Raw genomic sequence first — 60,948 nt, forward strand, 5'->3', positions numbered from 1 at the left:
GGGACTAAGATCGTGAGCACGATTGGCATAAGATATTCTGGAGCTGCCGTTTACTCGATTTTTGTATTGTGACCTACTCGTTGAGATTTTCCAAGATATTCCATTTTTAACAACAACAAAACGCACACTAACCGACAGAGGGGAAATTAAGCAATGTAGATCCATAATACTCAGTATATAAATGTATGTTTTGACAGCAATAACGCTTTTGAAAATACGGTAGTATATTTATTGCTACGTGTTTTAACATTGTTTTCAACTTTTTTTTAATTATAGTTGAACTAACTGATATGGATATAACTGAATGATATTTATTCTTGTAGATATAAAATAATATTTAAATTTGTTTTTCAAGTGTGTTTGAATTATACTTATTCAGTTTAAATAGTATAATTCAGTTTATGATGCGTCCCTTAAAAATTAATTGGCTCTTAGCCGTCGCAAAATTACAATTTCACGGTTCTAAATTTTCCCGCTTTTGATTGGTATTCGAAAAAATTAAAATAAATAAAATAATTGTTTTTAAAGTGGTTAATAGGTTGATATAATCTCTGACCATGTATATTTATTACACATGCCGGATTTACGCGATATCAGTTCCTCTGCGTTGTTTGTACCACGATTTCAAATTAATTTTACTTTAAAATAAACCTGTATTTGAATGCCTAGAACCTAGTTTTTTACTTAAGTATATTTGATGCATAGTATTTTTATAATTGGTAATGAACTGTTTGTTTTTGAAATTTTAAGTAAACCACAGCAATGCAGTAAATATACTCATTGCAATATATTTAAATTATATATATATATATATATATATATATATAAATATATTATAATATATTATATATATATATATATATAATTATATATATATTGTTTTATTTTATTGAAAAAATCAATCGCAATATGGTTAAACGTGTATTACTATATTCCGTTGGAGTAATTATTCATCTCATCAATACGGCGCTGATTTAGCAGCCCCAGATTCAAGGGGGTGCTAAGTCAGCACATGAGCACGGTCAAGGCGCTGAATTAGGACCCCCCTATTCGAAGGGGGTGCTAAATCAGCACATGAACACGGTCGAGGCGCTGAATTTAGGACCCCCGTATTCGAAGGGGGTGCTTATTCAGGGGCCTGGACACGGCCCACTGTGCTGATCTAGCACCCCCTTTCGTGACGTCAAAATGACGTCAGTAGCGAGGGGGTGCTATGTCCAGGGGGTGCTAATTCAGGCGCACCAGAGATAGAGATAGATGTCGAACAGATGTTCCGCTCTCTCGCTTGCACTTCAGGCCTTAAATGGAACGCCTCAGAGCGAGTTAACGCCGCATGACGTCATGTTTTGGTGCGTGCAGCCGGCTCCATCGAATTATAAGACGTTGTCACGTCAATTTGTATGGCAAAACAACGTTTTCCGGGTCAGCTAGTATCTTTTATAACATATAACGATGGCAAATGTCCGAGATCCTGTTATCCTGTCAAACCTTCCATCATCAATAACAAACTTTAAAACAAAGAATAATACTTGGAGTTATCACATTTAGAATCCCACAACTACCATGTGGATGGAGAATATAGCGTAGAAAGCTAGAGTCAATTTTTATTGTGCAAACATCTAACATAGTATTCTATCACATTTTAAGAAGGAAATTTTTTATCAGCTGACTGATTGTGGTTGGGGTTCAATAGATATTGTCATAAAGGTAAAATATAAAATGTTATATTTTTCCAAATCATATTATTTTAGGTTGACATACTTAAAATTAAACATTAGATACTTTTTTATTTTAAGTTTGTTTTTACGATGAAATTATTTTGGAGATAACAGGGTTTTCAGGATATTTGCCATCGTTCAATGATACAAAGAATCAGTAACACTAAGATTCGAGATCTGCAATCTTATCTTTTCATGAGATGAATAATTAATCTAACACGTAACTACAATCTAGGTTAAAATAAGCAAATCATACCAGAGCGTTCACATTGAACATTGAATATATTTGCATTGTATCAACCTTACCACCATAGCGACGTTATGTGTAGAAAACTCGGTTGCTCCATCGTGCTTAGAACTCGTGTCTAAAACATCGTAGTGCACTTTATTGTGCACCTGATGAGACAATGAATAACTATCTACATTTATTACACTGTGTTTTGTAGTCTATGTGTCTCTAATGTCGAAACGATGTAAAGAGTTCACTTCTACAGACGAATATGACTCCAGATTCCGGTTAAGTCTGCAACAGCCACAGATTTAAAACCCTCCAATAAGAGGAAGGTGAACTGGTGCTAATATCAACATTCAAATTGAATCAACCCTTCTCACTATAGCTACATAGCTACGTTATATGAAGATAACGTTATTGGGAAACTTAACACCAAAGCATGATGCAGACACCTTTACAGAGTTCTTTGCCATTACAGTGTCACATTTTTAACTTTATTGAGCTTGTTTCCACTATTGTGCCATTAGAAAATGTTGTGTGCAAACCATTTACATAATATAGTAATTTTTCTAACACATTGCATCTAAAAACTAGACGCCACGTGATTTGCGTTTCTACATATAAAACTGTTCACTAAAAATGACTTTCATCTTTTATATCGACAACAACGAAAATACACCATTATGGTGCTTTTAAACCAAACTGCAACTTTGGAAATTCATAATTCAAAAAAAGTTTCTGATCCGATTAAAACCAAATTTATATACAAGATGTATATAAAACTGTACTGTAATTGAGTATGTAATTTTAGAATTTATAATACTATACAAATAAAGTTGTTTTTAAATTACCATCTTATCTTTTATTCTTGACAGGGTGGTTCACAACATTCGGCACTGGTCACGTTATGGAGCTAAGAGTCATTATCTTGAACGTGAAATTTTGTAAACCACTACTTAAAACGTTTAAGGTTTAACACATATTACATTGAGCAGGTTTTGTTAATTTAGCGGTAACTGATCGTTTTAACGCGCAAATCGCCAGATTGCGTTCAGGGCTGTATTGCCTCGTGACTACGTATGACAACAAAATAACACAATACAGAACTGCTCATATCTGGGAAACTCAGTCACTACTGTGACAATTTATCACGTAGGGACTACTAAAACACATACTTTATACCGAATACTCGTCTGTCCCGAAAATAGGTACAAGTTACCGCAAACAAAAGTACCCGGTACACGTTAATGCTAAAGATATTTTTTCTTTACTTTTACACGTTTACTGCCGTTAATAGTACAAATTAATCGGACTCGTTTAGCAATAACAGTAGCTGGAACATGTAACTGTACCATTTTAGAAGTACTCAGTAACACACGATTCTAAACAAGTACGAGTACATTGCACGCTTACCGTCGTTCCTGGTATTACCAGTAACAGTACTCGAACATCTAACTGTACCATTTTATGATTACTCTGTTGCGTACGATTCTAAATCAGTACGAGTACATTTTGTGCTCGGTTACTGAAAATACCAAATACAGGTAGAAACCACAAGAAATACTTCACTTTCGTAGTGACGGTAATATTCAAATGTTTACTATTTTGAACAAACTTGAAATATTATATTAATTGTAATGCCGTGTATTTCGCAAATTAAAATGTATATAAAGTTTGATTTATTAATTTATTTTGACTGGTTTCAAAGTTATTGTTCTTTTATAATTGTTATTTTTACCTTAATAAAAGACAATAAAAAAGGCAATCGATTATTTTGAAATAAAATGCTCTTGGGGGGCCGGGCCGATTCGTCCCTGAGAGTAGGTACATCTCTTCAAACTCATGCTAGATTAGTAATTTATTGTAATTAAATTATTTCTAACTTTCGGTCTTAGATTACAACAAGTTAGGAGTGCACCAAACCATGTGTTGCGTAACAGATTTCACTGACTTCTCATGCAGTTTGTAGCTTATTACATGTGTTACTGTGTTGCATGTTAAAACGCCATATGATTGTACTCATAAGACCAATGTAACAATTTTCGTTCAGCTCAGCCAAATCCCATAAGTAATGTCATGCACCATCATTGAACTCTGTATTGACTATATAAATATGAAGCTTGATGCAAAATTTCAAGTCTGTAGTTCTGTTCGTTTTCGAGAAATACCAACAGATAGGTAGACAGACAGAAACGTAATTTATCCAATCTCTAGAATAATAGGCTTCGCTAACGCTTAGCCAAATGTATAATAATATATTCGTATATCGTTTTAAGTATAACAAATATAACACTAACACATAGCAAGAATAACAAAAATATGTGAAACGTATAGTAGTTATAAATAAGGTAATTATAATGTAAAGTAGTAAGAAACATAATAAATGACATAATTCGTGAAGAAGATGTTTAAAAACATGTCTAATAACTGGGCAAAGATGGATCATGTAAGACACAATATTATGTCAGTTCCTAGTGCAGGCTCAGTGTGGTGAGACATTACTTGAATGTGGTTCATAAGGAATTGAAGAATTCTAAGTCTAGAACGCTTGGGTATGGCGTTTCCAGTCTTCCACGACCTACACAAAATTTAGCTGTCTAAGTATGTGCTAGAAACTGAGAATTTGTTTAGTAAAGCTGTATATTTCGCGCCGGCAGGAAATCTGAAGTGGATAGGCCTACGCTTTAAGAGATCGGTGCAATCAAGCTTGACAGTGTAGAAAGGGAACACTTGGATAGATTACATGTCTTCGAGAGAAGGAAGATGGAGAATTTTGGCTATCCCCTGAGTGCGTACAATGAGAAATCTGTAAACTGAACAGCTAAATAATACAACCATCTAACAAATGCATGATTCTACTCGGCCAAAATATAAAATTAAAAATTTTAGTTTTGGGAGTTAAAATATACGTACACTTATTTAGAGATAATAAGATTTTACTCGTATTATTCACTTCCCTGCGACGACCCTAAGACTAATGAAAACTCCGGTTGCCTTAGCGGCGCTGCTTATTTGGCATGGAGGCCAAGTTCGCACTTGGAAGGTAAACCTGGGCAGTATTGATTAGAACTCTTTCATTAACTTACTCGATTAGAATCAAATTTCATTTTGTTGTAAACATATTTACCAATTCCATAGAATTCACTATAAATGAAATTAGACATAAGTTTAATCTAGTATTATCCACTACCTCATTGGTAACTTGAGATAAAATCAATGTTAATAATATCAATATCAATTAATAAAATCAATTTTAAACAAGGTGTTAAGCAAGGGACCAAATCAGGAGAATTTTGATAGGGTGAGCGTTAGCGAAGCTTGACACTGGTGCTTGACAAATTTCTCTTCTATAGGTCTGCCTGCACGTTATGTTGAAAACGAATTTAGTTATAGACTTGACATTTTGTATGAATCTTTAATCATGTAAAAACATCATCAAGTATGAAAATCTGCAGGATATTTCGAGAACGAAATAAGCTATAGACTTTATATAGTTTCAAGAAGCTTCGTGTCTATATAGATAGATCGAGTTAAATTAAGTTCCTAGTGACTCTATGGGATTTAGCTGGTTCCGCAGAATATATCGAAAACGGGTTAAGTTGTACACATAAATGTTTGCATGAACATTCATTTGTACATAAACAAAGCCTAGCACATATGGAACTTGCATAATTTTTCTGATATATGTTTCTCTTTCGGCGGGGGACAGCAGAAAAAACTCTCTTTTCTATTCTACAGGGTGTCCAGCAACCATTCGAACAAACTTTGCCACATTGTTCAGCAGGCCAAAACTAACAAATAATGCAATATAACAGGTGCAATATATTAACATTTTTTTAAGATTTAAAAACCAGGATTCACAATTGGTTAAGAACTTTTTTTAAATTTACCTTAAAACAGATTTAAAAAATAAATATTAAATTTCAGGTTATAATATTGTTCACTATTTTAATAAAGAACCTTAAAAAGTTTATTCGTAAAAATCCACTACATTGTTGTATGTACTTGCAATGCATGGATTTAACCTGTTTTTACGTTTGGTGCTATAACTCAGTTATTTGTTATTCAATCTTTTTGAAACAAAAATTGTTGAATTGGTAATAAAATACGCTAAAAAAAGTTATCCTGGTGAATTTGTTGTCAAAGTAGCCGTTTCAAAGCTCATACAATTTGAAAATTTTGAACGGCCGCCATTTTGAAATGCAATGAGATATTTGTTTTATTTTTTCACTGAAAAGGACCAACACTAGGTTAACATAACTGTCAAGTTTGAATTCTGTATCTTAAGTGGTTTTTGAGTAGTAATTTTTTCCCCAAACACATACAGACAGACAGACAGACGCTAAGCGAAGCGAAATAGGGCACCTGTTATATTGCATTATTTGTTAGTTTTGGTCTGCTGAACAATGTGGCAAAGTTTGTTCGAATGGTTGCTGGACACCCTGTATATCTGTCCGCTTTCTGTTTGCCTGTGCACTAAATATCATTAGAACAAACTTAGTTAAGGATTTGAAATTCTGCATGAAACTTGAGTGAAGCCTTCTACGCGACACTCAAAGTGGCATGCACCTACCTTGTATAAGATTAGGCAAAGTAAATCAATTCGTTAGTTCATCGCTATATATCATAAGGAACCTAGGTTCAAGCACTTCATTATAAGTCTTGGTAAGCACATGTATTATGGTTGAAAAAGCAGTTTTGTATCTATACAGTGTCTGGTAATAAAATCTGTTTGCCTACTCGAAGGATTTTTGTTCCACATTGTCCGAACATCCTACATTTGTAACAATTACTTTTTCTCAACCAACAGACCATTCCCTACTCATCAAAATATGAATTATTGTGTTTGGCATCCACTTAATTAAATCTTGCTATTAGCACTCTTACTCTTTTAAAACAAGATGTAGACTTTATGAATGTTTGCTTGGTATAAATTCTGCACATATGTCGAAACTAATTTAAATTTTTTTTCTCGTCTGTTGTTTTATTTTTCTTCTAAAAATTGTAAATATAAGTACGTATACTATGTGAGAAATGTTAAGTTGAACTGCAGTACCACCTATTATAGGAATATAATCTGTACATATATTAGTTATTTTATAAGTAAACCAAGCGCCACAGAGAGTGTCTTTGGATGTATCGAGACTGGACTCATTTATCATTTTTGTACTGTGTATTTGTATAATTAGTTTAAGGATGTTGTAAATTTGTTTATATTTAATAATTCTCACTGGCCACACATACTTGTAACTGTGGTCAGTTATTTCCAAGGACATATTATGTTATATTCATGTAAATTAACGAATGGAAAATAAAATTATTATTATTATTGTTATTATATCAGAAGTATATCAGAAGTTATAACATAAATATTACTTGTACTTGTACCAAAACTATTTTCAGCTGTTACGAAGTTTCGATGGGTGGTCGTAAAGAACCAGGATTTATTTTAATGTTAGTTAATATATATTACAAAAATAACTATTGCGGATAGGTCGTAAGAATGGAAGGGGGTGGGTGGAGGGTGGCCGATTGGGGACACAAAAATTAGGTCTTGCACAAGTTTCTATCTCGGATTGCTCCTGATTGTGGCGGTACCTTTAATGGCACATTAGCGGCGATGAACGAAATACATTTCTACGGATAGTCTCCATTACTAAAAGGTCCGTATTTTAAAGGGCCTAATCACTACTACATCTGGCAATCAGCGCGAGCTCGAAAAACAACAACTTTAAAGACCAAACTAGTATTGTAAACTCATCTAATCATAACTTGTTACTACATTGCAAAGTAAGTCCTAACGGTGTAGAAAAAATCGAATTTGAAAATAACTCCAACAAACTTAATCAAACGTTCTACAATTATAATAACTCATGTAAACAAGATACAACTTTCATTATTAAGTTATAAAAACTAACTTAAACCTATCTTCAACATATCGTAAATACATAAGCACCTGGTAAAGCCCGATAACATCTGAATATCAGTTTCCTCATTTATAAACAACATTTTACCACTCGGTAAACTTACAGTCTAACTCTTACAAACACAATTAAAACCGTATTAAAGTTGAATGCGTGGTATTAGAGTAATAAACATCATGGTTATTTACAATCAAAGCAGTACACGAGACGCTATTTGATGGAGCTGTACTTTGCCGCCGAAAGCTCGGATAAGCTATCTGATCCATATAATAGACTACTGAAATAACGGATAACGAGAATCACAATACATATGGAACAACAAAATGAAATTTTCATTTGTAATATTAAAAAGCGTCTTCATTTGTTATTTCCATCTCATAAAATCAAACGTAGTTTTGTTCAGGATGACAAGTAGATTATGTTAACGTTGAAATTGTGATCAGAAACTACAACCAATAATGTCATTGAAATCACCATAACATTTACTGATAGAAAGGAGATCGTCACAAGAACCGACAAGACGTAAAAAAATATAAGTAAAACCATTAGTCAAAGGAAGGATACAGTCATTATTAATTGTATTTTTTAAATTATGCTCTTTGGAAAATCATTGCATGTTGTATAATCTTGCTGATGCTTTAATAATCCAAATAAATAACCAAGCTCCATAGTCAAAGTTTAATTGCGCCTTAAATAGTAGGCGAGATGAGAAAAAAATCAAGTAGTAGTTCCCATACTGGCGGGAAACAGGCAATATTGTCCGGTGTTGTTTCTGTTTGTATTGTTAAATAAGGTTATGTTAGTGTAAATTGTAACGAAATCAAAAATACTTTAATTAAAATAAGATAGTTTGAAATTGGAAGGGTATTAATACTTATAGGCAGCGAAGAGAGCATTTGATTACATACTTTTATTCGAACCTTTGTAATAAATTAAACATCATGGGAATTTTGGGATTAGCAAAGTTAATAGCTGATGTATCACCAAATGCCGTAAAAGAAACGGATTTAAAGAGTTATTTTGGTACGTTAATACAATTACTGTAATTATGTTTAACTTTTGCAACATTAAATTATTTTTCTAGTTTTAGTCATAGTACAAACAAGTGTAGATTTTTGGAAGTCAGAGCACGTAGGCCTAGCTCTGGTTTCAATTTTTATTCTTGTATTTTAGGTTTGTATATTTGTACGAACTTAAAAACCCTTAAATTTATCTTCTAAGTAAGTAATTTATACTGTAGATTGCTTTTTACAACTTGGCTGCTGTATTGTAAGCGCCCACCATGACAATCAAATCAACTATCCATTATAAATATCTAAACTGTTGAATATATGAAAATATTTGGCGTATAGATATTCATAATTAATAATTACTAACTGTTTTTATTTTACAGTAAAACAATATTGTTTAATAGGCTGTAATCTTGAAAGCCTATACCGTAGTTCAGTTCAACATTATTGTTCCAAATTAATTTAAAAAAAGTAAATGTATTATGGTATTAGAGTAATGACTTGCGGCGCAAGTATATGTGTTAATTCTGTCACAACATGTCAGACACATTTAGCCTTCAAATAGTAAAAAAGTAACTAAATGTTATACTTTAGTTTTTATATTTTATAAATATGCATATCCTAGATGATAGGTTTTTATTCATCACTAAATTATTACTTTTAATCTATAAAAACATCTAAACTATAGGCTACTATAATTTGTAATACCCTTAACGTAATTTGGTTTCAGTAGTTATATCGAGGATTTGTTACTCACAAATTTCGTTAATGATGAGTATTATTGTCGTGGCAGCCTACAACTTCTCTGAGATTCTATTGAGTGAGACAAGCTGAAATCTGAGTGTTGATGCCATAGCCTAGAGCTAATCAGTTTATTATTTGATTGTTTCAATGTGTACTTATATCAATAGTTTTAGTTCGGTGTTTTTGTGGCCTCATATAGTATTGCAGTCAAATTTGATTTTTTTATGTTGCGTATGATTAAAATACAGTAGACTAGTCTAGGCTTAAGTATTAACTTATTTGAAACTTCAGTGGTAGTAGGCCTATAAATTAGGCTATTTTTAATAATTTTTTAATATATTATCCTTCTGTATAGCCTTTAGTATTGGTTGGTAAACTTTTTGACTCATGGTTACTGTCAACCCTTATTAAAGAGAGAGCCATATTTCTCTGTGCCGTATTTTTTCTAAAAACGCCTAGCAATAAGATTTGAGATGTTCGTGGTACTTTGGTATTATCCTATTTTTGGAATTGTTTTTCTTATTGGGGACCATAACAAAAACATTAAAAATAACGTCTTTATTTGACTTGTCAAAATTATATGTCATTACAATGATCAGTTCTTGTTTTCTGCCTCCCAAAATAAAGCGAAGTAGGCCACTCAGTGCTTATCTGCTTTTTGTTATTACACGATACAAGTAGATTTAGATTATGTTATTATAAATTTGCTACTAATAGTAGGCTTACCAGAGTTAAAGATAATCTTTACAAGCAATCACGTCCCAGATTGTCCAGCTTTTCCGACGTTAGATCAAATTTATCGATCTGGCATGTGATCAGGACCAGACTTTGGCAGCACACAGTGAGGCCAAATGCTTATTTAGCTGCCAAAACCGAAAAATTAAATTATCCCAATTGTGATTTACTTATCATTTTGTGTAAAGAATGATCCGTGTCACTTAAATACGATGTTAAAATGTATCTTTACGGTGTGCATATCCATCTTAGAGAACTACTGAAATAATTCAGGGTACTTTGGGATTATACCGACCACACCAGTATGAAGAACACAAAAATAGAAATTTATAGAAACAAACATGATAGAACGAAAAAACAACTCTTCAATTACAAAATTACAAACTTACAAGCATTTCCAGGTATTGTGATCGGTATTGTTGTCGCTGTTATCTTATCTTTCTCGAGAATCCTGATTACGGCAGGCCGCGCGGCATCACGTGATTTGCACGGTACATCATTGCCTTTCCATTACAATTCAATTTATATTTCTGATTAGCCCCTCTAGAATTTGATATTTTACTGATAGGTACTATCTCGAGGGATGTTTTTCTTTCGTAATTCAGTGAGAGTGATCTACAAGCTGAGGCATTAAATTGAATTACAAATATTATTGGTAATGAGTTAATCTATTAACAACGGTTTAAACATGTTTGTACATAACTTTTATTCATTGAAATGGGGTTGGCTACTTGTATTTGAACAAATTATTCATGTGACAAAAAAGTTAAATACCAAGTATTACACCATTAATTTGGTTATTGATGTTTTTACCAGAAAAAAATTAATGCAGCCCCACTGTGCGATCCTCCCACACTTCTGGTGAAAAAAGAAAAATATCCCTCAAGATAGTACCCAAATTCAAGCTCAGATCACATAAGTGCTCGTAAATGACAACTTTATATTTATAAAACGTATGTATGTAGTCTAATGATGAATAGTAGATAGAGACAGAGTGGTCTCTTTCTCACCTCTTTCAGGAGGCAGAAAACAATAACTGATCGTCATAATGACACATAATTTTCACAGGAAGTTGAATAACCATTCCATCAATAGGCTTACTGAAATCCAAGATACAAAACAACAGTTTATTATGAAAAGGCGCAAGGTTAAAATTTAACTACACTGTTCATTAGTCAAATTCTATGCTTACATAATTCTAATTGTTTCTACAGGCCGAAAAGTTGCCATAGATGCGTCCATGTGCCTATATCAATTTTTAACAGCTGTCAGGTCAGAAGGGGCCCAGCTGACATCCTCAGATGGAGAAACTACCAGGTAAAACAGTCTTGACCATGTTTAGGTTTAGAACCATGGAACTAACTGTTCAGAACTTAGGATAGGTTTTATGTTGTAGGAAATTAGAATCTTCCATTCACTTAAACCTAAAATGATTTTTTTTTGTTTTTTCCATAGTGACAGGATAGACATAACGGATTAAGGGTTAGCTGTATCCTATTGCAATCCATTGAAACAGAGGGAGGGTAGTGAGGCATTATTGGCTCCAGCAATTGCTATCTTGAAAGAAGGTCATCAAATTCAACATCTATTCCTTAATTACAAATTGCCAGTGGATAGTTTAAATCATTATTTTTCCAGTTATTAAAAAGCCACTGATGGACAATTTGACTAACGAGAGCAATAGTTTTATTGTTGGCCGTCACACCACACATTGTTATTTTTTAATGTTTGTCAGTGAGTGTGTTAAGAAAGCCCTTCTTACTCAAGCTATTGCTGTGCTCATCAGTGAATTATGCCCATTGACTTGCAAGGTTTTTGATAGCGATTATCTACACTACATCCATTGGGTTGCCTAGTTAATCTTTTACATGGCATAAATATCTTTAAAACTTATAGTTTCGCACTTAATTACTTTTTAAACAATTTTTTTTCCTTGTTCAAACACCCTATAATAAAATACCAAAATCATAACTGTTCTATAATACTTTAATTTTTTTTAACTAGCAAGTTTTACATATGATTTCCCATTCAATAACAGGTATGTTATAGGCACACCCATTTTTAATGGCTAATAAACACTCCTGAAAATAACTGATAGTCGACTACTGGAATATATTCTCATCTGCTGATCCATTTCAGAATAATTAATCCTCAAGTTCATAGAGCAATGTTTTTGGAGCCCTGAAATTGGAGACTGAAACAGTTGTTACCATTGAAATACACAAATTTCTCTACAAAATTTAATAATATTTAAATTAATAACTCCAACAATTCCAATAACAGTTGCACTATTTTAGGCCAGATTAGTCCATAGTAATCTTTGTGAAGACACTTTTAATTTTTAACAATGAAAAAGTAACTATGATAAAACACACATTCAAAATAATTTTATTTGTTCTATGGTTGAACTGTTACCTTATTGTGAAGAAAGTTGAGATTGGGACATGCAAGGTTTGAATAAGCTTGCAATAAATTAGTTATTTTTAGGCTATCTAATTTTAACATTTAAAGTTTCACTGGATTTATTTAATAAACTTCTGTACAAAATGTTACTCCTTTTACTTTCTTTTACAATTAGTACTTTTTTTAGATATTTTAGTTTATTCTGTAATGGGTGCCATTTTGTAATTTAATTTGCTTATTTGACCAAACTTTTAGATCCTATCAATATAAAGAGTTTACCAAAGTGATACAACCAGAGTGATTTTTTTTTCGAAAAGTTGCCTACACTGCCCTGTAGGATTCCTCCCCTCCTCAACGATACCGGTACGAGATCAGTACTTTGAGAACTGTGCGACAATACGTTTCGTGATAAATTTCAATCCTATCTCCCGCCTATTGCGAAATATGCTGCAACATCTGTTATCCTGTTCGAAAGGGAAAAACTCCAGTTAAGGTTTATATAAGATAGAAATAGCATAAAACCAACCGATGGAGTGGAGAAATTTGCATCCATGGGGTTCATAGCCTCTCAAAATTCTTGCCTGGCCTCCACCTGATTCTGGTCTGTCCAACTTTTATTGGTTTGTCAGCTGTTTTGGGACCCACCTCACAGACAGTTTCTGATATCCTAGGATTTCTGTAATGGTTTCATGTAGCATAGATCTGGAGATTTGCAGAAATACCGCAGAGAGTTATCCACAGTTCACCTGCGATCGTTATGAAGCGCGTTAAAAGGTTCTTTCACAGTTGAAGGTTTTCCGCTCCTCTGTTCATCATACACAGATGTACAATCATTTTTCAATTCACACACCACTTGAAAACACAACTATCTCATCATATGTAGTTTCTACTTCATAAATCTCGATCAGAGTTTTTCCCTTCCAGACGGGATAACGGATGACGTCATGTATTGCACATTTGGTGGGATATTACATTAACATTTTTCACAAAACATATTATTGATTCTGTCTCGTTGCGGAAGGGAGGACTCAGACTACAGGGCAGTGTAGCCAACATGTCAAAAACTCCCTCTGGCCATGAGAGCCTCAATACACTTACTTTCTGGATATGCCAAGTATAGTATGTGCCACATGTATATGAAGGGAAAACATTTTTCTCATATTTTATACGATTTAAATTATTTTTCATACTTTTAAAGGTGTCAAACATTATTGTGGCTGATTTTGTCAATGCCACTAGTGATTATTTTGTTTTTGTTAAATATAATTACACTATTAACTTTTGTTTGAGACAAAATCATGTGGAGAAAGAAGTGGTATAACATGTTACAAAGACTGATGTGATTATTAGTAGGTATTTCAATATTATAATATAGGCTTGGAAGCTTTAAATCAATATTGAAAACATTGATCTGATTATGAAAAAATCAAGTCTCAAACAATATATGGATCTCCTTATAATTGAAATATGATCATGTGTTACAGCCATCTCATGGGAACCTTCTATAGTAACATCCGTTTGTTAGAAAATGGAATCAAACCTATCTACGTGTTTGATGGGAAACCGCCGACACTCAAATCTGGTGAACTAGAGAAGCGTGCAGAACGGCGAGAGGAAGCCAAAAAGCAGCTAGAGCAAGCTGAGAGTACAGGTAATCACTGATTCACCTCTGATTAATAAAACACTGCCAGACTTGTTGTCAGTCACTCAAATTCTGCCTGGCCATACCCAGGCTTTGTAGATTATGTATAATAGACATTGTAGACTGTACCAGTTATCTGTTAGGTGTGCATGTTGCTAAATCGTGATGTGACCTAATTTTATTAATGTATAATTTCTTTTGACATATATTACAGGTGACTTGGAAGCCATGGATAAGTTCAATCGTCGGCTGGTTAAAGTTGGCAAGCAACACGTACAGGAGTGCAAAGAATTGTTGAAGCTTATGGGAATTCCTTATTTAGAGGTTTGCTTTTATATAAAAATATATTAGTGTATATTTAATTGCATAATGATGTAATAAATAACAATGCTGTATGAGTTGTTGCAGTGGCTCGCTGATATTATCTTATGCACTTAGTGATACAACAGTTACAGTGTCTGAGAAAAAAAATAATTTGTGAGTCCAGATTCATTTTAGGAGTTAAAAATTGAACTATTTGATCTCATGGCAAATGGCAAAATAAACAATAAATACAAATTATGGCTGTATCTAATTTATAAAAATATATATATATATATATATATATATATATATTTATCAGTTATATAAAATGTAATATTCAACATTATTTAGTTTAGTAACAGTTGACAGAGTGAAAATAATTGATTTTTTTTTAAGATGCTTATTTTCTTTTTCGTGTACAAACCCGACTCATTTCAAATTGGTTCTACCAACATGGGACACAAAAGACAAGAGACAAACACTTTCAAACTCTTTTGTGTAGTCTCAAATATTTAAAGAGTGATACACTGTATGAAAGAAACTGTATGAACTTTCAACTATTTTATAACCAACTGGAATTAATTTAAAACCAAAATCATTTGCAAGGTGCATGGTTGAAAAATACTGGATTGAACCTGGACAATTTTGAATTAAGTATTACCTACTGCTCTTCTATCCTTTTAAATGTATGTTCTTTCTCACCCCTGCATCATTTTATGACATTATTTATTGTGCAGTAAGTTTCAGTAAGGGTGTTGATAACTTCTATTGCTTTTCATATCACTCCTTGTAGATTCAAATCTTGTTCCTTTTAGTGCTCACATGACTGATAGGAGCTTAAACAGTCACTGGAAGTTAAATCAGGCATTAGGGCATTTGATACAAGACAGGGACGATGTGTAGGAGTTCAGATACTACTCAGGTGGTTAAATTGTGATTTTCTCAAATAATATAATAAGCATTGTAATAAATAAATATGTATAGCTATTTGTGGAATACAGACTAAATTAACAAAAATACCTGTAAATTACAGATGAATTTGATTGGTATTGTATATTACTGAACTGGTACATGTTTCTGAGAGGAAGTAGTACTGAACAGGTAGTTAGGTTCAACAGTTCTGCAATACGTTATTAGTAGAACTACAATGCAATGGGTGAGAAAAGCCCTTTTCTCATCTGTCACATTTTTTACATCTGTCACTAATTCAAATACTTCAACATTAATTAAAAATGGCCGTAGGCCACAGCAACATATGTGATCTATCCAATATGTAAAACATTAAATTTTAAAACATGTTTTAAAATATCTCACCAAAGCATATATTAACCCTTAGGCACATGCACCAGTTTACAGCATAACCACATGCGTGAGGTGGATTAAAGCCCATTTTATTTTCCTTGTAAAATACTGAATTTTTGAACAAAAATTAGTCTTTTATATGTTAAATATACATTAATTCTTTTGAAAATCCATGTATATAAAAAAAAAATTAATCCCAGTTATTTAAATTTATTTCTTTTAAATGTGTTGATTTTTTGGTTAGTAATAATGCTCTTATAATAATTTTTTTGTTTTAATTAAACATAAAACGTAATCTTTTGATGTTGAATGATTGTTTTATATTAGAATATCTCGTGTCAAATATAAACTAAACCAAAGAATCATGCTTGTTTAAATTATTTTAGAAATTTATCTGTTCAAAAAGATGCAAATTTTGTAGTTATTATAATATAAACAATTCATACAAACAGAAAGTCTATTTTATTTCTCAAACCTAATGCCAAATATATAATTATTTACAATTTTAGAAACGCATGTAAATTACGTGTCTTCAGAGCTGCAATATAGGTTGAGAACGTGACTTCCGTTACTCTGTCGCACTCTCTGTGTAGTTCATTTTGCTCTGCTCCTTATACAGTAGTATATTGCAGTTTCAGCATGATGTCTTGGTCTTTCAGTATTTACCATGGGAACAATCTTCACATGTTCTGGTGTTCTTCTTGAATGTCATTGAGCCTCCTAACCTTTTCCTTTACATGGAGAGGTAAGCCTCGAAGAGAACATCTTGATAGCAAGTGTGGCTTTGTTAGCTCTAATCCAAGCTGCTTTAGAAGTACTCTTCTCATGATATTAGTTTCATTTGACTTTTTTTACCTATAGATTATTAGTGCATTGATAGCAGCAACTATCAAACAGATTCCATAGTCTCTATTCCTTCTCGTGTAAAATTATCTATGTTAAAACAAACTTTTTATTTATTGAATAAACACTAGAACTTCATCACAGGTATAAATGTAAAGAAAACAAAATCAACATAAGGGATAAAATAAATGAGAAAAATATTTGTAAAAAATGTTTTTGCTGAACTTAAGTGTAGTCACGTGGGGTCAAACACACTCCAGGCAATGAACAATCGCTTCTTGACAGCAACACAAGTAGGCAAAAATTAGTTGACCTTGACCATTCGTAGGGAAGATGCTGACTGAAAGGTATCCAGTGTTTTTAATTAGACAGCGTTTATTTTATCGTTCTATCAGATAGTAGAGGAGTGCTTGGGTGGAATCCACCCCAGCCTGTGTGCCTGAGGATTAAACATCATTGAGAAAATAGAAATCTTCAAGGATTCTGCTTATCTAGTTACTATCTTATCTTTTAATTGTACAGTTCTATGCTAAAAGTTAACTCAGAGACCAATAGTCCCACCTGAACACTGTCCAAAATATGTGTATTATTTAGATGCTCTGAGTGGCACATTAATACGTTGACTGCTGTTCACATGTTAGTGCCTACTGGATGTTTAAAGTACATTAGATCTCAGATCAACACAGGAGATGTTAATATGTGAGGCATCAGAGGAGTAGGTACATTCTTTTTTAACATAGAAGTAGTGAAATGTTCATTGGTATTATTGTAAGTGCAATAACATTTTATATTGTAGTACAAAAGAATTTGGAAGTTTTCAGTTTAAACAAATAAAATCAGTACATTTGGTAACTTCGGTCAAAATTAAACATGGTAATTCTTTGAAATGTTAATTAATTTAGATTCCAAGAGGTTAATGTTGATAAATTGTAAAATTACATATGAGATCTTACAAGTTGTGGTGTTTTCAGGCTCCAGGAGAAGCAGAGGCGCAATGTGCTGCACTGGTTAAAGCAGGCAAAGTTTACGCCACAGCCACCGAAGATATGGACGCACTCACCTTTGGCTCTAGTGTGCTGTTGCGCCACATCACTTTCAGTGCGGCACGCAAAATACCCATACAGGAGTTCCATTTGGACAAGGTTCTTGTTGGCTTGGAGCTCAATCAGGAAGAGGTTAGTTTTTTTCTTCTGTAGGATTGAATATTAACATTCCATTTAAAGTTCTGTTAGCAGCCTCTTTCTTATGTTTGTATTTTTATTTCATTACTGACTTAGGTTAAGAACAATTATAATTACCATTTTATACATATTTATACACATAAGCCTACATATTTTATCCAAATTTAGAATGATTTCACAGTGTTTAATATTGATTCCATGAACACTTTGTTTAACGCCAGGTCATGCAGGACAATGATTGAGTTTCAATCCAAATTTGTGGACCTTTTATGAACTAAATAGGTGGTAGTTTAGTTTTAAGTCACTCCAGTAACTGTAATCATCATCACTGCATAACTTTTCTGTAGTTTCTGTATATTATTATACACTTATCAAAATTCCATGCATAGAATACATTTGTTAAATAAAATAAGATCTTATTACATAACTTCTTTCATTATTACAATGATAATATTTTAATATAAGGTGTGTCTGGACATAATTATTTTGTTCAGACTCCACCACAGCACTACTGTTCTCATTCCACGATCCAAACTAGTTGGCTGGTTCATTGGCTCTTCCTGACACCGTAAAAACTGATCTGTTTATTGTTCGTTTTTCTGATCATGTACAATGTTTAAAACATTTATTGCCATCAAAACTTTTCAAATTTTGTTATCTGAATTAAAGATAGATGTGTGATAAAAATAAAATTATACGTAATTCAAAATTGAGGGGAAGAATGCTTAATCAAGGGATAATGTTACTCCATTATGAAGCTCAGTACCATGCTGCTGATGACAAAAGATAATTTAACTATTCCTTAAATAAAAGTTCTATCACACACTGTACAGCCTGGCATCCTATTACCTCTTGTTTCAACACATAATCCGCTAATTACATAGTAAATGTTTTTAAATTTACTGTTTGTAAAACACTCAGTAGTGTAAATTATGGCTATTATTTTATGTTATTTTGCGTAAGTTATGCATGCCAATTTACGTGGTAAATATCTGAACAATTTGAAAACTATAGCGAAATAAAGTTTTCTCTGTTTATAACCATAACATTAGGTAGAACATTTTTTTTATTTTTTTCATTCAAAATTGAACTTTTTTCTAGACCCACCTCACAATACACACAATAAATAGCAATAATTGTTACTTTGTGTGTCCTATTGCTATAACTCAAAGTAGATTCTTTTTGTAAATTAATTATTTAAGTTTATAAGCCTAATTAGTTTCTTGCATAAACGGAATGGGACTGAAAATTGATTTTTATCTTTTAGTGGAGTTGTCAATATTTTCATATCATTAGTCCAAAACTCCAGGTCTTGTTATAAAACCCTGTTAAGGTGATTTTTACTGTAACCATAATAAGGTTTTTGACAGTTCATAGATTTGAGTATTCTTCTGGGATGTGACTACTGCGACAGTATTCGGGGCATCGGTCCAAAACGAGCCATGGAACTCATTCAGAAGCATAGGAACATAGAGACTATCTTGGAGAATTTGGACCAGAAGAAATTCACAGTTTCAGAGGATTGGATCTTCAAAGAGGCCAGAAAGCTCTTTGTTAAACCTGAAGTAGCAGATTGTGAGACATTAGAAGTAAGTATTAATTGGTATTCATCAGTTAAAATCTTTATACTATATAGGTGGGGAGAGGAATTTCACATAGTGCTCGATCAGTAGGTTTACTGTTTTTCTAACATCACATCTTGAGTATTATATTAAGCTCATTGTCAGTAAGGGTTAGCACTCATAGGAGTATTTTCTATAGTCTTCAGATGCCACGATTACCTTCGCCTATTTTCTCCTTAGGTTAATAGGTTCGAAAGTCGTGTTTGGCAGGGATCATTGTAGACATATCTAGTGAGTTCAATAGTGATAGTGATCTAGTGATAGTAATAGATAATGGAATGGATAGACAGACTACCTTACCCTGCGCTCTGGTAGCCGTCTATTTCTCCAAACTGTCCATGTTGATTCTCCCAAGTTGCCTAAGATAACTCTTGTCGTGATTTTCTGAAGCATTTGAAGACATGATACCCAAAATTGATAATTCTGTGCTTTAAAACGACAAAATCTTGCACCAAGTATTCACGTACAATAAGAAGACTACGTCGTCCTTCTGAAATATAGCATATCTCAATAATCTTTAAATGTAGCCATTTTGGTAGTGTACATTCTACTTGTGTCTAGTATTTATTGTTTTCTATTTTATGTAAATAAAATGTTTGGAAAAATCATTTGAATACCTCTATTACTTTTGAAGATATAATTTTCCTCTTAAGATATAACTATCTTGATATTCTTAACAGCACAAAAGACAAAACAAAGCATTAAGCCAGACTATAGATAAGCCCCCTGCTCCAGCTCAAATGGTTCCATAATTGTCTGAAGATCCTACTATAGGACAAGATTGTGAGTACCTATGCCCACATCTTGTGATACAGCTCTAAAAACAACATCCACAAGTTAAAAGGAATCCGACAACGAATTGTTGTATATTTTACTATGGCATATGTGATTATTATGCTGTAACTGGATAGACACTTGTTATTAGGTTTAGGCAATGTATATCATAGATGATAGTTCATGCTGAATTTGTTTCTGACACTGCTATACATTGTAAAGATGTTCTGGCAATAAAGAATTTGAATTTGATAAACTTGTGATCTCTCAAAATCCACTTGGCACTTTTAATTCTACCAAAATATTAGCAGTATTAAAGTGAATCATGCTTTCAAACATCTTAGTAACATATTGGATGCAGCAAAAATCTCATGCAACATAAACCTTTGATATTTTTATATTTGTAACAATTAAGTTTAAGCACTGTAGTGTTGTACATCTTACAGTTTAACCATGAAATTATGTGAAAAACTGAACGCTCAAAAACTTTTAGGACTTTATTTCAGAATGGGTTATGTCCGTACTGATAAAACTCTGTGGCAAACCTGGTCCTCACATTTAATCATAACACCACTTGGCTTTATGGAGGCTTGGCCAAGTTTCCAAAGGATAGTTTTTTGTATTAACTTTTGTTCTTGTGTTTACTCATTTGACCTAAAAATCTTGGAGCAAATTAAAATAACTTTAATAGTATTCATATAGTATTTAGTTTAATCTTACTATTCAAAACTATTACTTTTATTCACTATTATTGAAAAAATCACTATCTCGTGGATTGGATCCATATATGGTTGATCATTTACACTACCAACAAAAATCAACCAATAGAGCAACGATCCTTGACACTTCACTCCGATAATGCATGTGGTATACCTGGAGGATGATTGTGCCATAGGTGGACTTCAAACACTACTAGAAGAAGAGGAAATATTTGCAACTTCTAAGCCCAGAGTTGCTGCTTCAACAAGTACCTCATACAATACTGATAGCATAAAGAAAACAGCCAAGAATGATCTCAATAAAATGTTTATTAAGACACCTTTTAAGTGTCTTCCTTTTCTAACAAATTTAATACTTTAAGATTCCATACTCGCTTTGTGTCTTCTTGGATATCAATCTGAATATGCTCTTTAACAATAAACACTCAGGCCCATCTTTGTTGTTAAGTTATTTTGCAGTTATAAGTTGTATGGCCTGGTAACCCACCTAGTTTGGCCTATTGTGTCAGGCTTGTATTCCCTCCACTATAATGATCTGGTTTAGCTTAGTTAACAGCTACACCAACCAGGAGGTAAAGATAGCTAAGCCTGGTTCTTATTTAAGACTAGTCTGTAACAAGACTGCAAAAACTAACATTGCTCAAAAAAAAGGACTAACAAGGTTACTTATATTGTAACCTGTTTGTGACCAATTACAGCTTCTTAAGGTAATAAACATTTTTATTGTAATTGAATTTTATGGACATTTTAAAAATAAGTCCTAATTTTATTTCTTTATGTTGCTTAAAGTTCAAATGGGTAGAACCAGATGAAGAAGGACTTGTCAAATATCTCTGTGGTGACAAGCAGTTCAACGAAGAACGAGTTCGGAATGGTGTTAAAAAGTTGTTGAAATCTCGAAGTAATTCAACACAAGGCAGACTGGATTCTTTCTTCAAAGTGTTGCCTGCCACTCCTAACTCAAGTGTAAAACGTAAAGTAAGTAGTTTTTTGTAATCCATTGAAGTACAATCTCATGAAATTGATCATTTTATATTCCTATTTTAGAAACTTAAATTTGAAATATTGTCATTCCATTTTCTTGAGTCAGACACATAAACAATAGTTATATTACCTTCCAATTAGTTAAAGCGATTGAAAGTTTCCACTTTCAGCCAAATAATCGGCCTGTATATGGATAGGTTTTGCTGATTTAACATTTATTTACAAGTTCTTTTTTTGTTATTCTTTTAAATTGGAAGGCAAGTGCTTATAACATTTCAAAATAATGAAGTTGGGAGTTTTTATAAAGCTCTTTTTATGTGTTTGTAGGATATTTTCTCTTCTGGTATTATAACAATGAATACCTTTCGGTCTGCCAAAACGGTTTACGTTTAAAATTTAGAATAGTTTTTAACAAGAATCTCTCATGTTAAGCTTTAAAATGATTCTTAATGCAGTATTCTGTAAATGTAAGGTTCAATCCAATTTTGATTTGGATAAACTTTCATACATCTCACTTTTGTAAAAGAAATATGAGGCTGTTTTTGACCATATAATTTTTTTAATTAATATTACATACTTTCTCAGAGCAAAAAGTCCTGTTCTAATTTTTCAGTATAGTTTTTCATTATGTAAACTAAAATTTAAGTGCAAAAAATTCAGCTTGAGATTTTAGTTCCTTACCTGATTAAAATGATATTGTTACATATACATTTTTGACAGTACATGCAAAAATTAAAAATTTTTATTTGCTTTGACTTGCCAAAAAGTTATTAAAATCATGCATTAGAGACTGTTCATTCGTTTGTACTACTTGTGAATTTTTGTCATAAAGTAGCGTCCACAAGCTGATAGCGTAAGGACAAATGCATAAATGTAGCCCACATAAGACAGAATGTAAATAAAGTTTTATATTGGTTATATAACATGAAAATAAAAAAAAGATCTCAACTCTGATCCTTGGGGAACTGAGTATTTAATTTCTTAAAAACTGGATTTTATAGTTTGTAATTAATTATTTTGTAGTTTTTGTTTCAACACACTAGTTTTAATTCAACATGTCATGGAAAAAATTTTGGTTTCATATTATTTTTAATCCTTTTGACACCTATACATTCTTTTGACACTGAGGCTCTTTTCACCCTATTCCGATAATAATATTATGTTCATAATATTATATTACAAAATTATGAATAAAATCAACGGAAATGCTTAAAACGTACTTGGAAAGACGATTTCAAAATATTGTGTCCAGTGTTATGTTAAAACTGAATCTAATCCACTGAATCTTCAAATAATTCACAAACCACAGTTAATTAGTACATAATACTGATCACTAAAACTTATTATTGTCGTAGTTTCTGTACAGAAAAACTTAGATAGATAACAAAATTACCATAGTTTTATAAATAATATTTAACGTACAGTTCATATTTTCTATGTTTGTACATCGCCGCATGTCTGTTGTATCTGCACGGTCACTCACATTCAGCGACAAACAAGATTTTCTCTATTTTGTTTTAATTCTTAATTTGTGCAGTTTTATAGAAATATCCTTTATAAGAATATATGTATTTGTAAAGTGTTTTATCATGGCTAAGTGGTTTGGATTTCTGCCTAGCCACTTCTAGCCAGATATGCTTTAACGGTAACAATATAAAACCATTTAGTGTATTATATTCTTAGTTACTATTTATAAATAAAAAGTACAAAAATGAAAGGAAGAGCAATTTATATATATACCAATTTGGAAGGATATTCCTTTTTTCTTCATAGAGTGTGTTCTACTTTAATATCTCTCTGACGATAAAGAGGAATGTCCTTCCAGTGTGGTAAAGACAAGTCTGCTCTTCTTATCATATATAATTTTTTTACTATTTTAACAGTTTCAGTTTAATGTCTATTGACTGAAGTTGGCTATCCAGTATGAGCGAAATATCTCAAGAAGTTTATTATTGTGTAACCAATGGTTAGTCACGGTGTGAACCAGAAGACTTTGATGTTGGTTATCACTTTATTTTTATATGCTAGTTGGCCTCAATTATCAAAAACCCCACATCATAATTATAACTTTTAATTATAAGTTTTATTACAAAATGAGACTGCATTCCAATGTTTTGGACTCCTTGTATGTGTGTTTATATATAAAAGTAAATAGTTTTGTAGTCCCAATTATTTTTATAATATTTTTAGTATACTATCACATTTGTAATACATACAAATTTGTAAATAAATAAAATAATTATTGAAGTTGATACCATTACCCTTTGACCATTCATGGAAAAACCAAGATTACGACTAAGCAACAGTCGCCATGAAGGATGTGCCCTACCCATAATGCTCTTGAAATATCAACCAACTGTTCATATTCCAATAACATGTTGTAACCTAGACAAATAAATCAAAATTATTGTATTTGTATTATAAGTAAAGCTATCTTATGTACTTATGATGTAATGTTTAAGAACTCTGTTTTACTGTAGCAATCAATACACTTCAATAATTATAACCAATTAATAAAATGTTTTGATATAGGCTGAGGATAAACAATCTGCTAGCAAGAAAAAGAAGGCAACTCCAAGTGGAAAGTTCAAGGGGAAAGCCAAATAAAGTACTTCAGATCTGAAAACTTGTGTAAAATGTTAACTGTAAGCTCGAGTATTGATGAGACCAGTAATTCACAAATTATGCATATTTAAACTTAAGAAGTCTGTTTTGGTATTAGTGAAATTTTAATGTGTAGTTGTGTAAGTGACAATTAATAAAAATCTCACTTTGAAAGTTAAAAAAGAACCCTTCAAAATAGGTTTTATTACTGTACATGCAATACATGTTTAACTTAAAACTTGCTTCTATCATAGAAGCATCTGTATTATATTGTTAATTTAGGTTTTTATTAAATATTCCTAATTTTTGTAATTTGTTTTTGTTTGTGTTTTCCTTGAAATTCCATGTTTATGATGAATGGTAGATTGTGGAGATAATCAAATTGAAAACTTAGGATTAAATTAACTGCAATAAAATTTAATAATTGACATAGAAACATTAATAAAAGTTAGCTTAAAATTTTTGATTGTAAGAAATGCAAGAATTTCACTAATTAAATGTATTTAATTGACTTAAATTAATAGTAGCCTGAATAATTAGGTCACTCACATTCATGAGTTACATCAATTTCTTTTAAAACTTGAGGTATACAATGGCAATAAATGAAATATATAATTTATTAACATATAGACAGTAATAACATGTTAGTAATTATTGTAAAACATTATTTAAATAGTCAGTATATTTTTAATTTTAATATAGAAAAATGTCATCAATTAGTCTTATAATAATTGTCAAATGAATTTCCAGGCCTTTCTTGCCTGACCTTCAACAATATTTTGAACCAAAACCCATTATATCTCAGACCACTGGAATGAAGTAAGGTGAATTATTAATCTGTAAAGCTAAAGTTTATATGATGAAAACATTAAAAAAGTCTTCAAGATATCCTTTTTGAAGTAAATAGATTGCGCCATATGTCATCTTGTATTATCTTCTTCATTGGCATTTGTGCAAATTTTTCTGACAACACATTTCAGGACATTTTAGCAAATTTTTCCACCTTCATCACACATGCTCTCATTGAGATGAGTGTCACAATTTACCCATAAACTCTATTGGTCAAAGTACAAGTAAAGCTATCATTTAATACTGAACATTGAAATACCTTAGATTAAAGAGAGGAATTTTTTAAGTTTATAAAAACTAATTAAAACCTTGAACTAATTAAAAACTAAAAATGAGAAGAAAATCTATGATGAAGATTTTGGGAAAGCAAGCTCGCAATCAGTGAACTATTTCTGCTATGATGGGAAATGATTTAAGCAATATATTTTTGTTTTCAGGTTGGTAACCAACTACACATGTGTACTCATTTTCTCATAAAATTAATACTCCATAATAATGCATAGTACAATTTTCATAACAAATTAAATATTACAGCCATATTATGTCTACATTTAACCCTTCACACGCCACTAATAAATCCATTAGCTTTCCTATAACACCAAGGCAAGTAAAACAGATTTTTTCTTTGAGTTTAAAGCTAATTTTTATTATAACTAAATTATAAAAGGTAAAAGCCAAAAAGTATAAAACAGTACATTTTACTTGTAAATTAGTGTATTAGTGATAAAAAGAGTTATCTAAAGGAATTCTACTATCAAAATTGAATACAACTCGTTGCACTAAAAAAACAAGATACTCGTAAATATTTCAAACTAATCACAACACTACCACATGATGAAGAATAATAACAAGATTACATAGTAGACATGCACTCGTGACAACCGAGAAAGCAGTAATGCACAACACGGATACGTTGAGTTATGGCTCTCTTGGAAACGCAGAACTGACGACCAGGTGGTCGGAGTTAGATGAGAGCACTCCCCTTCCCCTGCCACAGAGTGAAGGTCGTTTATAAATACTTCCTTGGCAACCGTTGAGCATGCACCTAATAAATTTCTCATAGATTCCAACCTGATCATTTACGAAATTAAAAATGCATTTTGACTGTTAAAAACTGTGTATACTGACAGACATCTTGATTGTAGTGCCATAAGAATGATGTTAAGCTTCAAACACATTTATGTGCAACCGTAATTTTAGTCGTAGGATTATAAGAGATGTCTATATGATTAATACACATCCAAACGCTTTTAGTTTTTTTTCTATAAAATGGTAGTTTTCAATTGTTATTCAGAAAAAATTTCAAATTTATTTTACTACATCTTTTAAATATTAAAAAGTATATACTTAATAAGAAAAGCTAAGAAGCGTTTGGATGTGTATTAATAATAATACATACAGTTTTAATATGAGACTTCTACCGCCAATAATAAATAGGGTATAAAAGTATCTAAAGTCTAACCTTGTTCTTGTAGTAAAACTCAAGCTTATTTACTACAGCAGACTCTTAAGTGTTAACTTTATAGAGTAAACAATCATTCAATTTAAAACTTTTAAAATAACAGAAAAGATTAGAATTGTTCAAACTATATCTGTTGTTGTTTTTATAAAATGGTATTAGAAACCATATGAATTTCACATATCATTCCAAACAATTTTAATGTATCTTATAATTATTGAAGTAGTACTACTCAATGTTACTATAGTCTATTTGGCACTGCTGGCAAATATACTATTGAAAGTAGGCACATCAGTTACTTTATAGACAGCCAAATAAACCCCCAGTACATCCAACATATGCTGAACTCCTAACCTTTGATCACTGTGCTCATGTTGCAGTCAACCAGCTTGACACTCAGTTTTAAAATGGCTGAATATTGAAATGGGATAGTTACAGTAGTCAGTTAGAACTACATTTCTAGTACAATATAGTGACTAAAAAAAGATATGTGTTGAAACTTATGATCATTGAGGCAGAACAAATTCAGTGTTGTGGATTTTCAACTATGGCTCCACGACTGAAACCTCATGACACTGCTCTAAAGTCATTAAAACAATTGCTCCATCAACTTTTATCCAAGAGCAGGTGGCTACCTCAACCATTACTTAATCCCAATATAAGATAATCCATATAATTAAGGCTTGGTAATGAAAGATAAATAGTTTTGTTTACCTAAAACTAAACAATTCCTTAGGATTTTATAACATTGAAAGAACTTTCCAACAATAACAACTTTATTTACATTTGTATATAAATAAAGAATCACATTTAACTAACTAATTATACAACAAACCCTGAAAGCAATCCATATAATATAAATAAAATAATTCCAACTGAAATATTTAACCCAACTTTTTTTATATACCACCAACAACCTTTAATTACTGAATGCTGATACAAGTATTTAAGGTACTCTATAAAACTTGCTGGAAAATCTGTTTTTTAAACAAGTGTAAATTAATTTTACATACATTTGTGTTTTTACTTTTAAGATCTCATAGTGTAAAGAATTATCAACTAATTTTAAAGGTCAACATTTTTTAACTCATGACATCGGTACATCAGGGTTTAACTACATAATACATACTAATTGAGGTATAGGCCTAAATTTTTAGATTAGTCAAATACTTGAAACCATAGAGAAGAAAATTGTAAACAGAGTTGTGCACAATCACCTCACACACAAAAATTTCTAATTTACTCAATACTGTAATACAAAGAACAGTACGACCTTTATTTTTGGAACATGGCTAGTTTGGGAATAATACATATTTTATTGTAATTGTAATTAAAGTTGGATATAAGTTATAAGTGGGCTCAAGAATAATACCTTGTCTCTCTTGTCATATGGACCAGCATTTACATGCTCTGGATATTTAAAACAGTGTAGTCGATGCAGTGTAAAATACCATGTTACTTAGCAATAAAAGTTAAATATTGTTAATATAAAAAATACTGTTTCTCAAAAACTTTTTTTGTGGGGTGACATAATGTATTTTACAATGGTCAATATAGTAAGTTAAATATATTTTTAAATTTAATCAATTTAAAACACTTAAAAAGTGTGAAGTATCATAACTATTTCTCCTAAAGATCTTAACCTATTGGAGTTTGTTTGTAAATCTAGCAAAACCATGAAAATTATTGATTCATAAGGCCTAAAACATCATTAAAAATTAGCATGCCAATGGATTAAACAATCCTGCCTTCTAGCAATGCTTAAATGTCATTTAACAATTTTGTATTGCCGACTATAGGTATATGGTATGACCTACTCTAAATACTGAACATCCAAGCATATAGCACTTGTATTTTCAGTAAGCGGCAATAAATCCAGCTATAGTAAAAGTCAAATGAACATATGGTGTACTTTTAATTTCAGCCGAATGATGAGATGAAAAATTAAGAGCTTAAAAACAGTTAAGGATACGGAAGAACATATCAAAGAGGTACATGCACAATTGATACAACTTTAATTAACAACTAATAAATATCTTGTATCACAAAAAAATTTTGAATTTAAAACTGGAGGAATCAGTCTGTGCGTCTTACTATTGTAATCCTAATCACTAAATTGGACCTGTTTTGTACTTAGCAATACCTCATTGTAGACTAGCATATCATGGTAACTAATAAATTACAGTGTCTAAACCTATCTCAATGCTTAACATTGATAGAATTGAATTGCACCCATTGATGTCCCACTGTATTAAGTAAATGAAAAAGGAATGTCTTAAGTATAAGTAACAAGTACATACAACCCTGATGTCAATAGAAATATATAATAACGGACAACAAAATTGTGGATAGACTCGATTTGTCTCATGAATTTCCTTGGAAGCCATTAGGGTTCTTCATTTGCCATCTCCACATGTCCTCACCTGTAAACACAGTTTCAGTATTTAGAATGTGATTTATATTATTGAGATAATATTAAGTGTAACAAACGATATATCATCTTTAATGACCATCTCAATCTAATTTGGACCACTTGACAGAGAAATGGACAAATAAAGTTTCTGAACAAGAGCACTATCTACCAATACGATAACTGCACAAAAACTCAATAAATGAATACATCATCCGTTCCTTACTTCCTTTCGATAACCAAAAGCATTGATGTTCCGTAACAACCATCTGCATCAGCACTAAGTGACACTTTTTAACTGTACTATTAAAATGTCTCCTTATTATTTCTTGTTATATATAGGAGTATTTTATCTCTATATTATTTACAATTCTGTTATATGCCCACACCAAACCAAAAATAATAATGAGAAATTGTAATAGTGCAGTTAAAAAGTGTCACATAGTGCATCAAAGCTTTTGATTATTGAGAGAAAATAATGTATATATAAATGATACATATATATATATATATATATATATATATATATATATATTTATTTATTTATTTATATATATATAAATATATTTATTTATTTATATATATATAAATATATATTTATTTATATATATATATATATCATTAACAATTTAACTGCGGCATCAGGAAAACTGGCTCAACACTCATGGTTGTTGAGATATAACTCGTCAAGTGAAGTGGTCTGACAGTGTCACAAATTTTCCTGTTTGTGCTACATTCTAATAGAACACAATAAACTACTTTAACTGAAAAAATAACTGTTCATAGGATGTTGCCTTTTGTGACATAAATTTTTAGCTGAGTAACTGAGATTGAAAGATTATATAATAATAATATACATTATTTTTTGTATATTATTAAAACAAAAAATAATGTTTTCTACTTTTTAAACTCAATTTATTACAAATTGTATTTCCTCGATTGTATATAAGAACAGATACTCTTGGAAACAGTGATTCTTGTGTTGTCCATTTATAAGTGAACTAGCCAATTATTCCCCTTTAAAAATTTTTAATTAGTTATAGAAACTAAATGTTAATTTTTCTGAGCATTGGGTGTTGTTTTAAAGTTTTGAAAGCTACTGTAGGTTAATAAGTCATTCTAGTTCCATAAATAAATCCTTCTATTTTGTGAAATCGTTAGATTGTGTGAGTTAGCAGTGCTGTAGGGTAACATCTGATCCAAGGATCAATTCATGATAACTAAGAGTGAGACAATTTATTAGTCGTTTTACTAAGTGATTGAGCACTACGTACAATCAGTGTAACATCACTTTGCAGGCTGAAACACAAGATAAATTTCCAGTAAAGAAGCCCCAATGAGAGGTTAACAACTTTCTCGTAGTGGACTAGCCAGGTGATGTTATAGTTGATGCATTTGTATTAAAACACATATCTTGCTGTTAACCAAGAAAACAACATTTCCCCACTATTAGACCTGATTAGTTACACTTTTACTTGTAATCAGTGGTTTTGGACAAAATAAAGCTTTTTAAACATAATGATGAAAAATAAACCATGAAGTCATAGGTATGGTATACAGTGAAGGGAAAAACTCCAATTTATACAGTTAGCAGTTAATGTATTAATCCAGCAAAAGTCATGTTCATTAATAGTGTTATGGAAATAATCAATTTAATTAGTTTTAATTTAATCAATTTTAACTATCATGGTCATTTAATTCAATTAGAATCACATACTTGTTGGGAATGTTAACATGATTATGGTTTAATATAATGCCAGGGATACTTACACATTTCTTGTAGTGTTTTCACTGCCTGCCAATCCAACTCAGCCCGGGCCAGACTACTGTCACAGTATGACACTGCTACATCCCCCTCCCTGCGGCCGACCACCTTGTACTTTACCAATCTTTTACTGGCCTTATTGAATGCTTCCACCACCTATGTCATACAGATAAAACAACTATGCTTTAAAAGGTAAGCTTAAAAACATGGATACTTAAGATGTGAAACGAACAACGAAAACACTTCAAGAGACCAAGAAGTGAATAATTAATATCTAGCATTACTCTGAAGAAGCCTTTATTAACCCTTCCATGGTTCATTGACGTTGCGGCTTCAACAATCATGCTAATGAATAGATTTATTGCACATACTCTACTATTTTGACATGTTCCAGTATGCACCGGCTTTAGCTATATCTATACTTAATTGAATGTAGCTTAAATTTTGAATTTACATGCAAAGCCACAACTTAAATCACTAGTCAATTAATATTAATTTGAGACTGTCACAAAAATCTCAATTATATGAGTATTGCTGGCTTCCTTTCAATTCGTTAACTTTCAATACTTAGATTCCTTCTCTATGCTTAATAATCCTTAATTACATACAGTAAAACAACAAAAGGTTCATTAACAAGAAAGTTTAAATTATTTGTAACGGTTTTCTATGAATTGAAAATAACTTATCCTAGTTATTGATCTCTGTACAAACCTCTAATACAGAATGGCCGGAACCAGTTCCTAAATTGTAGGTTTTGAATCCTATCAGCTTTGGGTCTGTTAACTTCTTAAGGGCACACAAGTGACCTAATACCAAATCCTGGATGTGAATGTAGTCTCTGATACCTGCACAAAATATTATTAGATTTGAAAGGTATTTTTTAACCCTTTAACTAACTGTAAGTAAATTCTAACATAAACGAATGTACGTTATTGTTTATTTACAGTAAAGATTATTTATAATCACATCAGAGACAGAGATAGAGAGAACGATTGACAGAGTTGGACTTTCTAGATAAAGATAAAGGAGATTATATTACTCTTAAAAGATGCGAAGAATGGAATATGGAGAATGTCATGTATAAGAAGAAGATTATAAGAACTACGAAACCCCCCAATACAGCACCTGTGCCATCTGGAGTATCATAGTCATCTCCGAACACAAACAGTTGTTCCCTTCGACCCACCGCTACCTGAGCGATGAAAGGCATCAGATTATTAGGTATGCCGGCCGGGTCCTCCCCTATGTCTCCTGAGGGATGGGCTCCAACAGGGTTGAAGTACCGTAGGGAAATTACTTTCCATGTCTATAACAATAAGCAGGAGTCTAAACATTATCTAAACAGTAAACTAAAATCCTTATAACAAAACTACTTAAAAATTCATCTATAAAATTATGCCCATTATGTACTTAAATAAAATTGCAAAATAATAGTATAAGGGTTGGGAGGCAGGGGGGTTAGCATGCACTTCAAGCTGCACACAGTTTTATTTTTAAATGTTGTTACAACCACTTGGGTGAAGTTTGAAACTCATGTTGTTGCCTACAAAAGTGGTTGACAACCTTGGGACGAGGGTGAAACGGGGACATTAGCACTTTAAAGAATCATCGCTAATGATAGCAGATAGAAGCTTGAAAACAATACTTTAATTGAATATTGAGTCGAGAAAACATCTTAGAACGTTCTTCTTAAAACTGTTGGAAGAGCACGGCAAAAAGTTTGTCATTGACTGCTGAGGGGTTGGATATGAAATGAAAGTGGCAGCTTTCATCACAGGTATTTCTTTCTTCTTAATAATCTTTAAGCCAAAACTCTCCAGCTTCCTATGTTATTCGGGGAGGCAATTTATTTTCATACAATAATTGGAGCAGACACTACTTTCAGCCAGTGGCTCATTTCTATCCCTGGTACCTACGACCAACCACACATCTTTGAAAGCTTTATCTATGATATCTGGCCAATCTAAATACTACAATATCTTCATTCCATATTTTCTTTCCTTTACAAGCATTGCTAACAAGAAAAGGTTCTGTTTTCAGTATGTTTCTTGCAAAAATGGGTGTGAACAGGTATGACACTGGTATTGGGTGAACCGGTTCTTTCACTGAGGACAAAATATACAGTGTTTCTTTTGATTGTTCTGGTTCTGTCTAGGTGGTAGTGGTGGAAATTGGGCCATTTGCTGAATTTTTTGTTTAACCAAGAAAAAGGAAAAATTCACCAAACAGCAGGTTCATGTTGGTCTCCTTGCAGAGGTTCATCACTAAAATGACATCCCACACAAACAGACACTGACAACACCTGTTCGTTCTTCTGTTTTAAGCATACTTTTAGATTACCTACAGCAAAAACCGATCCAGCTATATATCAAAGAATAGTATTGAGACTTTTTAATAACCCTATATATTGTTTTAATCAAAAGAGATCATTTTTAGAAATAAATAAAATAGGATTATAATGTTTTATACATGTTTATTGGTTTTAAGTTTTACAAAATTCTTAAGTAAAAAACAATTTAGTAAAGATCCAGGATATACAAGATACATTAAGTATTATTCTTTATAAAAATACTTTGATTTTACTTGCTATGAAGCTTTGAGCAGCACTTGTTTTTTAAAATTACACTGTCTATAATATATTAGATTAAAGTAAAAAATCAATTTCATAAAAATACAATAAAATTCACTTTTGTACAAAACAATAAAAGCATAATAATAAAGTTTACTTCTTTAGATTTGTGATTTTTTGAAACCCAGAATAAATATTATCAAAAAGTGAAAATGTATGTTACAACAAAGATGTCTATACAAAGTTCATTTAAAAAAACACACTTAAATAGACAGTCCTTGCAGTGATGAAAGTCCAAGATCAAAAAATGGCCAAACTTCCACCAGCCGCTAAAAATGAATATCTGAACGTAATTAATTACTATACAGTTAAAGTACAACTCTTCAGCTTTCAAGAAATCCAAATAAAATCTCCAAAACCCACTCAATTGATTTATTTAGCTTAATTACAACCAGTTGTTTTTTTCATGAATGTCACCTTAAACACTGTAAAATGTATTACTTATCTGTAATATCAAAAACTATTGTACATAAAAATGCTCAATTGACTGCTTCTACAAACTTAGATGTTGATAATGGTTTCAACAACAGCACCTCAAAAGACCATCAGCATCTATTACTGCATACTTGCATATTGTGTATGAACAAATGTCTCATATATTTGTCTGATTCAAGTTAGGATATTCTCTGCTTTTCTTGCAGCCCTGATGGTTTTGTCACCTAACATTATGAATTCTGGCCAAGAAAAAATCTGGGGCAATACTATCATTTTTCCACAGCTTATCTATGATGATTTAATTACCTTTTTCACCCCAGTCATGTAGAGGACAACGAACAATACTTTCATTTCAATAATGTCTGTTTAAAAAACATCTATCCAAAGCTGTAAGACTAGTGAATAACTGCAAAGTATTGATTAGTATTGTAGCGTATTAAAACATCAATTAAATCATGTAGGAAATAAAAAATCTCAGCCATGACATTAGTTTGCCTTTGGCTAGATCTTTTCTCCAGATAGATAAAATTGTTACTATACTTTCTTGTGGTGTACTATTGGATCTTGACACTGGTTTTTGTACATACCACTTATGGAAGCTATATTTACCAGTATAAACCCAGCATCAAAATTCTGATTTCTTTCAGATGCACCTACTTATAGAACAGGTGGTTTGACCATAGACTGCAATTTTCGGACAAATTCTTCTCTGACTGCTCTGATTTACTACTATTCACATGTTGTAATTCTTGCTCATAATCAGGATAAGAATTTGATAAAATCTCTCTACCATTTATTTCTCATGTTCATTTATGTCATGTTTTTTCCAGACAAACAATAATAAAAAAATTAACCTTACGTCCCATGATTTAAAAAAAATAAATCTACACTCATAAAAATAAATAAGCATAATCACAATAACAAGTCTTAAAAATAAATTTACTATGTAAATACTTGTGCGATTAGAAAGAATTATTCAGCAATCACACACACATTTGTATGTTCCAACTAACATGGATGCACTCCCATTTTAACCACTTATTGCCAGCTTCCCGTGCAAACCGACCACTTTTTACCAAACTCAAATCAAAAATAATTTACAAAGGGAAGAAGTGAATAACATGGAGTATGGATTGTTATCACATCAAGTTTTAAAATTGTTAGTATTTTTTAACAGGTGAGTGATCCCGGACCAGCCTTGTCTCAAATAAATAATCATTATTTTCGTAGCTGTGCAGGGCTTGACGTAGGAAACTAATAATGCATCAACAATTGTGTATTTAAATTCCACTGTAAGTTTCAATATTTATTCTATATTGTATATTTCAAGTAAAATGACTAATAATAATAATAATTAATCCTTAGCAGTTCTACAGAAATCATTAATTTTTTACAAACCCCTTGCAAAATTTTTACTTTTGTCTCTGTATTTTTAGATACACATGGGCAAGACAGTGATCACAATTTATTCTAAGCAGCATACAACACCTAAAACTGCCTGGTACTTCTTGTAGTTGTAATTTCATATATACATGGCACTCAAATAATTGTAACTAATGGAAAAAACATTATATATTTACAATCATATCAAGTGTTTAAAAACCTTAACAAATTTAGGAAAAACCTTAAAACAACCAATTAAGAATTGTCATTTCTGACATGTTACTGCTAATATTAGTATCAAACAAACAAATATTTTTACTATAAAAAAATAATATAATATATTGTTTTTATTTTTAAAATTTGTAAGGGATTAATAAACATATTTTTTTATGTTTGCTTATTGTGTCAACAACAGATTTAATGGGAATTTCTCTTGTAACACTAGAAGTTTATTTGAGAGGAAGTGCCTATCAGAGTTCACTCCTACTTACTGATAACATTGTTATCATTATCAGCTTTTCTATATAGTGGTTATTATCATAATGGTACTATAACAAGTATAAAACCTTACCATTTCATCCGATGATGTTTCTTTTAAATGGAAAGGCTTATTAGAGTTCATTCCCAGTTACTGATAAATATTGTCATCATTATCAGCTTTTCTATATATGGGCTATGCTATTATTGTGGTACTATAACAAGTATAAAACCACCATTTCATCTCACAAAATGTTGCTTTTGAGAGGAAGTGCTTATCAAAGTTCGTTCACATTTAGTAATAATATTACCATCATTATCAGCTTTTCTATATAGTTTTATATATATTTATATAAGTAGATATAGACCTGCCGATTCTAGACCACTTTCGGAGCCAACAGAAAATCAAGGGAAAATACTGTTTAAAGGACAATAAACGGATCTGTAAAATCAAACAGTAACTCACGAATGAAAAATTACCGAATCTATAGCTGTTTGCTTCTACTTTCTTGAGCAGTTTTAATGTAAAATCTCCTTAGAATCAATCTATTGGTCTGCTACGAATAAACTATAAATTAAAACTTATAAACGGAAATGATGGAATTTGGTAACAATCACTCGAGAAGTTGAGGGGATTGCCAACATCTTCATTGTTTGATGAGGTTCTTCATTTAATTTCTCCAAATGTACTATAAAATCATCGAGGATGTCTGGCTTAAAATCGTAGACAAATTCAACATCCAGATAATGAAAAAATACAGGTAAAATCTTCTCATAATAAACGTGTGTATCGATACCTACAAACCTAATGTATTCTTTGAAAAGGAAAATAATTTTTTCAAGGGTTATCAGAGATAAGTAAAAGTTTTTATTTATTTTCCTAAACTCTGTAACAAATTTTGTTTGTTTTTCACCTCCGTATTGTAATTTTGTAAGCAGATTATTCAAATGTGTTAGTTTATTTCGAAATTTCTTAGGTTTAGGTCTTTCGTACAAAATTAAATTACAATCTCTACAAACTAAATATTTTTTATCAATAATATTTCTCCTCTATTATAACACTTGTAACAGTTGGCATTATACTCTTCCATTTAAACAAAAAGATTTTTTTATAAATGGAGATTATGGAACTAAGTCTGCCGAGATATAAATTTTTCAGCACAAATGTTTATGTTTACATTTCTACAACAGAGATAAATAGAAATAATTTCATTCTATTGTACAACTATTTAGGATATTTTGTCTATGATTACAAAGATTATTACGGAAGAAATCAAGATTTTTCATCAGTGAAAGAGTATATTTTTGAAGTTTTAGAAGGAATGAAAGAGAATAATATGAACATCATCAATTATTGTTAAAGACATACAAAATGAGTGTTGTTAGTGTGCGTGTTTTTGCGATATCTACTTAACTTCTAAGAAATTGGGAATGGGAGAAGAAGAAAGGTATCATATATTTTATTTCAATCAACTGTAGATTTGTGACGTCTGCTTTTCAGCTGATAGCGTTTGTACCACTAACGCTTGACCTCGAATCTCATTTTATTGAAACATGTGAGAGGCGTTTGTGTCACTAACGCTTGACCTTGGTTTGCTCACGCCGTGAACAATGACCTTGCTTTGCTCACACTACAATGACCTTGCTTTGCTCACGCTGTGTGCGACAATGAAATCATTGTAAAAACACTTAATTCTGTATTACAAATGACCACTTTACATCACTATTTTCACACAATGTTTTTATCACAGTTTAGAATGTCTACACAAATTCAACACACAATCTTCTTGTAATGTCTTTCTTCGAGAATATAATAGAAACTTATTAAATATGAAGGACAACGCCCAGTGGAACACTTCACTTCACTTTTAACAAGAAACACAGAACATCACACAATCTTCTTACTTCATATAAAGTCTATATCTTCTTTCTTCAACTCATAAATACATTAGAATCTTCTAAATAATGATATATCTTGTTAAATTTCGTTAAAATAGAGGAGGATCACACATGGCTACCTATACGTGGCCAACGCCCAGCAAGAGATGAAGACGAGATGTAGTGTTACCAACATGTTAAAATGAAATGTCTCAATTCCCTAGAACTGTTATAGTTTCCAATGTAGGCTATATTAAATAAGTGAATATCAATATTTATTTCAAACCTTGTTGTTCAAAAACCACTCAACCGATTTTAATGAAATTTGGTACACATATAGTAAATACTTAACTCTTTCGACTTAACTTATCCATAAGGGTGAAATCATCCCCTATTTCTTAATGTTCATAAAAAAATATAAAAAATTATCAGAAAAATCTGAAACTTCAAAAACAAGCGAGTTCAACTTAAAATTTCATGAAAATAACAAAAAATTCAAAATCTACCCCAATCATCCCTTGTCTTTAAACTCTTATATCTCGAGAACTATTGGAGCTTTTTTGATGAAATTTGGTATATAGCATCAGTAAATATTAAAGTATTTTTTTAAATCATCACTTCCGGTCCATGACCTTGAAATAGTTTTTTCCTAATATCATCCCTATTTTTCAAAGTTTTTTAATGCAATTTAAAATGAATACTTTTATCAATGTCTTTAACAATTCTGTAAAGTTTTAAAACTATCCGACGAATAATAGCGAAAATAACGCGATTTTTACTGAATTTCTCTAATATCGTTCTTAATCACATCATAGGCTAAAAATTTCTCAGAGACAACAACAACATAACAAATCGCGTTTGTAACAGCATTTTGAAAATCCATATTGATAATTATATCGTTCTTTGAACCAGAAATATTTGTCAAACTCTTTGTTGTATCAATAACATAAATAGGTTTATTCGCTAAAAATTCTTTAGGATTGTAATACATTTCCTTATTATTACAGTAAACTTTCTTAAAATCTTGATACATCTGATACATGATTCTGAAAAGACCTCCTGAAATGTTTAAATTTTGTAATTCATCTGGATAATAAGAACCGTTCAATTTTACTCTGATATTTTTTACATTCAAACTATCAAACTTTGAAGGATTTTTTTCTTGATTATTCTGTCTACCTGTTTAAAAACCTATAATAACGAACTTGGGATTAAAGATATTTCTATAAATATTTGTAATATCGAACGAATAAGTTGTTCCGCAAAAATACCTTTTTGTTCAATACATTGCCAATCTTGAAACATTTCTGCTATTTTCATTTTAGATTTCAAGATTAAAGAATATATGCCTGCTTCATTAATGAAAACAGTGTTTTTTTGAAAGTTTGAAGGCGGGGGCGAATCACCCCTACCTTCAGAATGTATGTTTTCGAAGCTTTTTTATATTTTTCTTTAACATGTTCTTTAATTGCTTTCTTCGTATCTTTATATTCTAACACCTCTGCAACATCTTTCGCCTTAGCTCAAATAGGTAAGAAAGGAGGGTTGCTATGCTACTTTTCAGCTACCTGTAAAAAATCTACTTTTTTGCAAAATTTTGCTAGAATTCTACTAAATTTAGCAAAGTTTTACTAAAATTACTGCATTTTTGTTCAAAATGTTGAGTTAAAAAATTTCAGCTACTTTTAAAAATAGTGAAAGTTAGGTTTAAAAACACGAATTTACATGTAAAATCACGTTAAATTAAACGTAAAACACAAAATTTACGTTCTTGTTACGTTCCACGTTCACGTTCACGTTCCGCGCTCCAAATTTTTTTCTTAATAAATGGATAGAGCACTAACATTATTACAAAGCGAAAAAGATAAAATCGAAGAAGAAAGAAATAATAAAATTTTAGAATTAATACAAAATGTCGAGACAGATTTTAAGAATTTAAGAGCAAGTTTATACAATCTTCTAGATGAAAAATATAAGCCAGAACTCGTAGAAATACAGTTTAAAAATAGTAAAAGCTCTGTAAATATTTTAAACAATACAGAATCAGATTCTTTTACATTAGATACAGAAGACGAAGATAAAATATTAGAGATTATTAAAAAAAGTTGTTAACAGCACAATTGATGTAGATTCTAACGATTTACAAAATATTTCTGGAGGAAGACTCTATAAATACAGATTTAGAAGTTCTAAGTATGGTAGTGGATTAAGACAACATTTAAAATTCTAAACACGTCTTTCTATTCTTTTTAACATTTTGGACTAATTTTACCCAACAAATACAAACCTTTCTGCATGTTTGTTTGGATTTGTTTTAATTTTGTCTAACTTTATTTTTAATTTTTAATTTAGATCAATATTCCTATCTTTTACTTCTTTTTCTAGCCAGTAATTAGAAATGTAACAATCTTCTACATTTTCGAATTTTAAGATATATCTTTCGGTTTTTCTATAAATTATTGTAGATAAAGCAGTTATTTGTAGTTCTAATCCTTCTTGTAAATCTTCTAATCTTTTACAATTTTTTACCTTAATATCTCCAATTATCTTGTCCATTCTAAGATTTTTAGCGCAATTTCTGTCTTCTTCTTTGTAAATAATATCGTCCTTATTTGTAAAAATATCTAAAGCGTTTAGTGTAACAATTTTAGGAAAAGTATGACCGTTAAAAGAAGTTAAACCGTCTGTTTTTATCTCTATAATTGGTTTATTAATCGGATAGTAGACAATATTTAAACCGTTGTACGGGATCAAAATAAACCCTTCTTTCGTTAAATTTTCTTTATTATTGTTCAATTCGATAAACTAATTTTTTAAAAGGTCCTTTAATAAAATAAACAGCTTTATTGCCATCTTTTTCTGCTAAAACGCCGACATAGCTAAATCTTGCTTTATTATTGACCACAAATGCCGAAATTAGTACAATTTTCTAACTTTTTTCACTATTTTTAAAAGTACCTGAGTGGTTTTTGAACAACAAGGTTTGAAATAAATATTGATATTCACTTATTTAATATACATTGGAAACTATAACAGTTCTAGGGAATTGAGACATTTCATTTTAACATGTTGGTAACACTACATCTCGTCTTCATCTCTTGCTGGGCGTTGGCCACGCATAGCTAGCCATGTGTGATCCTCCTCTATTTTAACGAAATTTAACAAGATATATCATTATTTAGAAGATTCTAATGTATTTATGAGTTGAAGAAAGAAGATATAGACTTTATATGAAGTAAGAAGATTGTGTGATGTTCTGTGTTTCTTGTTAAAAGTGAAGTGAAGTGTTCCACTGGGCGTTGTCCTTCATATTTAATAAGTTTCTATTATATTCTCGAAGAAAGACATTACAAGAAGATTGTGTGTTGAATTTGTGTAGACATTCTAAACTGTGATAAAAACATTGTGTGAAAATAGTGATGTAAAGTGTTCATTTGTAATACAGAATTAAGTGTTTTTACAATGATTTCATTGTCGCACACAGCGTGAGCAAAGCAAGGTCATTGTTCACGGCGTGAGCAAACCAAGGTCAAGCGTTAGTGACACAAACGCCTCTCACATGTTTCAATAAAATGAGATTCGAGGTCAAGCGTTAGTGGTACAAACGCTATCAGCTGAAAAGCAGACGTCACAAATCTACAGTTGATTGAAATAAAATATATGATACCTTTCTTCTTCTCCCATTCCCAATTTCTTAGAAGTTAAGTAGATATCGCAAAAACACGCACACTAACAGCACTCATTTTGTATGTCTTTAACAATAATTGATGATGTTCAAATTATTCTCTTTCATTCCTTCTAAAACTTCAAAAATATACTCTTTCGCTGATGAAAAATCTTGATTTCTTCCGTAATAATCTTTGTAATCATAGACAAAATATCCTAAATAGTTGTACAATAGAATGAAATTATTTCTATTTATCTCTGTTGTAGAAATGTAAACATAAACATTTGTGCTGAAAAATTTATATCTCGGCAGACTTAGTTCCATAATCTCCATTTATAAAAAACTCTTTTTGTTTAAATGGAAGAGTATAATGCCAACTGTTACAAGTGTTATAATAGAGGAGAAATTATTGATAAAAAATATTTAGTTTGTAGAGATTGTAATTTAATTTTGTACGAAAGACCTAAACCTAAGAAATTTCGAAATAAACTAACACATTTGAATAATCTGCTTACAAAATTACAATACGGAGGTGAAAAACAAACAAAAATTTGTTACAGAGTTTAGGAAAATAAATAAAAACTTTTACTTATCTCTCATAACCCTTGAAAAAATTATTTTCCTTTTCAAAGAATACATTAGGTTTGTAGGTATCGATACACACGTTTATTATGAGAAGATTTTACCTGTATTTTTTCATTATCTGGATGTTGAATTTGTCTACGATTTTAAGCCAGACATCCTCGATGATTTTATAGTACATTTGGAGAAATTAAATGAAGAACCTCGTCAAACAATGAAGATGTTGGCAATTCCCTCAACTTCTCGAGTGATTGTTACCAAATTCCATCATTTCCGTTTATAAGTTTTAATTTATAGTTTATTCGTAGCAGACCAATAGATTGATTCTAAGGAGATTTTACATTAAAAACTGCTCAAGTAGAAGCAAACAGCTATAGATTCGGTAATTTTTTATTCGTGAGTTACTGTTTGATTTTACAGATTCGTTTATTGTCCTTTTAAACAGTATTTTCCCTTGATTTTCTGTTGGCTCCGAAAGTGGTCTAGAATCGGCAGGTGTATATCTACTTATATATATACTATATACTATATGGACAGAATGCCTGTGCAATTTCTCTAGTAATGAGTGTGTCACACATCTAAGGGTAGACACAGTCAGGATGATGTATCTAAATAAAACATGCTATCTAGAGGATTAACCAGACATTGCAATAGCTAGTTTAATACATTATACTATACAGCCAAGCATACAAATCAAAAAATCTGTAATTATTTTGAACTTTGGTTCAAACACCATCTGATAAATAATGGGAACTGATGGTGTTCTTATATAGTTTCTCTTACTATAAATACATTACATGACAGGTTTAACCACAGTTAGCCTATACTTACATTGTCTGCAAGACAAACGTCCTTAAGTATTTCTTCTACAAAGTATTTTGACTTCCCATAAGGATTTGTACAACCTTGACCAGTCGGGTGGTTTTCTGTCAATGGCAGAAACTGTGGAATCCCATAAACTGTAGATGATGAAGAATACACAATATTCTTGACATTGTTTTCTTTCATAACCTGCAATCAAATTTTAAATGTATGAATTATCCAACTCAACAATCTGGTAGATCACTATACAAAGAAAATCAATTTACTGTATTTACATTAGTATCATCGGCGAATGGAAGTTTGATATTGTCATTGATTCACAATAAAATTTCAGTAAAAATTAAATCCTCATAATTCAACATGTTTTTTGGTATTTTTCTATAATTCTGTATTTTATTTCCTTAGACCAAAATACAAGGGCTATCCAGAAATGAGATTACATTGTGATATAAACAAAAAACAAAGTACAAGAAAAACATTACATTTTAAAGTGACACCAAATAGCTACTACACTTACAAACTCTACAAAGTTAGACACTTATCACAGAGGTGAACTAGTGTCTTTGAATTTCCAGCGTTACAAAATTCTGCTGTCCGAGACTTACATCAGATACAGGCTATTTATTATAAAATAATGTTAAATACTCTTCAGGAGGGGCTTTACGAATTATCTTTTAAATTTGTTTTGAAAATTCATTTCACTTATAAACACAGAACATTTTATATTGTGATTGTGTCTGTTCTTAGGCATGTGTGGAAGACACTGTGTTGGAAAAATCTCTGACCTCAACAAAGTTTTAAATTATAAACATTTGTTAATTGTAGTATGTAGGTATGTGGTTACAGGGCACATTTTCACCCATTGTTTTGTAAATTAAAATATTTACTCAACCATCCTTATAAGTTTAAAGTTTAAGGATGTAGAGATCTTTGCATAAAAATCCTACATGTTACTAAAGATTCAGTGTTGGACAAATACACAATACTCATTCTAGAAGAACTATTACTGAACAAATACACTACTGTACTGTATTAGAAATAGGTTGACCATTAGCTTATTATAACCAGGGACATTTCCTTCTGTGTATTGTACACAGTTAAATATTCCTATGAATTAATTTACTGTATTATTACAATTTTGTATTTCCTAAGCTATTATATATGTTTACACAATGATGCTCCAATGAAAAATTGTTCAAGAATTATGTGCAAATAAATTAATTGTATTGAAGTACCTGAGTGCCAATACCAAACTTGCAACCCTTAATTATCAATCTGTCACACTAACATTAAGTCACAGTAAACGTCTAAATAAATTGACATACCGTACCTCTAACAACGTTATTGAACCCGTTATGTTGTTGCTGTAATACAATAGAGGCAATTGACATGACTCGGACACAGCCTTCAGTGCGGCAAAATGGATCACACAACTGACTTTGTTCTGTAATCAAGAAATTACAATTCCATCAACTTTAAACCATTAATCTATAAGAGAGTAAAGGTGATTGATATGAATATATACTATTGGTTGGGCAAAGTTGACACATGAGATACGTAGTTGAGAGAGAGAGAGCATTAAACCACTGGTCCTCAGTCTACTTTTATTTCGTCCTATTTTTAATAGTCCTACTTTACACTTAGTTTTGTAACAAATGAGGTAATTCCTATATTTAGTGATATTTAAAATGCATCTAGATAATAACCATTTGTTCAACTGTACCTCAGAAAAAACTTTTGATAGCGCACTTTTGTCACCAATATCAAGTTCGTAGAATTTGACTTTCTTCCCTGACAGCTTCTCTATCCTCTTGAGGCATTCTGGTAGCACCGAATTGGGTGCTGTTGAACAACAAATAATTTATTTTAATAAATTGATAAATATTATAAGCTTATAGCAAAGCATAATAAGTAAAGTTTTATGATTGCTGTCTATATAGTAAGAAAACAATACCTGTCTCGAAAACATGGTGTTGTCTCAAAACATGGAATACTCATTCTGGTTTTTCCTCACATCTACGACTGTGTTTTTCTAGTGTAGATAAAGAAACTTTAATTGATATAATATTATTATCCTGTTATAAGTTCAACCAACTATGCACTAAGTGGACAGTAATGAGTTAAGTGTATATTACCACTGTCTCTCAATAATTTTCTCTTATATTTCCACTCTACTTTCTCCTATCCATCTCAGTTGTTGGTACATAAAAATAATTTAAAACTATTGCTTCCATGTATTATTTTATTATTATCCAGTAACTACAGCAGCACTTGTACACACAACATGATATCATTGTTATATCAAGAGGTAGTTAGAATTAAATTACTTGATAGTCAGATATTAAATTATAAATGTTATTTGATACAGTGGCATATTCCACTGGCACACATTCAAAAGATTCAAATGAAAGGTTCCTGAGGAAAAACTTTCAAACCTGAATTCAGTTTTATTGCTTATTGTATTATCCTCAGAAGCCATATGCAAGGAAAACAGGAAAAGGGGAGAATAGGTATGAAAGGGACCGCTGATTGAAATTTCCCATCAGAATGATGACATATGGAGCTAACATCATGGGCTAGGTTCTAATTCTGATGACTTCAAAGGTTTTGTAAGCTAAGAAGCCCCATCAGTTGTTGGTTTGGAGCATCTTCTCCAACCTGGTTTCTTCTGATTTGGTTTTCTTTTCAAGCCAGTCGTAACTTAACTTCAATATGAGTGCCAGATACCCAAATAGGATAGGAGAATCCTCTTTGTGGCAGGAGGATATCCAACTATCAATATATATATACATATATACACATATACACACATATATATATATATATATATGTGTGTGTGTGTGTTAGTTTGGTTATTTAAACGCAAATGTGACAGATACGGCCAAATGCAATATAATTGAATTGTAAAAAGTAAGGGCTCTGTGGTGTAATGGTAGCACATTCACCCGGCAAGTGAGAGATCCGGGTTCGAGTCCCGGCGGAGCAAGTACTTTTTGTAATTCAATGTTTATTGAAATTATATATATATAAAATTACAGGATTCTCCTGTCCTATTTGGGTATCTAGCACTCATTATAATATATATATATATATATATATATATATATATATATATAAACTTTTGAAGAGGGATGGTTTTGGACTCTAGTGTTAGGTTCAGTGAAGTTATGCAGAAGTTTTCGGCCATTGCTACCATTACGACAAAATTGCAATAAGCTGATTTTGTATTCAGTATAATTGTTGTTCCCAGGTTCAGTTGTGAACATTTTCATACATTTTTCAATCTCATTTTTATTTTTAAAATACCATAAATATGCTGTACAATCCCATAAATACTGCTTAAAATTGCCAGTGATGCTCTGCATTTATGTCTCTGAATAAAAAAAGTTTTATGATTTTAGTCAAATGACGACCCATTGTTAACACAGAACACAAGCACAATCAATATACTACAGTGTAATCAAAACAACCAACTTGTACATACTAAAGTGAAAGAACTGTAGACTATTTATTATTACTGTATCATACACAATATATACTAACAGCAGATTGGGTTTAAGTTTTGTCAGGAGAAATGGATCATCCCTGCTCCTCTCTCTCTCGCACTCATGAGAGACATTACTGCTGAGGCATTGTCGGACCAAAAATGTCCCATTACCAAGAGCCTACTGTATTGTTGCACTGAGTGACTTCATCTGTATCAGATGGAGACATTAAGTATGTAATTGTGGAAGATAATCAACTATGTTCTTATTTTGTTCACACTACTACACACAAGGTGGAAGTGTAATAATAATAATAATATTCAACAAGTTCACTATACCAGCAGTTCAATCGGTGGTGGTGGACAAAATCTGAGTTTTGTATAGCTAAACTTGAATCCAATAAAAACAACTTTCATTCAGTCATTTTTGTGTGTGTATAAAAAACAAGATGTTATGATGAACCATTCTTGAACATATTTCATCAAATTTTGGAGACATTACTGAAAATGTAAAAGATATTATTGTTATTTGATAAATATATGTTGATGTTTTGTATAAGGTGTACATTCAGATTTTGTACATATTTCGCTTATGTATAAGATAAGATACTTGATAAGCTTTCCTAAAAGATTCACATATATGTCAGAAACTGGACATTAATATTGTTACAAACATTAAGCATAATATATTAAACATAATGAATGTTATAACTGAACTCTTAGATCATGATGAAAACATACTGGAAATGTAAGTATTGGGTTAAGCTCCATTTTACCTTCTTATTAATGCAGCATCCTTGTCTGTCTGAAGATATCCTGAATATAGTACAGTAGATGCTAAATTTAATGTAAAAAAATATATTTTTGAATAACAACTGAAAAATAACATACATTCTTTCAATAATACTTCACGTTCAAGTGTACATTACATTGTAATACAAACAAAATACTGGATGACAGAAGACCTAAAAAACACACAAATTATTAAATTAAAGTAGGCTTAGTAAAAATAGGAAAATAATATTGTAAGATCATGAATACAACAGAAGAAGAATAGTCACATTTACAATAAATAATTCTTATTTTCTTAAATAATGTTACATTAAAAATTACTTATACAGATTGATCAAGGAATGAATAACAATGATTTTCATCTTAACCATCATTTTCCTTTTATGACCAAGCTTCAGTTCCATGGGTATAGGCTAAGAGGACTATACTTATCATATGAAAGTGAAATTCCCTTAAAATTTTTTATTATATATACAACATGGATCATTATTTATAATAAAATAGGAAAAGGTCCTGCAAAAAAACAACTTGTCAATTTATGGTGAGGGTATTAATATAAAATATAACATAATATCAATATGTAATATAATATAATATAGAAATATAATGATTCAGTTAAAATTTCAGAATTATATAAACCTTTTTTTTGGCAATTGTTGAAAATTAAATTTTGCAATATTTAGATCACCTTAGAACAAAAACATAATGCAACAATCATCTTAATAGCAGCAATGAATTCTAATTTTAGAGAATTAAACCAGGAAAATTATTTAAGATAGTCATCTCTTTTGAAAATAATCATTTATTTATTTAAATTCCCACGGTATAACCATTTTGAAATAATACAATAACTTAAGATGGCTAAATAGTAGTGACAAATAATTATTAATACAGGACGTAATGAGTAAACATGAATGAAATTACAATAATCATGTAATGGCTAACGTTAGCTATAAACATAATACATAAAATTGGTGTAACAAATATATAACTATAACAAAAACAAGATAAAAAACAGAACCATAACAATAATAGATTTACATATATATATATATATATATATATATATATATATATATATACAGGGTGTAAATTAAGTCCTTATACGCCTGTATATATTCCAAACAAATTGAGATACTGATGTACAATCTTCACCATACCTATTAAAATACTTTTTGGAGGGTAAAAATACTCCTTTTTTCAAAGAGGGGTAGAGGGGGGTGACTTTAAATTTTCAAATTGCAAACCCTATCTTGTGACTTGTCATTTTAAAATTAACAAAACATCTGTACAAAGATCCAAGCAAAAGTTATGGGCAAACAACCCCTTACATCTAAGGGTATAAATTAAGTCCTGATACACCTGGATACGTTCCAAACTGGTTAAGATATCAATGTACAACCTTCACCATACTTATTAAATTCATTTTTTGGATTTTTTGAGGATAAAAAATAATTCAACCTCTTTTCAAAGGGGGGTAGAAGGGGGTAACTTTAAATTTTCAAATTGCAACTCCTGTCTTGTGACATGTCATTTTAAAGGTCTATTCAATAGAAATACAATTATATTCCCTGAGTAACTTCAGAAAAAAGGAGTTATTTTTATAATCCTAGAGGAAAATTGCTGGTTTTTAAGATACACATAGTTTTAAATTTTAATGGCCGCCTAAAACTGTGGCCTGATTACCTTAAAAAAGTGTTCTAAAACTTTCGAGGACCCTGGTTGTATTTTTTTTATTTTTTAAATCTTAAAAAAATACATAATACCCATGCATTTACACATGCATCTGTTGAGTAACAAAGTCATGATTTCAGAAAACCCTTCATGGAAATGTTCCAGCCAATTTAGATTCTCCATGGGACGAAAAACTGCAAAGAATTTGTATTGATAGCATATTGGTTTGACGATATGACTGAACAAGACTTGATGGTGAAAAGGTAATAACTTGATTCATTACATGTATCCTTATACTTCTGGTAAAACAAAATTTAATACATTTACATTAGAAAATAAGTAACCACAGTAGTCAGCTAAAGAAGGGACAAAAACTAAAATCTCCAGACAATGCTCATGAAAAGTTAATAATAAGTACAAGTATCAAAACCATGTACTCGTAGTAAATATTAGAAACAACTACAGCAATCTTAGCTTTAGTTCTGTGGTCAACATGAGGCAGGAAACAATGGCTCATCAACATAAAACATCTTTACTAATATTTATAATAGCAGGTAAACAACTATGACTAATACAGATGTTCATAGTTAAGCTTCAACTGATTAAACTGACCTAATTAACTGATTAAACTGACCTAATTCTCTGTTTCCAATAGCAAACTATCACAAACTACTGATAAGGTTCTTATATCAAAACAAAAACATTAGGCCTATGTAAGGCAAACCAAGCAATATACTTATTAGAACTGTTTATATATATATATATATATATATATATATATATATATATATATAATTTTATCTTAAATAAATTATAAATCAATAAAGAATAAATCATTTCATCAAAATCAACTTTATCAAATTTAAACCCAACTTATTTTTCAAGATGATTATAAACAATTGTCATCAATACGATAAGTATCAATTTTTTTTAGGATCATGTGCAACAAAAGTAAACAAAACTTCATATAATCAATATTTCTTATATGGTGAGGATTTTCAGCACTCAATAAAACCTTTATGTTCGATTGACATTTCACTCAACAAAATGCAACGTATATCTGCTTGTGTGAAATAATATCAAATCTTGGTTTTACTCCAACTTTCTCTCAACTTTTTGTCCCTGTGACATGAATAATGTGATAGAAAATGTTAGCCAAGATAGGACTAGGAACTGTGAGCATTGCAACACAAACCCTAGTTCCTTTCGTGATGTGTGCCTCCTGTATGCTTGATTTTCAATTCAAATAATTTTAAAGTTACCTAAGAAATGTTACTTGCTTAGTACTTACCTAATTGGATTTTTATTACTCAACTTTCATCTCTATTTAACTTTTTGTTGTAAAGTTACCAAAACACATGTTAGTTGTCTTCATAACAATGTACGTTATAATATAACATATCACCTATCTTCCAGAGTTTTAAAAATGATGGCAAAACAACAACTACAAAACCATTCACAAAAAGGACACAGGAACTCGACACTCAACATCTGCTCGGTGTTACAACCTTTAGGGAAAACTACCATGGTAATTTCACAAACAAGACAAAAACTTAAAAATCTTCTAAAAAAATGTTTGGCCTTAACAACTCCCCTTGATCGTGAGCATATTGATGGCAACACCTTTAGAGAGTTGTTTTCTACAATTAAGATACAATGTTTATAGAGTTTTAGAACATGTTTATGAGTCAATATATGTTGATTATATCAGTTGATTGGTTGAACATTCTTGAAGAAATAGGAGTCATCCAGAAAGTAAGGTATGATTTCTTATCAAAAATAAATAACACCAGAATTTTCAAAGAAACCTATTTTATTTCTGACATTTTTCTTTATTTTTCAACATAGTTTCTACTTTTTTAATCATTTTTTATAACGTTCTACAAGCTTTTGAATGCCGATGTCATATAAGACTGCCCCCCTGTGAGTATAACTAATCGGTACTTTGGGATTATACCGACCACACCCAGACATGAATCGTTATTTGACATTTTGCTTCTACTGATTACTAGGTTAGCGTTAGAACAATATTTCGTCAATATAAAACAGGAATTGTCTTATCGCAAACCCCTCCCCACCCTCAGACAGAGGTCAAAGTCGAGCGGTCTAGTAGATAACGTGATTGCAGAGTCTCGCCGCCCGTTCAGCTGGTGCGTCGCTTTGTTGTACTTCCGTGTTTTACCTCTACATTTCTCCAAACACAAAAATTCAACAAAAACAAACATTACCAAACTAAAACTAAACTCTTTATTGAAAAAACACTCAAAACTTGTTTTTATTCTTGATCACACTCCGCCACCCAAAATGCAAGTGCCTCCGGCCATCAGCGCGGGCTTCGGCACCGAAGGTGCTGCCCCGCGCTGATGTCGACGAAAGAAAAACATCCCTCAAGATAGTACCTATCAGTAAAATATCAAATTCTAGAGGGGCTGATCAGAAATATAAATTGAATTGTAATGGAAAGGCAATTATGTACCGTGCAAATCATGTGATGCCGCGCCCTGCCCTAATCGGGATTATCGAGAAAGATAAGATAACAGCGACAACAATACCGATCACAATACCTGGAAATGCTTGTAATTATGTAATTAAACAGTTGTTTTTTCGTTCTATCATGTTTGTTTCTATAAATTTATATTTTTGTGTTCTTCATACTGGGTGTGGTCGGTATAATCCCAAAGTACCAACTAATCTTTAACTACTTCTTTCACCTCGTCATCAGTGTTGAACCGCTTACCGCCAAGAAACTCCTTTAGGTAGCGAAACAAGTGAAAGTGGCTTGACGCCAAGTCCAGATTGTAAGGCAGGTGGTAAATCCGTTCCCAACCAAATGATCTGATGAGATTTTGGGTTTGGATGACAGGATGAGGTCTAGCATTGTCATGTAACAAGAGAACTCCAGATGTCAATAGGCCACAATCTTATTCTGTATTGCACGTCACAGTTTAGTCAGAGTATCACAATAAGCGGCTACATTTATTGTTTTTCCTCATTCCAGAAACTTGACTAACAATATTCCATATCCATCCCAAAACACAGTTGCCATAACCTTGTTAGCTGATACTGTTTGTTTGGACTTGACTTTAACCACTGAAGTAATGTGGCCCCATTCCATTGACTGACGTTTCGTTTCTGGGGTTATGTGAGAAACCCATATCTTGTCACCTGTGACAATGTTCTTTAAAATTGTATCGCCTTCCTCATAATATCAGACCAGAAACTTAAGAGCACAATGCATTCTTCTCATTTGTTTGTTCCTTAGTAAGCAGTCTAGGAATCCAACGTGAGCACAATTTGCGAAATTTCAAATATTCAGAAACAATTTGGTGCAATGTCATGTTCTTTCGGCTCTTTTCATTTACCTTCGATCTACCAAATTCGAATACCTTATATGCAAACATTCACGGCTTTGTACAATGAGATGGTTTTTTATAACAGCATTTAATAGTATTTTCATTGCATTAGATAGTTTATTGATCATTAGTGCAATCTAGATTTTAAATTAGGCAATAACTTCTTCTATGTAATCTGCATTACACTACTGATCAAGCACTTTACAATAATAATTTTCTAAATTTTAAATGTAATCAAATGTTTCTGCTTCTTTATGAACTTCAGCTGAAAGTATTAACAGCTGTTAAGTATCAGTTCACTTTGTATTATGTGTTGTAGCGCAGTCTGCCGAATCGACGGTAAAACGTTCCAAAATCAACAACAATTTATAAATAAAACATTAACTAACCAGTTAAAGTTGGACAGAGTTGTAAATCTAAACCATTCTCGAATCTCCTTCAACACACACAAAAAACTTTGTCAAAATTGGTCCAGTCGTATAGGAGGAGTTCAGTGACATACACACGCGTACGAGAAATATATATATATATATATATATATATATATATATATAAAGATGTAACAAGGCAATTTCTAACACGTGGTGGTGGAAGAAAAGGGCTCAGTCCATATCTTATCTAGGGCTGCAAGAAATCTATATCCAATACTAATGCAGTATGGGAAAATATTTGTGCAACATTTACACAGTATCTTACAAATAATCATCAACAAATACCTGCACCATCATCAAGTATTTATGCCCTAAGGGGCATATGAATATACTATACTATATTTATATATGAATATATATAAATAGTTATTTCATTTCAATAAGTGATATATATTACAAACAAAGAAAATACATTGCTTCTATATTTGTTAGGCTTTACATATACATTTTCAGAAAAAAAGTGTATAGATAAAATTAAACTAAACAAAAAACAGTCCACCTTTATAAATAGATATATACATACATACATACATATAACATACAATAAATGGAAAGCACTGATAGTTTTGGCATTTTTTCATGATTGTGATTATTTATTTTTCATACCTTTGCCAGGGTAGGGGTAAGGCTGCGGCTCTCTAACCGAGAGATCATGGGTTTCAATTCCCAGGGAGGTCAATAAATATTTATAAGTGGGTTTTGAGATAGCACAAACTCCATCCGAATCTCACGGCTAAGAGCATTAACTGCTTTTATCTTTATCTCGCCTTCGCCAACATGAGAATAGTGTGAATGTTCGAGTTCAGCTCTAGTTCACCTTCAGTTTACTGCAGTGTCTAAAATCTGACACTGTCACACATTTGAGCCCTGGAATCTGAAATCCACGTCCAGTTGAAGGGATCCATAAAAAACTGGATCCAACTGTGCATCTAATGAGACAATGAGAACACCTCATCTACTGGATTACAATGGATATGTCTGTTGGTAAACCAGACAGCCCTTTTTTTATAGTCTAGGTGTCTCTAATGTCTAAACAATGCAAGAAGTTCATTTTTGAACGTCTTCATCACCAACTTTTTTTGGATCTTTTCAGACAGACATGGACTCTAGACTTCAGGAGTCAAGTCTATTACAGTGTCACGTTTCAGACATTGCACTGAGCGGAATGTGAACTGGACTGAACTCAACATGCACATTAAATCAACCCTTCCCACCATAGATATCTTTTGAGAAAATCTCACAAGTTTATATACATGACATCATTCACCAAATACTAGCTACAATGGATATTTTGTAGATGAGGTGTAAATTGGAACACTTACCTTGATAAATATAATCTGGTCTTGAAAATAACAACCAAATAACGAGTTGATATGAATAGTTAAAATTTAATAGTGGTTGATTGAACAGTTAATAATAAACCCACATATTTTTTCAAATGTAGCAGTTATAAAAGGTCCACTAAAAATTGAACAACTATGTATCAGGTTTAATATTACTTAAGTTAATACTAACAAAAGAATACAAATTAAAAAGAAAAATTGCTCAACCATTAATACAACTGTGTGACCTGTTCTCGAATCAAATTCTATACACCATGAGTTTGAACATCAAGTAAAAAGTAACTAGTAGAGCTAAAATAACATGGTTACCTTAAAATTTAGCTTATTTATGCATTTAGAAACATAAAGCAAATTATTTACAAACAATAACTTCCAATTTTTAAGTTATTAAGAACAAAACGCTATTTAGTTGCCGTTTTCAACGAAACTGCAACATTCAACATTCATTACTTGGAAACATGATACAATCATGATCAAATTTGTATACACAATAGGTACAAGTGTACTTTATTTTACTACAAAATTTTAGATTTAAATAAAAAAAGTTATTATTAAATTACCATGTTAACTTTTATTCTCGACCGGGCAATTCGAAAAATTCAACATTGTTCACATTATTGAGCTCCTAATAGTTATTTTAGGCGTGTAATTTTGAAAATCACTATTTTAAATGTGTAATTTTTAACACAGACTTAATTTAGCAGGTTTTGTAATTTTATCGTGGCCGCCACCTGCTTGTTTGAATGTGTATACCACCACAATACACAGAGCAGTGCTGCCTAGCAGGCAGAGATTTGCATAATATTCAAATTTCTAATTTTGGGTGTAGGAGTTTATTTACATTTTTTCCACAAAAACGAACAATTCATAATCAGCTAGTACACTCTAACTCGTTTGAACACTATAATGACAGTAATGTAGTAATAAACAGCAAAATACAAAATGAGTAGATGTAAACAAAGTGGTTTTGTCTGGTCATATAGTCATAGTTGTTTGCAACAAAGACTACCTCTATAAACAAACTAAGAGTTTCATTGTTTCACTAGTAGCGCTATTCTGACTTCTTATCCTATCAACTCCTTGATGTGACAAATGAATTTCATTTGTATTTTAAGTTTATCTTAACTATGCATTACTTGTTTCATTTCTGATACCTTTTAAATCAAAACTTCCATTTTTTTCTGTTTTTCCAAGTGTTTGATGAAAACAGCCTTGTTATCAAAGGCCTCACAAAATTAAGTGTAATTATCAGTTTTTGTGATTTTAAATTAAGTTATATTAAAATGGTATACCGGTTGAAATAAAATAAATAAATAAATATTTAGAAATTGAATAAGCAATAAAGCTATATCTTCAGGATTAAAATTTTATACAGTAATACTATTCATTTTAGATTCTATTGCATAATTCTAATAAGCATTGTGAACTATTGTGCCAAAACCAAATACTCTAATCATTGTATTAATACAAGTTAGTTAGTTATTCAATCAAATTTAATTTGCTGTGTGGAATTTTATTATCAGATGTTCTAACAATGTTTTCCACTAAAATTTATTACCCTGCTGATAAATTTAAGGATTTTGCAACAGACACATGTAGCATATGTGATGTGGGTCCAATTCCATGCATAATTTTTCATCAACCATTTGCTATTGTGTGGTACTTTTAGTTTGTGTTTTAAAAGATGAAAAATTAAAAAGCACTGTACAAAAAATTAGTAAAATCATTCAAAGGCCAATTAAATTTTCTACTGTCTTGAAACCAAGCACTCTAAATATATAACTAAGAGTAAAATTCTTCAATGTCCTTTGAATGCTGAGCACTCTACATTGCCAAATACAGGAGTACTAGGATTTTTGCCAATTAAGGACTGCCACAATTTTTGCCAATATAAGAATGCCATGATTGCTGCCAATAATGAGTTTACCATTTTGAGGGGTAAACTTCAAAGACACAGCTTCTTTAATTTACATGAGGTGATCCTGGATATTCATTAATATTAAATTTATGAGAAGATTTAACTGTAAGACATTATGTGCATGCTTGAAACCAAACACAAATCATATTGTTAAGCATGCATCATATTTGTAGTAGTCTAGTTTTTCCAATTGTTATCACAATTTAATAAGTGACCCAAAGTTGTGTTTCAACTGTTTTGATCAATATTTATTATTCAATTGACTGCCTTTCTGAATGTTCATGTTTACATATTTTGTTAACAACTGATGACTTTATCTAGAGGTCTTGAACGCATTGTCTAATTTCTCAATTTTTACTATTGCAAAATATTCTCAACATCCATCAGTCTGCATTTTAACAGTATCACAGTACTGAAACTGCAATACTGAGGATAACTGATGGCATCCGGTTTCCATGGATCAGAGATAATGCAATGTTTTAATACAGATAGATTATTCTAAAGCTTTTGACACTGTCATCCAAACTCTAGTAGTTGAAAAGTTTAAGACATACAGGACTCTCCACTGTAGTTCTTTCATGGGTGGGATCTTATCTAAGTAGAGAGCAACAGTGTGTCGTGAATGATGTCATAGGATCTGACTGGAATCTAGGATATGTTACATGTGGAATAACACAAGGATCCCTTCTTGGGCTTTTACTTTTCTCACTATATGTTAACGATACTAATACACTAATACACTAATACACATTAAGTTTCACTTGTATTCTGACAATTTACAGATATATGCTCATGTTATGTTAGTAACATAAACCAAACTATTGGAAATATTTACTTGATACTACAGTGCACTGAAAAACACATTTTCACTGAAATTCAATCCGGAAAAAACTAAAACCATTATAGTTGGCTTTAACAATGTACATGAAATATTGGTGAATGGGGAGGTCATCCATACAATAGTAGTGTGAAAAGCTTGGAACTAACGATTACTAAAACACTGGACAGAACTGACTATGTGTGATCTGCCGCCGACCTGTAGTTTGCCCAGTGGGAGACAAAAGAAGGGATCTTCATTCTTGAGTTCGCGGAGAGGAAAGGTCGAACTTTAGAAATAAAACAGCGAAGTCGGAATAAAATCTTACTTGTTTAATTTCGAACGTTTGTGATTAGAGATTTAGATTAAGATAACAAAAGATTAAAACTAATTGAATTAAAAAAAAAAATTAACACATGATTGAAAATTTAGAATTTGGCTCTAGAACAATAGAATTAGAGAATTGTAGAGAGAGAGGAGCCGAATTATGATCTACCGCATCCTGAACCAATTTTACGACTCCCTGCTCTAAGATCGCCTCCAGTGATGCCCCTTCCCTTCTCTCTTGGCCCCCGACCAATCAGAGCGCCAGTTCTTCCCTGGTGGTTGTCCATCAGGTGCTGCCGCCAACGATTCACCCAGTAATTAACAAAACTACATGGTACTTTGGACGGCTCGAGGCCTGCGTTGAACACAGCTCTTCGCTGATGTCAGCGGATTCCTTACACGTGTCTGCGGCAACACCAGGTCGTTAGCTTTAGTTTAATGCACCTGCAGGCTGTGGAAAATTCCCTGTCCCCTTCCTCTGAAGTCGGCTCAGCGCCTATATTTCGCTATATTATTCCGGATGGCACTTAATGTGTACGGTGGCATTATTACACCTTGTGGAGGTCTTGACTTCCATTCTAAATAGTGATTAGAAGTAGTCACTAAATTAATGTTATGTAAATTTTCGCAGAATTCTCAGTTTAATATTAGTTTAAATTAATTTATTTGTTGAAGCTTTGGGGCGTTAACACCGAGGTGTCACATATGTTTGTGGATACCTGTAAAAAGGTATTTGCTGAAGATAATATGCTGATAATTCATATGTTGAAGAGAATACAACAATTTCTGCCTCACAATATAAAGATTCTACTAATTAAATTGCCTGTATTTCCTCACTTTCTTCACTGATGTGCCGTGGTTAATGACATGACTGTTGTGTGGAATAATAATCCAAAATTATTGTTTATACTTATTGTTTAAACCTTTCCAGGCCAGGCGGCAAAATATTGCTGTCGGTGACATATGCGAAAAGCGCCAGGCGGCAATATATTGTCTCCTTGATATTCGTCGTTTTCTTAAATAAATATGACATCAAATGATTAAAGTTTTATGTTTTTTTATTCCCTGGCATATTTGTAGATAATTAATATGAATATCATTTTTATTTTGGAGGTCTATGCATTTTTATTTCGTAATTGTCACGTGACATTATCAGCTGACTCGATCTTTCATTGTTTATTCTTTATGCTTCAGTGTAATCATACTATTGTATGCTGGATTCTTCTTCATTATTTTATTTTGTGGTTGTAAATATTAGTAGTTTTAGTTGTTACGTGTTTAGCTATTGTGTGTAGTTGTTACAATGAGTGACAATTTACGATCTCACGGGAGTGAAATTGTAAATAGCACATTTGTAAATAGAATAAGTGTAAATAAATTTCAAATAAAATTGTGTAAATATTTCTTGGTAAATAGTGTTTTTTAACTGTATTGAAACTGTTTATGGATCCTACAATCATCTGTTTACCGGTACATCCATAATGTGAATATTTATTTTAAGTTTCTTGCAATGTAAGAGTTAGTTACATTAACACATAAAATGTTGCGAAGTAAAATTATGCGTATTTATACAAAATGTGTCATAAAAAATTTATTTATGAGAGAAATAACACAACATGTTGTATGGTTGTTCCTTTCTAAATGTATACTATAATAAAATAGCTTCCTACAGTAAAATTACTTTTTCTTTTTTAGTTATTTGCAAAAAAAATTTTTTATGTAATCTATTAAAACCTTTTTTTTAAATTTTAAATTACTTAAAACTACATCTATATATTTTGTTGTTGATAGTATATATCTATACGAGTAACTTGGTGCAACTTTTAGGTCATTCTCTAATTGTTATGAAAACTTATAAATTTTAATCCAAGAGACTGCAAAATCGCCAATTTTAGCCTGGCACTTTTGACTAGTCACAAGGGGATATGAGATGTGAAAAAATTTTGCAACATCTCATATTTGCTCCTGGCCCTGAAAGGGTTAACTAAGGTGAGATAAGTATATCACTATTTATAGATTTCTGTGTTAAAATTACAAGACTTAACTTTGATCCTGATTTAAATTTTTAGAATTTTTAAAACCAGGTTTCCAAAATATTTAGTATCTGATTTAAAATTTATTGGTTTTGAAGAAGGCGTGAAGCAAAAAATTAAAAACTGAGGAGGTAAAATTCACAGTTTAATGGAAATGGCCATTATTAATTGTATGATAACCAATGTAAAGACTATTATTTATTTATTTGTATTGGAATTATAAGTTTCGGCAAACTAAACAAGTATCAATTGTGTGTCCTGGCACAGCAACTACATATAGTTTCCTGTTGGTTAAATTTCACATTTAATGTCAATAAACTAGTTTATTCCATTAACAAACTATTAATAAACATTATTTATTTATTTTTTATCCAAAACAACTGTGCAGTCTATAACTAATTATATAAGTTGAGATTTGTTTAATACTACTGTAATGTGTTTTAATCATCAGTATACTCGCCTGATATCCCTAATCATCATAATCTAGGGCTCAGTAATGCTGATTAATCCAAGTTTTAGTACATTAAAATAAATGATGACAGTCATCAGGTTAAATGAAATTCAAGTAATAAAAACAACACATTTTGATCTATTTCAATCAAAACAATCGAAAACAAATATGGCCACATATTAAAATCTGGCTTAACATTTCCCAAACCTGTTAGTAAGATCTTGCTGGAGTAATCTAAAATACTTTTATTACTAGAACATACACATTATGCATATTATATTAAGCATACAGAACAAAAGATAATGTTAAGAGAAATAAGTTGTAATAAATAAGGCTGTTATCTCCCTCACCTCTATAACAATTAACAAGATTGTCTACCACCACCACCGTGTATCCCTGATTGAGCATCTCCAAAACAGTGTGAGAACCAACATACCCAGCACCACCAGTAACTAGCACTACTGGTCCACTGCTCTCCATTCTCTATGGCTTCAAGTATACCTACACATACAAAACAGTGTGAGAACCAACATACCCGGCACCACCAGTAACTAGCACTACTGGTCCACTGCTCTCCATTCTCTGTTGCTTCAAGTATACCTACACATACAAAACAGTGTGAGAACCAACATACCCAGCACCACCAGTAACTAGCACTACTGGTCCACTGCTCTCCATTCTCTGTGGCTTCAAGTATACCTACACATACAAAACAGTGTGAGAACCAACATACCTGGCACCACCAGTAACTAGCACTTCTTGTCTACTGCTCTCCATTCTCTGTGGCTTCAAGTATACCTACACATACCAAACAGTGTGAGAACCAACATACCCGGCACCACCAGTAACTAGCACTACTGGTCTACTGCTCTCCATTCTCTGTGGCTTCAAGTATACCTACACATACAAAACAGTGTGAGAACCAACATACCCGGCACCACCGGTAACTAGCACTACTGGTCTACTGCTCTCCATTCTCTGTGGCTTCAAGTATACCTACACACACAAAACAGTGTGAGAACCAACATACCCGGCACCACCAGTAACTAGCACTACTGGTCTACTGCTCCCCATTCTCTGTGGCTTCAAGTATACCTACACATACAAAACAGTGTGAGAACCAACATACCTGGCACCACCAGTAACTAGCACTTCTTGTCTACTGCTCTCCATTCTCTATGGCTTCAAGTGTACCTACACACACAAAACAGTGTGAGAACCAACATACC

The 60,948-nt window shown here is 31.6% G+C and overlaps 2 protein-coding genes across 3 annotated transcripts; one reads left to right on the forward strand and one right to left on the reverse strand.

Moving 5' to 3' along the window:
• The first annotated feature begins 8,610 nt into the window (after positions 1 to 8,610).
• On the forward strand, positions 8,611 to 25,052 carry LOC124366073 (flap endonuclease 1). Its single transcript, XM_046822300.1, has 8 exons — positions 8,611 to 8,897; positions 11,578 to 11,680; positions 14,251 to 14,417; positions 14,623 to 14,732; positions 17,828 to 18,031; positions 19,408 to 19,626; positions 21,942 to 22,130; positions 24,669 to 25,052. The coding sequence occupies exons 1-8, from the start codon at positions 8,816 to 8,818 to the stop codon at positions 24,741 to 24,743; spliced, it is 1,149 nt and encodes a 382-aa protein (XP_046678256.1). The 5' UTR covers positions 8,611 to 8,815; the 3' UTR covers positions 24,744 to 25,052.
• Positions 25,053 to 27,806: 2,754 nt separating this feature from the next.
• Positions 27,807 to 60,336, reverse strand: LOC124366079 (UDP-glucose 4-epimerase). Of its 2 annotated transcripts, XM_046822321.1 has the most exons (9): positions 60,265 to 60,336; positions 60,070 to 60,165; positions 44,820 to 44,938; positions 44,427 to 44,540; positions 43,106 to 43,285; positions 32,349 to 32,529; positions 31,935 to 32,068; positions 31,229 to 31,379; positions 27,807 to 29,471 (listed from the first exon to the last, which is right to left on the reverse strand). In XM_046822321.1, the coding sequence occupies exons 1-9, from the start codon at positions 60,296 to 60,298 to the stop codon at positions 29,413 to 29,415; spliced, it is 1,068 nt and encodes a 355-aa protein (XP_046678277.1). In that variant the 5' UTR covers positions 60,299 to 60,336; the 3' UTR covers positions 27,807 to 29,412. The 2 variants fall into 2 exon arrangements, with proteins under 2 accessions (XP_046678277.1, XP_046678269.1); XM_046822313.1 differs by lacking the exon at positions 60,265 to 60,336 and having other exon boundaries at positions 60,070 to 60,219.
• Between the last annotated feature and the right edge of the window lie 612 nt (positions 60,337 to 60,948).

The sequence above is a fragment of the Homalodisca vitripennis genome, chromosome 1 (assembly GCF_021130785.1).
Source record: "Homalodisca vitripennis isolate AUS2020 chromosome 1, UT_GWSS_2.1, whole genome shotgun sequence".
Classification (NCBI taxonomy): Eukaryota; Metazoa; Arthropoda; class Insecta; order Hemiptera; family Cicadellidae; genus Homalodisca; species Homalodisca vitripennis.

Excerpts from the sequence above, each read along its gene's own strand:
- LOC124366073 (XM_046822300.1), top strand. The coding sequence starts at position 8,816 with ATGGGAATTTTGGGATTAGCAAAGTTAATAGCTGATGTATCACCAAAT. Across the intron at positions 8,898-11,577 it reads GGATTTAAAGAGTTATTTTG|GCCGAAAAGTTGCCATAGAT; the intron begins GTACGTTAATAC and ends TTGTTTCTACAG. Across the intron at positions 14,418-14,622 it reads AGAGCAAGCTGAGAGTACAG|GTGACTTGGAAGCCATGGAT; the intron begins GTAATCACTGAT and ends CATATATTACAG.
- LOC124366079 (XM_046822321.1), bottom strand. The coding sequence starts at position 60,298 with ATGGAGAGCAGTGGACCAGTAGTGCTAGTTACTG. Across the intron at positions 44,541-44,819 it reads TATCAAAAGTTTTTTCTGAG|AACAAAGTCAGTTGTGTGAT; the intron begins GTACAGTTGAAC and ends TCTTGATTACAG. Across the intron at positions 31,380-31,934 it reads CCGGCCATTCTGTATTAGAG|GTGGTGGAAGCATTCAATAA; the intron begins GTTTGTACAGAG and ends TGTATGACATAG.